The sequence below is a fragment of the Muscardinus avellanarius genome (genome assembly GCF_963383645.1).
Source record: "Muscardinus avellanarius genome assembly, chromosome: 7".
Taxonomy (NCBI): domain Eukaryota; kingdom Metazoa; phylum Chordata; class Mammalia; order Rodentia; family Gliridae; genus Muscardinus; species Muscardinus avellanarius.
In genome coordinates, this window is record NC_137793.1 from 82,789,372 (window position 1) to 82,861,460 (window position 72,089).

Sequence of the window (72,089 nt, forward strand, 5' to 3'; positions counted from 1 at the left end):
TAGAAGATCCTGTCTTATCCTTTATCATTTCCTGTAGTCTAAAGTCTGTTCTGTCTGAAATTAATATACTGAGTACCCTATACTAACAAAATAATCTCAATTCTGCTGCCATTTGTGTGTGTGTGTGTGTGTGTGTGTGTGGCACTGGGGATGGAACCCAGGGACATTTGATTTAACCTTCAAGCTACACCCCTGCCCTATTTTTTATTCTTTGTTTTGAAACAGGGTCTCACTGTGTTGCAAAGGGCCTCACTAAGTAGCTAAGGCTGTCCTCGAACAGCGATCCTCCTGTCTCAGCCTCCCGAATAAAGCCCCACAAGTCATCTTGCACAACCTGTTCTGACTCATTCTTCAGGCACCGCTAAGGCCAAGCAACTTCCTCGTTGCCCTTTTGGACACTGGATCTCAAGTTGCTTCAGGTTCCCCTGAGGGATTTCTTAATCATTGTCTCTGAGTTCTGCAGGAGGGCCGTCAGGCTATAAAATGCAGCCACATGTACCGCTTCATTTACCAATGACGCTCTCAACACTAGGTCAATTATGTTCATTGTCTGCAGTGGACACTGAAGGTCAGGGTTTTTAACCGACTTATTAGGTCCAAGGTCCCAGCTAGTAAGTAGCAGAAGCTAGAAATTCCAGGACCAACTTCTGAATACACCTCGGAGGCATAGCTTTCTCTTATTCCAAAGTGCTGTGCAGAGTAGACACATTCTATGAGCATTCTCTTTATTTGAGTTACTTTAGCAACTAAATGACTAAATAGTTTAATTTAGGCAGTGCCACATTTGGAGGTTCTTTTGATAACCTAATGAATATTTTCCTTTTATTTTTTTAATATTTATATATTTATTTTGGTACTCGGGGTTGAATCTAGGAGGCATTCTACCTCCGACCTACACGTCCAGTTCTATTTTATATTTACTTTGAAACAGTGTCTTGCTAGGTTATTGAGGGCCTCATTATATTGCAGAGGCTATCCTCAAACCTGCCAAACTCCTGTTGCAGCCTCCCAAGCACAGGGATTGCAGGTATATGTCACCACACTCAGTTTTTTCTTTTCATTTTTTTTTTTTTTTTTTGTACTGGGGATTGAACCCAAGGGCATTTTACCTCCAATCCACACTCCCAGTCCTATTTAATTTTTTATATTGACATAGGGTCTCCCTAAGTTGTTGAGACTGGCCTTGAAACTGTGATTCTCCATATCTCAGCCTTCCAAGTAGTGGATTATAGGCATGCACCTCCATCACCCAGAAATATTTTCCTTTTGTAATTAATAGCTCCTAGGGTTGTTTATAACAGCAACTTAGTAGATACTGGCAGACTGTAACCACTTTCCAGTAAGAAAGGGGCAAATAGATGATATAAGGAACATCAACAACAGGCTCTTTGGCATTCTTCTAAATATAAATTTTAATTGTAACAAATTGCTTCCCTTGGTGTCTAGGGAGACACCATATTAATAACAGCTTTGTGGAATCTTGGTTTCCCTTTTTCCTTGCTGTTAGAAGGACCCACGAAGCAAGGACACAAACTGTCTAGTGGTGGAGAAGACCCTGGAGAAGGACACCCTGGAGAAGCAATGGACACAAACTGTCTAGTGGTGGAGAAGAGGGTGGGTGCACAGTCAGACCCCCTCCGACTCTGGCCAGGAGAGGGAGCACAGGAAGACTTCTGGGAAGTCTAGCTGAAGTTGTTTACCTACTTGAGGTTAAGAGGAAGAGGAAGGAAGAGAAGATGCAGCCTCAGAATTTACCTAATAGTTAAAATAGGCTGTATTTTGTCCCAAACACATTGCTAAAATGCTGTGTGTAAGCTTCTCCACTGGAGCGGAGCTCCAGTGTTCTTCTAACCTCGTGCCTGGCTTGGGAGAGTTTTTCTTAGATTAAGTGCGCGTTGACTGTGGAGGCTTTGGGGGAGGGGTAAGTACAGTCCAGCCCGGGGCAGTTTTTCAGGTGATAGTTGTTCCTCTGGGGCTGTTTATCTAAACACCCTTGGGAGCCAAGTAGCTTAATGGGGGATAGAAATGGACTAAGCGATAGGCAGTGTTAGACACTTGGTACCCTTTTACGCCATGTAGGTCACAACACCATGATGGAAAGATTATTTAGTAGCCCCGGTGTTTACAAATGAGGAAATAGACTCAAACAGGTGCATTAAAATTCCTCATGGATCAGTTCCTAGGATTAGAACCCAGGTCGGTGGATCTCTCCCTGTCTTTCGCAGTGCTCAGCGCTACAGTCTGTAATAGGCAGCCCAGACAGCTAACACACAAAGGCCAGGAATTTCCGGAGCATCGGAGCCCTCCTCCGCTCCGGGGCTGCTCCGGGGCGACCGAGCCTTGCACACCCTTACCCAGGGGCGAGGCGCAGCTCCGGTGCACTGAGGGGGGCCCCGCCCGGACCGCCCTGCCTCCCCCTGCGCTGACCCCACAGGGATGCCGCGGCGTCCGCACCTGCCCGCCGCCTCCCCAGCCCACTGGTCTCACCCCAGGCCGTGGGCAGCACCAGGACGGCCAGCAGCAGCGCTCCTCCGCGGCCGAGGGCGACGGCGGGCGCCGGGCTCCTGGGAGGAGAGGCCCGCATCCTCCCCACGCAGATCTAGGGGCCAGCTGTGATCTCAAAAGAAATTCTGAGTCCGAGAAAAGCCGAGGAGAGAGAGCAAGGGCGGGGCTCCGCGCCCGGGTCCGGGTAGCGCGAGGGGTTCCGGGCCCAAAGCTCTGGACCACAGCTTCCTCTCCCTGCGCGAGCGCTTGTTTACTCCTCATTGGCCCTGTTTCCAAGGTGTTGCGCTACCTCAGGGACACAGGTGCAGCACCTCAATCTGGCGACGATTCGGCCCCCGACCGCTTTTCTCCAGCGAGGACCGGTGGTTTCACACAAAGACCCGGCACTGTCGCAGCTCCGTTTGCACACGCCCCTGCACGACCTTTCCCCAGCGCAGGAATCCGGGTGGGTGTGTCACCACGAAACTGTAGGCTCCGGGAGTTTAAAGGAGGGGTAGCCTTCCGGCTAAATAAAGAACCGATTTCCTTAGGGTGAATTTAAAGGCGTGGTGGCACATGCTTGCAATCCCAGCACTTGGGAGGCTAAGAAGGCAGGATCGCGCGGCTTCAAAGCCAGCCTCAGCTACTCAGTGAGGCTCTCAGCAACTTAGTGAGCTCCTGTTTCCAAATAAAATATATGATAGGTCTGGAAGTGTGGCCCATAGGCAGAAGGCCCCTGGGTTCCATCCCCAGTACCACAAAATACAAAACAAAAAACAAAGGAGTGACTTAATTCTGTTTACCTTTTTTAATTTTTATTTTTGATCTAGGAGTTGAACGCAGGTACACTCTACCTATGAGGTTTACCCCCAGTCCCATTTTATTTTTTTGTTTTGAAACCAGGTCTTGCTATGTTGCTGAGGCTGTCCTTGAACCTGCGATCCTTCCAGGTACTGGGATTACAAGCATGCACCACCATGCCCAGCTTGGGATTTACATGCTATAAATATAATTCAGTGTATAATATGAAACCTAGATTAGGATAGGGTAGTAGTGGATGAAGGAGCTTAATAAGGAGGCTTTACCAGGATCTGAGATCTGAGTGAGATTTGATGGTGTCTGGCTGGGTTGTTACAGGAACAATAAACAAAGATCTTGGAGATGGAATGAACAGGATTTGCTGATGCACTGAATTTTGGTTGCTCCCTTTATTAAAGTTGGTGGCGAGAAAAACAAAGGAATCAGGAGTTAGCCAGGGATTATAAATGAATGGGAGGAGGTACAAATTTAGAGTAGGGGATTAAGAATTAAAGGATGAAGCTGAATGTGGTGGTGCATGTCTATAATCTCAGTACATGGGAGGATGATACAGGAGGATGAAGGTTCAAGGCCAGTCTTAGCAACTTAGTGAGGCTATGTTTCAAAATAAAAAAGAAAAAAAAAAGGGGTGGGGTATAGCTTGGAGGTAGAATGGCCCTAGGTATTCAGTCCCTAGTTCCAGATCAGAGGGGGTGGGGAGAGAGAGAGGAGGAGGAGGAGGAGAAGGAGGAGAAGAAGGAGGAGGAGGAGGAGAAGAAGAAGAAGAAGAAGAAGAAGAAGAAGAAGAAGAAGAAGAAGAAGAAGAAGAAGAAGAAGAAGAGGAGGAGGAGGAAGAGGAAAGGAGGAGGAAAAAAGAAAGGAAAGGAAAGAAAATAATTCAAGTACTAGAGAAATGGGGTGTGAGATAGGTTGTATAACACACCCTCAGACATCCACATTCCAATTCCAAGAACCTGTGCATATGTTTTACCTTGTATGGTATTAGGGACTTTGAAGATGAGCTTAAATCAAAGATGTTGAGATGGGAAGACTATCTTCCAGTACCCAGGTAGCTTGTAAATCACAGGATTTATATAAGAGGAAAGCAGTGGATCAGAGTATTTCTACCACCAAATGCCAGCCACTTCTAGAAGCTGGAAGAGGTAAGAAACAGATTTTCCCCTGGACCTCTCAGAGGGAACCTGTCATGGCAACACCACAATTTTAACTGTGCAAGATGCATTTGGATTTCTGACTTATAAAATTACTCTGAATTATAAAAGAATAAGTAAGAAAAGATAGGAAATTAATGGGGGATTGTATCAAGGGAGAACATCAAAGAGTTTTTTGTTTGTTCATTTTAATTTAATTTAATTTATTTATTTATTTTTTGGTGGTACTGGGGGTGGAACCCAGAGGCTTTTTACCTCTGAGCTATACTCCCAGACCTATTTTATACTTTATTTGGAAACAGGGCCTCACTAAGTTGCTGAGAGCCTCACTAAGTAGGTGAGGCTGGCTTCGAACCTGTGCAATCCTCCCGTCTCAGCCTCCCAAGCGCTGCTTTTTTGTTCATTTTGAAACTGGAAAGGACTTAGGGTATGGGGGCTACTGGTTTTTATTGAAGGTCAGGAAGTGTGGAGATGTTTAGAAAAAGGTTAGGAATAGAGGTAATTTATTGATTGTAAGGCTAACTTCCAAAAAGCACAAGAGCACTTTTGGATAAGAAAATGGATGGGAATGGGTCAAAATCACATGCATTTATAGCTTTGCTTATATTTACTTTTTTTTTTTTTTTTTTTTTTTTTTGGTCACTGAGAAAATAGATGCAATCAAAAGGAACTTCCAGGCCGGGCATGGTGGCACTCTTGTAATCCCAGCATTCGGGAGGCAGAGACCAGAGAATCTTGGTTCATGGACATCCTGAGCTACTTAGTGAGGCCCCTTGCAACTCAGTGAGACCCTGTTTTAAAAATAAAGAGTAAAAAATTAGGGCTGGGGGTGTCACTCGGAGGTAGAATGCCCCTGGGTTCCATCCCCAGTACCACCAAAAATAAAAAGGAACTTCCAGATCTGTCTATCATCACTGCCCAAATCCCTTAAAGAACTCTTTATCACCTGTTAGTATGTTTGTACCGCTCACTCCCTTATCTGAGGACAACTACTCCACTCAAGTCCTAGATTCCACCTGCTCTTTCTTGTCCAGGAGACCACAGCAGGAATTTTCCCAACATCCTTAGTTCCCCGGTCTATTGGACTTTACTATTGACACAAGTTATCCTCCAAATACAGCAAGTGTATCTCCTTTTCAGCATTTCCCCCCACCAAAGTTCCCTTTGCTTAGATTGCTCTTTGCCCAGAAATTTATTTGCATAGCTATTTCCTCACCTCCTTAGTTTTTTTTTCTTCCATTTTTCTTAGAATCGTACATCTATTCCAAGTAGCCTTTCCTTTTTCTCTACCTGGGTAATTAAAAATCAGCTGTGTGTAGTGGCTTATGCTTATCATTCCAGTACTTGGGAGGCTGAGACAAGGAAGATGGCAGGTTTGAAGTCAGCCTCAGCAACTTAGGCCCTCAGCAATTTAGTGAGGCCTTGTTTCAAAATAAAAAACAAAATGGGGCTGAGGGTAGAGCTTAGAGGTAAAACCCCCTAGGTTCAATCTCTAGTACAAAAAGTTTGTAGTTAATTTTTTAATTTTATTACTACTTGATAATTTTGAAAATTATTTTATTAGTGTATTGTGATTATGTATCATAGTGAAGTTTAATGTGATAAAAACATACATGTACACAACTGTGTATTTTTCCCCACATCCCATCCCACTCCCTACCTCCTCACACAACTGAGTGAGATTGGTAGTAATACTTTAACATATTACTACAATATTATTTGGACTGTTTCCTTCTTCAAACCTCCCTCTTCCCCTCCCTATCCTTTAACCCCCTTCAACTGTTCTACAGGTCTCTCTCTGCATTATTTAAGGTTCTTTATAGTTCTTATTTTCTATCTAGCTTCTACAAATGTGAGAAAACATACCACCCTTGAATTCCTGAGACCCAGGTGTCCATCAGTAAATGAACGAATAAAGAAAATGTGATATATGTACACAAGGGAGTTCTATTCAGTCAAAGAGAGGAACAAAAGAATGGATGGAATTACATGATAATTTGCTTATTGTCTATCTCTAGATCCTTGGCTACTGTTCAGAATTGCACATCCATTCCAAATATCCTTTCTCTACTTATATAAGTTCAAAATTGTACTTAATTTCTAAATTTTACTACCACCTGATAATTTATTGCTTGTCTCTCCTAGAATAAAAGTTGCATGAGGCAAGGCGTGGTGGTACATGCTTATAATCTCAGCATTTGGGAGGCTAAAACCAGAGGATCACGGTTCGCGGACAGCCTCAGCTATTTAGTGAGGCCCTTTGCAACTCAGTGAGACCCTGTTTCAAAAATAAATAGGGGGTGTAGCTTGGAGGTACAATGCCCCTGGCTTCCATCCCCAGTACCACACACAAAAAAAGTTGCATGAGGATAGGTCAGTTTATCATGGCTGTATCTCATGACCTAAAACAGTGATCAGTCAGCACACAGAATTTCCATGCTTGCTTACAAATGGATGACTGAAATGTTTAAGACAGTTAAGGTCAACTACTCTTTCAGAAAAATTGGTGGTAGAAGAGAAAGGGGACAATAGAAGAGGAAGAGAAAGTTTAAAAAAGAAACATGGATAGTAAAGATGATGATTCAACATTCATAGATATTGAACGATCCAACATTATCTATTGCCTTAACAGGTCTCTTCCTCTGGAATTTGCCTCCAGACTTTTCCTTTGAGAAATCCATTCTTTTCCCTGGTTCCTTGAGGTTCAGGCAGATAGACTGTGGACTCCACCTTAATATTATTGATATTTTGTAGCAGATGATTCTTTGTCATGGGGGCTGTTCTGTCCATCATGGTATACATAACTGTATCCCTGGCCTCTACCCACCAGATGCCAGTACTCCCCCCCCCCAGTTATAGCAACCCAAAGTGTCTCCAGATGCTGCCAAATGTTCCCCAGGGGGCAAGATTGCCCCATTTGAGAACCACTGAGATAGACTGACCAACCCAAAACTCCAAAGCTGTGAAAGCAATGCAAGCCTTCCTACAAGCTCATCTCATTTCTCTGACCCTAGTAACTGGCTGATTTAGAGACACATAACCCTATCCAAATAGGCAGCTAATATCAGAGCTGTCAAATAATATCCAAATATCAGAGCTGCCAAATGGGGCTCTTTTTTTTTTTTTTCTTCTTGTACTGGGCATTGAAACCAGGGGCATTCTGCCTCTAATCTATACCTACAGCCTTTAAAATTTTTTTTTTGTTTTTAAACAGGGTCTTTCTAGGTTGTTGATGGTCCCACTAAATTACAGATATTAGCCTCAAAAATACTGAGATTATAGGCATATGCTATGATGTCTGGCTTGAAGGGTTTTTGAAGATATTGACAAGAGCAGCTCTTTGTACTGGAATGCTAAGTTAATAGGTAGTAGGTATGGTGTTGTCAGCAAACATTTTGCCAGTTTTTAGAGAGTATCTGTCAGAAAATGAAGTCAGCCAGGTAAAGCACATGGGTGAGAGGAAAGACTCCAGAAGACATGATTGGAATATTTAATTCCTGTTTGGGCCAAGGCCATCTACATCTTTGACCTTTACTGCCCTGTGATATAATAGTCTATTTTTAACATAGGCCAGTGAGAAATGAATTGCTGTGATTTGTATCTGAATGGGACCTGGCTGGAGGAAACTTGTAGGTCAGAAGAAGGAGCCAGGGATGGGAGAGGGTATAACTCATGGGTAATATCCTAGAAGAGACAGAATGGGAGGAGAAAAGGACAGTATAGTCTATGAGAAGTGTTGGATGGTAAAGGACAAAGGTAAATAGATATAAATGAACATAGAAGTGGAGGGCCAGGAAGCCAGAGAATTCCCCTCTGTTTACATTATATGCTAAGGAAAAGAAGAAGGGATGAAGGGGGAATGGATGGTTTGAGAGGAGCAAACAGAAAATGTGAGAGAATGAAAATGGTACCAACTGCAAATGAAAGAAGATGGTGAAGAGCACCCCACCTCTAGGCATGTATCCAAGAGACTTGAAAGAAACAGCTGAAGGGTTATTTGCACAAGCATGTTCATAGCAGCACTAATCAAAATAACCAAGAGGTAGAAGCTACCCAAAGTCCATCGTTGGGTAAATAGATGAACAAGATGTGACATAGACATGTGCTATGGCTTGGAAGTGGCCCCCAAAGGCCCATGTGTTAAAGGTTTGGATGCAAGCCTCTGGAGCTTTGGGGAGGTTGTGGAACCCTTAGGAGGTAGGGCCTAGTTGTAGAAAGTTAAGTCACTGGGGATGTGCCCTTGAAGGGGATATTGAGACCCTGAACCCTTCTCACCCCCCTCCTTCCTGGTCACCATGAGGTGAACAGAGCTTGTCCACCATGATGCACTGTGCTACCACAAGCTCAATGCAATGGGACCGAGTGACCTTGGACTGAAATCTCTGAAGCCATGAGCCAAAATAAACTTTCTCTCCTTTACATTTTTTATCTTAGATATTTTATCTCAGTGATAAAATGCAAAGACAATATGTCATGGGATATTACTCAGCCTTCAAAAGGGAGGAAATCCTGCCACATGCTACCACTGGAGGGGCATGGAGGATATTAAGCTAATGAAATAAGCCAGTCACTAGCTGGGTATGGTGGCACACGCTTGTAATCCCTGCGCTTGGGAGGCTGAGACAGGAGGATCGCATGGGTTTGAAGCCAGCCTCGGCTACTTAGTGAGACCCTGTTTCCAAATAAAATATAAAATAGGTCTGGGAGTATAGGCTGGAGGTAGAAAGCCTCTGGGTTCCACCCCTAGTACTACCAAAAAAAAAAAAAAGGAAATAAGCCAGTCACAAAAAGACAAATATTGTATGATTCCATTTATATGGGGTATCTAAAGTAGTTAGATTCATATAAACATAGAACAGAATGGTGGTTGTCAAGGGGTGGGGAAAGAGGAAAGTAGGAATTTGTTGTTTAATGAATATGTAATTTAGCTTTACAAGGAAAAAAAATTGAATTCTTTTGTATGATCGTGTGAATATCGTTAATCCTACTGAGCTGTATGTTTAAAAATGGTGGCAATGGCAAATTTTATGTTATACATATGGTTTTATTTTATTATTTTTTTGTAGTGCTGGGGATGGAACCCAGGGATATGATACCTCTGAGATACACCCCCAGCCCTATTTTTTAGTCGTTTTAGTTTTGAACCAGTGTCTCACTCAGTTGGGAAGGGCCTTGCTAATGTGAAGGGCCTCACTAAGTAGTTGAGGCTGTCTGCAAATCATGATCCTTCAGTCTCCTTCTCCCATATGCTGGGATTACATGTGTGTGCCACCACCGCTGGCCATGTGTTGTTTTTTTAAACCACAATTTGAAAACCAATGAAGGAAAATAGATGCTGAACAGCATATCTGGTCTAGGAAAAAGTGAAGAGAGGAAATTTGTGGTCACCTATGGGCAGGGTTTTGTTTTTTAATAGTTTAAATAGTTGAACAGAGAAAATTAATAGCTAGATCGAGGATATCGTGGGAAAGGAGGGGCAGGCGGGGGTAGGCGTCAGCCGCACAGTGTAAGGGAAAGGTTTGGTGGTGAGGGAGCTGAATCTGTGAGTTGGGAATTTGGCTAAATTGATCAAGAAGTGAGATCCAGAAATGAGTAACTGTTAAATCATTAAGTCTAAAAACCCTAGGACCATGTCTGTTATTCAATAGTTTATTGTGTCTAGGAAAAAAAATTCACATTATACAAGTGGGTTTTGTTTTTATTTGAATGGCTAATGTACACATCACTAAATGACATTTTTACAAACAACTGGAGCTTATGATATTGTTCAGGAAATATTCAAAGCTTGAATTGTACATCAAATTTCTAGAATAAAATTTGACTCATGCCGGGCACGGTGGCGCATGCTTGTAATCCCTGCACTTGGGGATCCTCCTGTCTCAGGAAGATCACGCAGGTTTGAAGCCAGTCACGCTGGCTTAAGAGACCCTGTTTCCAAATAAAAACATATAAAAAATAGGTCTGGGAGTGTAGCCCAGAGGTAGAAGGGTTTCCAGGAACCCCAGTACCACCAAAACAAACAAAAAATTTTGACTCATAATTTTCATAAAACTTGTGCAAAGTAGAATTACTGAGTGATTATGGAAAGGCAAAGTATACGCAGTATTGTGAGAAAAACTCAACCCTAAGGGGAATAAAAGTGAAGAGTTTAGCCGTATCAGAAGGAAGTTACTATTAAAATAAAGCCAGGCTTTCCCAAAATATATGCCCATCATAACCACAGGAAATACTTCATACTTATTTTTAATAATTAAAGCCACATTATGACCAAAAGCATATGGTAACAGTAAGTATGCAGTTTGCAAAGAGAAGATGGATGTAGATCCAAGGATGGCTTTTCTGTGCCTTCCTTAAGAAGGTGATGCTTCTGGAGCTATGTAAGATGACAGCCACAGCCTGACATAGAAGGTCACAAACAGGACTTCGGCCAGTCTTTGCAGAGAACGTGGTGGGGAATCTGGCTCCTGTCTTTTCTGTCACGCCGACTTTCTTTGTTTGGCTTGAGAATAAGTGCAACTAGAAAGTGATAGCTTATGAAATTTTTTCACTGATGTTGGGACCACACGATGATATTAACATGGTTTCTTTCCAACCAATGCTCAGTTGGATTCCACGCCCGAAGCCTACTGAAATAGATCGTTTCTGTTAGGCAGTGGCATGAACAGTAGCAGTGCAACTCAAAGCTTAAACAGTGAGCATGCTGACAGTCTATATTTCAGTTATAGCTATTATAAAGCCTATTAGAAAACATCATTTGCCAGTATGGTGGTACACAGTTATAATCCCAGTACTTGGGAGACTGAAACAGGAGGATTGCAGGTTCATGACCAATCTCTGTAACATAGCAAGATTCTCAGCAACCTAGCAAGACCCCATCTCCAAAACAAACAGCTGGGCGTGGTAGCACACACTTGTAATCTCAGCATTCGGGAGGCTGAGAACGAATCGCAGTTCACGGACAGCCTCAGCTACTTAGGGAGGCCCTCCGCAACTCAATGAGACGCCGTTTCAAGATAAAGAATAAAAATTAGGGCTGGAGGGGTGTAGCTCGGAGGCACAATGCCCCTGGGTTCCATCCCCAGTACCACAAAAAACAAAACAGAACAAAAAACAAAACAAAACAAACAAAAACAGAGCTGATGGTATAGCTTAGAGGTAGAATGCCTCTGAGTTCAGTCCCTACTACCACAATAAAAAGAAAAAGGAAAGAGAAAGGACAGACAGAAAGAAACCATTTTGTTAATAGGGTATGGAACAAATAATAACTATAGTTTACATTAGTAAATACAAATAAAACCAAGTGAGGGAAAAATGGAAGAAATATTTTCATTCTCTCTTATTTACTTAGTCATTCAACAAATATTTATGCAATGGCTTTCCTCTGGTTCTCATGGTTTGGATTCAAGATCCCAGTGGCATGATGTCCTCACGCTCCTTTTCTATGACTCCCTGGCAGCAAGTAACTTTTCTTCCTCAAGCGTCACACCATTTTTCTGTACCTTGTTTATGGTACTTATCCTTAAAATATGATATGTATAAATCTTTTTTTTTTTTTGTAGTACTGGGGGTGGAACCCAGGGGCTTTCTATCTCCAGGCTACACTCCCAGACCAATTTTATATTTTATTTGGAAACAGAGTCTCACTAAGTTGCTGAGAGCCTCAAGTAGCTGAGGCTGGCTTAGAACCTGTGCAATCCTCCTGTCTCAGGGATTACAAGTGTGCACCACCACACCCAGTGATATGTATACATCTTATTTGCCTTAATTAATAAGCTCCAAGAAGGCAGAGGTGTATCTTTATTTCATTCTTATTTTTATTTTTATTGGTACTGGGGATTGAACCCAGAGGTATTTTTCCTCTGAGCTACACCTCTAGCACTTTTTTATTTCTTATTTTGAAACAGAATCTCACTAAGCTACAGAGAGCCTCACTAAAATGCTGAGGGTGGCCTTGAACCTATGACCTTCCTGTCACCATGCCTGGCTTATTTTTTATTTATTTATTTATTTATTATTATTATTATTATTGGTGGTATTGGGGTTCCTGGAAGCCCTTCTACCTCCGGGATACACTCCCAGACCTATTTTTTAAATATATTTTTTATTTGGAAACAGGGTCTCTTAACCCAGTGAGGCTGGCTCCAAACCAGCCCAATCCTCCTGTCTCCACCTCCCAAGCATGGGGATTACAAGCGTGTGCCACCAGGCCCAGCCCTATTTTTTTATTTTGAGACAGAGCTTCACTAAGTTGCCCAGGCTGGCATCAGACTTACAATCCTCCTGTCATAACCTCCTAAGTACTGGGATTACAGCTATGTACCACTAAGCCCGGACACTTTTTCTTCTTCTACTAGGTAATTACCATTAGCATATAGGAACAGCAGGGCAGCTGCTATTTACCCATTCTTTAAATATATTTCCCTTGACTTCTTATTTCTACCTCTTGCTATTTTATGCGGTCCTCTTTGTAGAAGAACTCCTAGAGAGAGCAGTCTGTAGCTGACATCTGCAGTTTCTCCCTCATAATCTCTTGAGCTCATTCCAGTCAGGCTTCTGTCTCCTTCCTTCCTGCCCAAACTGTTCTTTCAAGTTCACCAACAAAATTTGTGCTGCTAAACCTAATGGTCAGTTTTCACTGTTCATCTTTTGTGACCTATACACAGCATTGGGCAGAGTTGGTCCCTCCCCCTCTATAAACTTCTTTCTTCACTTAATGTCTACAACACCAGCCCTGGGGCATGTCTTCTGCATCCAAGCCTGCTTCTGCTTCCCATACTTGGCCAGTTCTTTCTAGATCCAAGGCTCCTGGAGTTAAAGGATCTAAGACTCAGGACTTGGACTTTATCTCTTTCTTAGCTTCTCTAAGTCCCCTTGATGATTGTACTCAGTCTCATTGTTGTTTACGTTCAGTTACTGACAAGTCCCACATTTGTGTCTCTAGCCTGGACCCATTGTCCGCAGTACAGACTTGTACATCAGCTGCTTTCTCAACACTTGGATATGTTAGTTATCTCATCTCACACTTAACATACCCAAAGTGGAACTCTCAATTTTTTCTTGGTGGTACTGGGGATTGAATCCAGGAGCAGTTTATGCCCATGCCCCGATTTATTTTTTTTGGAAAAGGGTCTTGCTAGGTTGCTGAGAGTCTTACTACATTTCCGAGGCTGTCCTCAAACCTTTAATCCTTCTGTCTCAGCTTCTCTAGTAATTAGATCACAGGTATGTGCCATCATGCCTGGCAGTCTCCGTCATCTTAATGGCAACTCCATCCTTTCAGTTGCTTAGGCCAAAAAACCCCAACATCATCCTGGACACCTCTCTCTCTCTCTCTCTCTCTCTCTCTCTCTCTCTCTCTCTCTCTCTCTCTCTCTCTCTCTTGTTTTGATACAAATGGTCAGAGAAACCTACTGTTACTGTCTTAAAAATGCCTGCAGAATATGACCTTCTCTCTCCAGCCTGGCGATGGCCACTCACAATTTCTTGCCTCGGTTAAAGGAATAGCCTTCTTACTAGTTCTCCATCTCCTTCCCCGACCTCCCTACAGTCTTTTCTTGACATAGTAGTGAAGATGACTGTGATGGTCCTTGGCTTACAACTCCAATGGCTCCCATCTCTGTAGGAAAACTCACTACGATGACCGAGCATACTCTATGCTATCTCCTCTCTCCATCCCTCAGCTCTCTGATCCCACTTCTCCTACTTGCCGCCTTGGTTAGTTCACTTGAGCCCACCCTTGCCCCTCGCTGTCCGTGTGACACAGCAGGCACACACTGCTCGTGGCCTTCGAACTTGCTCCTCTTCCTCCTCAAATGCTCTTCCTCCACGTGGCCAGGTGGCTCCTTCATCCCCCTAGCATTTTCTCAAATGCTATTTTCTTGCAACTGTGTTCTCTCTATCCCCTTTGCTGGCTTTATTTCTCTCAATAAGACTGATCATCTTCATATTTATTTTACTCTTAATCATTTTGCTACCCATTTAAATATATGTTAAATGGGTGAATAGATTTTTATTTTATTTATTTTATTTATTTATTTATTTATTATTTTTTTGTGGTACTGGGGTTCCTGGAAGCCCTTCTACCTCTGGGCTATAATCCTAGACCTATTTTTACACTTTTATTTGGAAACAGTGTCTTCTAAGCCAGCGTGCGCGGCTGGCTTCGAACCTGCACAATCCTCCTGTCTCTGCCTCCCAAGTGCGGGGATTACAAGCGTGCGCCACCACGTCCGGCTGTGAATAGATTTTTTAAAAAACTAGGAATATAAGTTGGCAATACGAGGCAGGCAAAGTGTAACAATGTTATGCATGATTACTAAAGATTTCTGCAGTAGTCAGAGCTATATATACTTAGTGCTATGCCTATTGATAAAAATTGAGGGAAATCTTGACATATAAATTAATAAAAGTATTTAAATTCATTAGATACCAGTTGGTCTTTTCATCAGCTTGCTGGGTTGTACGGATCAATGGAATACACTTCACACGTTTCTAAATGAAGCACTTCTTTAGGGCTTCTATTTGTGGAATAATTGCTAAGTGGAAGAAATGAGAAAAGAAAGTCAGATCTTCACTCATTGACTGTGACTACCATAAAGAGGTATTGATGGTTTGCTTCCTGTAATTCTGAAGACATGACAAGTACTTTTCATAAGTGATTTCATCGTATTGTCTTAAATATCCTATGAAGTAAACATCAGAACCTCATTTTTTGAAAGACACATAAAACGTAAATAACTTGCTACTGTGGTAAGTGTCCAAGTCAGATGCTGACACTAGATAGGTTTATCCTATGTCTAGGACTCAGTGGCTAACAATTATGATTTTAAAATCTAATAAAAAATTAAAAAGTTTTTATTTTAGGATATTTATCTTAACTTTACCCCCCTTTGGGACACAATTTTCATTCCAACTTAAAAGGAAATTTTTATATTTGATGTTTAATTCAAAATCTTTACATACTCTTACAGCATTAAAACCATTTTCAAGATAATGATTCTACTTTTATTCCTTGGAAGGACCTGTGCTCTACTGTGCTGTGGTGTGTGTGTGTGTGTGTGTGTGTGTGTGTGTGTGTGTGTGTGTGTGTTGCTGGAGATTGGACCCAGAGCTTCGCTTTTGCTAGGGAAGCACTCTACCTCTTAGCTACACCTGCAGTCCTACTATGCTTCTAAAGCCACTTTGCCAGGTGTGATTATGATGTCATGTAGAGTTCTGAATAAATTATCAGGAAAGAAAGATTACTGCAAAGGCTACTTATAGCATATCATTTACTATGATATTTGAGAGGTCAGCTTATAGAAAATATGTCAAAAATATGACAAAATGGTAATTTTAAACAAATGTAAGATTTAGGCCTTGTTGAAATACCTTATATACCTAAAGAAAAAAACATAGTCTTTTTCAATTGCTTGAGTGGACTTTAAAAATACTTAGTTTTAGCCGGGTGTGGTGGTGCACACTTGTAATCCCTGTGCTTGGGAGGCTGAGACAGGAGGATCACACAGGTTCAAAGCCAGCCTCAGCTACTGAGTGAGGCTCTCAGCAACTTAGTGAAACCCTGTTTCCAAACAAAGTATAAAATAGGTCTGGAAGTATAGCCTGGAGATAGAGAAGCCCTTGGGTTCCACCCCAGTACCACACACACAAAAAAAATATTTAGCTTTGTCAGTAGACATCCATTTTTTTGTGTGGGTCTGAGCTATACCCCCTGCCCTATTTTTTATTTTTTTATTTTGAAATGGGGTCTCACCAAGTTGCAAAGAGCCTCACTAAGTAGCTGAGGCTGTCCATGAACCGCGATCCTCCAGTCTCAGCCTCCCAAATGCTGGGATTAGGAGTGTGCACCACCACACCCAGTGACATTCATTTTTAAATGATTTATTACTCATCTAATTTACAAAAAGTATTCAGTGCAGCTCAGATGTCTATATCCATTATTAGAAAACAAATTAGAGTAGGTTATAAAAAGAAAATAAGTAAGCAACACTTAGGAATCTTATTTAACATACATATTTGGTTCATATTAATTGAAGCACTTACATATAATATGAATTAACATATTAATAAACAATAATAATAAGACTGGTGTATTATTTGAGCTTGTAGGTATTCCCCCAATCTGTGAATTTTCCTATACATGCAATACTCTGATACCAAGCTCAGTAGAATGAAGGAAAGAGATAGAGACCACATTTTCTATTTATTAAATTTTTAATTACTCTAGGCTAAAATTATCCTCTAACTTCCTGTGAGGAAAGCCATTCCAATGACAAATGACAGCCTATTTTTTTTTCTTGAGATCTTTTTGTCTCTTAAATTTTATGAAACATTCTCTCTCCTAGTTTTCAACCACGGTCTGTTTCTTCCCCTTCTCCCTTTTTTAAGCATTACTGTCCCTCAGAGATTCTTTCTCCCTATTTTGACCTATTAGATCCCTATTTTGACCTTTTCCATTCTTTTTGGCCTCAAAGATTCTACTGTGACATTACTGTGACCATCCTGAATCCACCCTCTCTGGAAATTGAACCCAGGGGCATTCTACCTCTGAGCGACACCCAGCTCTTTTTATTTTTAATTTGGAATCAGGGGCTTACTAAATTGCTTAGATTCTCACTAAGTTGATGAGGCTGGTCTCAAACCTGCAATCCTCCTACCTCAGCTTCCCAAATACTGGGCGTATAGGCTAGTAGAGCCACCATGCCCAATTCTTTCCTCATACTAGTGAAGCTACCTTTTAAAATGGATGCCATGATCTTTTTTTTTTTTTTTGTGGTACTGGGAATGGAACCCAGGGGCATTCTACCTCCGAGCTACACCCACAGCCCTATTTCTTTATTCTTTATTTTGAAGCAGGGTCTCACTGAGTTGCAAAGTGCCTCACTAAGCATTAGCTGAGGCTGTCCTCGAACCATGATCCTCCTGTCTCCGCCTCCTGAATGTTGGGATTACAAGTATGCACCACCACACCCAGCTTGGATGCCATACTCTTCATCCTTGCTTTGCCCTGCTGCTTTGGTTTTGAGCCTAATACTGCCTCTTCTTTTGGAATGCAAATCTGAACACCTTATCTCCCTGCCTAAAGACTTAGAGGACTTGCTCCAGTTCCTTGTTGTGGCACAGAAGGATTTTGATGGTTTAACTCCTCATGACTATAGATTTCCCTAGTGTCCATTAAGTGGAACATTAGTTGCCTCAGTGCACTTTGATTAGGCATACATTTGAACTTACCGTTCTCTTTGTTTTAATATCATGAATGTGGTGGCAATAACCAAGAGGACAAGAAATACTGATCCTGCAGCAATACCTAAGGGGGGGAAGACAGTGAATATCAACTGCAAGAAAACTATGACCTACATTGCTACAGACTGATGGTGGGACCTACTGCAGTGGTGGGGGAATTGCTGTGTGACTTTTATGCTCAACTCTCTCAATCATAAATGAATCATTGTAATTGGGCTTAAGAGTTTGCTGATTTGCTTTAGTGCATATTTCATCTAGAAAGCACCAAGTACTTGACCATCGGGTCCCAGCCAACTTTCCATTGAGTTTCTCAGTTCCTTTTAGTTTTGTTAGTAACATTCTTGTCACTGGGGTGAACTTAGGAGAATAGGACACCAGGATCTCATGATTTTTAATAATAGTATTTGACTTTCGGTTGTGAAATACACTTGCCACAGCAGAATAAGGCAACCACTTTCAATAGTACCAAATCATTGAAAACACCAAAACAAAATTTCAATTAAAAAATCAGGAACGTTTAACTATATAGTATTTGGTTGGATAAATCACTTATCCAACTCTATCCCAAAAGGACATTTTGTAATATGACATGTACATTAAAATATCCTTAAAACACCAAAGAAGATCATATGTAATAAACTAAAATAAAAATATTGACAAGTAGTATATGGAACATCTAATATTTTTAAAACATTATAAAGTTTATCTTCAAATATTTATGAAAACTTACCAGAAAGAAGAGGAGCCTGTAAACCTAAAGGTAATGTAAAACCATAAAAATATCAGTCAAAACATGATTCAGTTTAACCCCAGCCCCATTAATCTCTGGTAATGTGCCAAAAGTCAACACTCAGCTCCCTTCTAAGTCTATTGATGAAGTATTGGATATCTGAGTTATACTCACTCTTTCATATAACAACTCACTGGATTTTTTTTTTTTCACTTTAATTAGGTAGTTGGGGGAGTTCACTGATGGAAAACAACAGTATACTCAACTTTATAATCAGTGATTTCTAAGGATCAAATGCAAACATGAACTATTCTTAAGGTCACCCCTAAGGTGATCTAACCTGTTTTTAGAGCTCCTGTCAAATGGTGAACATGTACAGATAATAGCTTAGCAAGGAGGAACGTCTCTGCAGCAACCCATTTCAACTGGGAGGCTCTTGGCTTTGTATTTTTTCTCCTGTGACGTTAGTGTTCCTCTCTCTTTAATTTAATTTAATTTACTTTCTGAATCCTCAGAATTCTGCTTTTACTAGGATAGACTACCAGCTTCAAGTATGTCCACTGAAAGCCCAGCAGTTTCCAATATGGAGGTGGCCCCTTGAGCTCTTCCCTCCTTGGCCAGGTGGGAACACTTACGGGACTTGCAGGTGGCCAGCGGAGGGTTCCATTGGTGGTCGCCCTGGCACTGGCTCTGGGGGCTTCCCTCCAGGGTGTACCCATCTTCACACTCCAGGGTCACAATCGCTCCATACTGATACATTCTCCCGGGCTCCAGCCCCTTCTGGATTCCATGGGTAGTCTCTGGGAAGCTACAGTTGACTTCTGCAATTTAAGGAACCTAGTTGCAGTGGAATCATAGTTTGTCCTTTTACTAAGGAAGCAGAAGCTGCCTTTAATGGAAACATTTGTAAAGCCAACTTATTTTATTGTCAGTAAGCAAAGCTTCATTGAAATAGCCTAACACAACATTCCAAGGCACAGTCTTTTAGTATCAGCTATCCTTCTTAATAACCTCCAGTTAAGCCAGGCATGGTGGTGTATAACTGTAATCCCAGTACTTGGGAGGCTGAGACAGGAGAGTCATGGGTTTGAGGACACTCTCAGCAACATTACAAGACTTTCAGCAATCTAGTGAGACCCTGTTTCAGAACAAAAAAATAAAAAAGGGCTAGAGGTATACCTTTGAGGTGAAATGCCTCTGTCTCCAATCCCCACTACCACTAAATGAATGAATGAATGAATGAATATTAAAAATAAGATAACGTCCAGGTAATTTAAACCAGGTTGTTTTCTTCCTTTTTCTTTTTTGCTTCCATATCTATACCAACGGCACTGGATCATCCCAATGGCTTCTTATAAAAATAGTGAGGGATTAGCCGGGCATGGTGGCACACACTTGTAATCCCCGCTCTTGGGAGGCAAAGACAGGAGGATCGCGCAGGTTCAAAGCCAGCTTCTCTGGCTTAAGAGACCCTGTTTCCAAATAAAAATATAAAAATAGGTCTGGGAGTGTAGCCTGGAGGTAGAAGGGTTTCCAGGAACCCCAGTACCACCAAAATAAATAAATAAATAAATAAATAAATAAATAAATAGGGCCAAATGGGTAAAATTAAACATTTTTAATTGCAGAGCCTTTTCCTGCTTCTAGTCTTACTTTCTAACCCTTCACACATGTGTGTGTTTTCATTCTTTCTTTCACATTTCAGCACAGGTATCCATAGTGAGGAATCTTAGGTTTGAATTCTAACTCTACTACTTCCTAGCTGTGTGGCTTGGGTAAATCACCAATATCTCTAAGCCACTGGAACCTTATTGATAAGACAGGAATAATAATACAGATCTCATGAAGACTAAATGACACAGTGCATGCAAATGGCTATGTACCATGGCATATAGTAAAATGTGTCTAAAACATTAGTTTTTAACTTACTATTTGTATTTCATATATATTGTCTATGATAGTGAAAAATCACTTTCTTAAACTTTTATTTTAAAAACTTACCCATAATCCCATGATCACCAAGAGCAGATAAATTCAAAAGACCATTGGGATTGGCAGTGGTAATTTTGTGTATGTGTATATTGTCTTTTGAAGGGTTGTGAAGGGAAGGGAGTGGGGAGGGATACGGGGGTTGGGGGGAAGCTTAACCAAGTGCAGTGTGCGTATATCCATATCGCTTTGAAATTCATTATGATGTATGATTATAATGCACCAATAAAAGTATATTAAAAAGAAGAGCATTGTGGGTTTTTTTTTTTCTGTACTGAGGATTGAATCCAGTGGCATTGTATCTCCAAGCTACACCCTCAGTCTTATTTTTTTTAATTCTTTCTTTTGAAACAGGGTCTCACTAAGTTGCTGAAGACCTCACTAAGTAGCTGAGGCTGGCCATGAACAGCAATCCTGTCTCAGGCCCCCAGATGCTGGATTGCAAATATGTGCCACCACTTCCAACTACCATTATATTTTTTACAGGTATTTTGTTGGCAGCATTCATCATAACATAGCCAGGGCATAAATACAATCTATGCTTCAGTTTAAATTATGAGAACACTTTCTCTATATAAATGACTACATAAGTGGTCATTCACCAGACAGATTATAGCCCAAGCCATTTTTTCTTATTTTGAGGTGATTAGGTTAATTAATGTATTAATCCAATTAAATGCATTTAGTTAAATTATTTGATTAATGCATTTCTTTGGCTATTTAAGTCAAAAGCACCTAATTGATCATATCTATTTGGAACAAATTGGTTTACTAAGAACAACAAAAGAAAAAAATACGGAAGGTACCTTTACAATAAGGGGCAGGTTGACTCCAGGTTCCCTTGTTTGTGCAAAGAAGGAGTGCCTCGCCCACCAGCAGGTAGCCTTGGTCACAGCTATACCAGATTGACATTCCAGGGGAAAACCCAGCTCTCCTTCCACCAGTATGATTCCCATTGGGGATTGCAGATGGAGGCTGACACTCTAAGGAAGCTTAGAGATCAATAAGAAAGGATCTTTAATTCAGCACAGAAGAATATCTGGACAACACTGTCTCAGTGATAGCAAACACTGAAAGGCAATGGGCAATACACCAACTCATTGCTAGCCAGACACATTCATCCTAACCCAACCAAGCAACACTAGACAGAAATATGCATTTCCTATCATTATCAGATATGATATAAAAAGCATCAATGGGAAGATACTGAACACCCTGATTATGGTCCACAATTGTAATCTATCAGCCAATAATATTCTCTTTTTTCCCTTTAAATATCAAATAGGCTGTGGTCTAAGCATCACACATTCAGATGCCTCCAGAAATTAGGAATTGAAGTCACCAAATATGACTCATCATTAGAGAGCCTTTGTCCTTTCACAAGTGGCAGCCACTATAGACCTCACTGTTTGCAACTTTGCTGTTTATCATGGGCTACAGAGATGGTCTTAAAACAAGACCAGTGTGCTGGTCAAAGATAACAGTTTGGGAACTTGAATTCAGTTGGGTCACTAATTGACAGTCTCTGCTGTAGTCACTGACAGAAACGAAGTTGGCAAATAACAACTAAAATTACAAGAAAGATAATTCAGTGGGTATGAAGGCCAGTTTCATTCTCCAGAACAGCCAAAGTTATTCTTCCATTTGATATGATGTCTTTAAATATCAAATCATCAAGCAATATTACTGATACAATTTTCTCCCCAATATATATGTATTTTTCTTCTTCTAAAGTCATAAGAATAATAAGTTTGGAGAATCTTCTGATTTAAAAGTTAACCTTTGCTGTTTTGTGTACTATTGCTCTACATACTGAGAAAGCAAAGGGAAAAAAGAATAAGATAAGTAAAGGCATATGTATTATACTACAATATAACTGCCTTAGCTTTTGTATTCTTTTTCTTAGGGAGAATAGCAAATGCATATCACAAAACCTTCTTTGCTTTGTGTAGAATCCTATATTTTATCCCTTAAAAGATTTTACCTTTTTTGATACACGTTGGCACATCTGGTCCCCATGTGTTATCTCTATGACACCTTATCAAGTGGCTGCCATTCATGACAAAGCCAGGCTTACAGGCAACGTATACTATATCATTGTGGGAATATTGAGAACGAGTTTCATTGAGCTTGTATCCATGTTTGATTTCTGGGTCAGGGCAGTGAGTTATGGGAGGAGATTGTAAGCACTGTGGGGGAGGCCCACTCCAAGATCCATGCCCTGTAGAGTCACTTCTGCACTGTAGTTTTTTCTCTCCCAGAAGATAGAATCCTCTGTCACACGTATAAGAGATTTCGCTTCCATATAGAAAGTGTTCTGCTTTCATTCCTGTGTGTGTCCCATTTTCAATCACTGGTGGATGCTGGCAGTGAATAGCTACAGAAGATATTTAGGGAATTCAGCTTCAGCTAGCATGTCCAAGTAGACCATCTTCATTCAAGTACAAATGACATCATGCAACTCTATTTTACATAACTAGAAAATTGTTTAAATTTTGGAACCTGGATTTCGCTTTTGCTAAACAACCTTATTTCATGTTGTGATTATATGAGTCATAGATACTTATTTAAAAATTCAGAAAAACACAATAAAATATTAAGAAATACAGCTCTGCTCCCATGACCTAGAAATATGAGCTCTATTTTTTATGTCTAGCATAGTTAGCAGAGATACTGCAAACACTCAGTTTTTACTTGACAGTTTATTTCACTCTGCCAGTGTTAATCAAACACTGAAAGATTTTCCATTGTCAAACACACACTGAGAGAGAAGCATAAAGCACTGGAGTATCTTCAGTGGCCTCTTTAGTGGCCTGTCTTCTCCAACCCCTACGTCCACAGTTATTTCTTTGTTCCTAATTTACCTTGACAGTGTGGAGTCTTTTGGAACCAAATCCCATTCTTAGCATCTTGGCACTTCATATAGGCATAGCCAATCAGCTGGTACCTAGGAACAGACAGAATATAATACATTTCTTCTTCCAAATGTCACATCTCTACAACCTAGCCTCTTCAAGCTACAAATATAGAGGCACTTTTATATAGGGACTTTGGCAGAAGGAAGCAAAAACTCTTGATCCTGAAAATAATAAAGGTATTTTAGATTTATAAACACAGCAAAGGTCTTCCCATATAAAGAAAGCATGGAAAAATCAGAGTTTCTAGGTAGGCCATTGGAACCTAATATTTACTGTGGGTGTGCCAATGTGAAACCTGTAAAAGAACTCACGGGACAAGCCAGGGGTAGAGTTTATACACAGCACAGATAGGTCCCCCTTCTCCCACTCACCCATCTTGACAGGACATGTTCACTGGTTTCACAGATGAATCGTCTGGGATCTCTGTCATGTGCTGACATGCTTCTAGAGGAGCAAAGTTAGAATTTACTTATGGATACCTCAGGTCAAAGGGAAAGACAACTCCAGAACAGGAAATATCTTCACATCGTGGGATGGGACTCCAATGTCCTGAAGGCATACAGTGAATGGATTTGTTTCTCACAAGCATGTAGCCAGGGCCACAAGTGTAGTCTACGGTCATCCCAGAGGACTGTGTTTCCACCTGTATGCTGACCATAGTGGAGCCCAGAAGGGGCTGGCAGCCTAAAGAAAAAACTCCCCCCATGAACACCAACACAGAAGAATTTCTACTCCAGAGCTGTAAGCATACGACACTGGACACTAGACAATAGACAATAGACATCTGGAAACTTAGTGGTCAAGGGTCAGGAAGCTTTCATTCGCCCTGGAATGTGCTATCCTGTTACAAAGGAACAAGATCCCTTCAAAAAGGTCCTGTCATTATCTTTCCTAAATATATACCAGATCTCAGAGGGGCATCTACGCAAAGAATACACACAGCACACACAGGGCATTCTATCACAAAATGGAAGTCAGGGGAAAAGCAATCCATGTCCCCCCTGCCTTCTACATGACCCCAGGTCTGAGTGAGAGGTAATAACTAAGAAAAAGCACGTAACTACCTTTTTCATTCCCATTGGGTTTTTACCTTTTTCACAAACAGGTGTTTCAGGATCCCAGGTGCTATCGGCTTTGCAACGAACCTGGTCACTACCCTTTAAAATATATCCATCATTACACTTGAATGTCACACTGTCATTGTAGAAATATGGGGCTTTCTTGGAAGGTATCTTGTATCCATTATCAAGGTTGGGCTCTGAACACTGAGCATCAGGGAGGGAGAGTTTACAGAGAGGAGCCGGGCCACTCCAGATGCCTCTCCCTTGATCACTGCTTGTACAATGGATGGTGGGCTCTCCAATGAGGTTGAAATGCACTCCTTTCTCTGGCCCAGGTTTGCAGGTGTAAGTGACCCTGGTTCCATATGGAACATCTCCTGAGGGACTCCCTGTATGTGTCCCATTGTAGATGACAGGGGGTGGTGGGCAGGTAATTTCTAGAGAGATAAAAAGATATTATAGATGTCCGTCCCAGTATTAGATAGATACCAAAGAATAGAAGCAACATGGGTTATGACCCTCCTATTTTCTGGAGGCTATAGATGAATTTTCATGATGTGAGTTATATCAAAGATCCCTTAGTTTAATCCCACTTCACAGGAAATAAAATCTTTGTTAAAAGTGAACATGATGGCTGATATCATGAGACAGTAAGTTCCAGGAGTCAATTGCTAGTTGAAGGAAGTATTTTTTAATCTGGTCAAGAGAAGAATAAAAGGTACAGGAGAATATGCTTTGTTGAGTGTCATCTATGTGCTGAGGTGATATGACATATGACAATTTATACAGCCAGCTAAAAATTGAGTGAGAACCTACTTTGTAATAGGCAGCTTCATCATCCACAAAGTAATAACAGTAATTCCAATATCCAAAGTGTTTTGTTCTCTGTCTGCTTTACAGATGAGAGACTGGAGTTTCAGAGAGACTACATAAATTGCCCAAGGTCACACAGCTATTAAACAGTAGGAAGAGAATCTGAGTTCAGATTCATACCAATCCCCTCATCTTTTCACTGAACGATAATGTATCCCCAATTAAGGATGGTGGTACACATGCTCAACACTCTCATTATTTTTATAATCCTAAATCACAAAAGAGAATCAGTAAATAAGTGCATTTAATTTAGCTGATTGAAGTAGAAAAAGGTGACAACAGATAGATATGGCAAAACAACATAGCTATACCTGTTGACAACGTTAATGGAACAGAACCTAACACATCGATTCTCATAGCATGGCCTAAAGTTGAAATCTGCCAGGAAACACATAGATCTCACATAGTTTCAGATCATCTGTCATTTTTGCCACTCACCTTTACAAAGACGAACCTCCAAAAACCAAGGAACTGTACCTTGACACAGTTGATAAGCACTCTCACTTAACTGGTACCTAGAGACAAAGGGTTACATCGGTTTGCCATCTGGTGACCACTAATCTAGGGTATTGGTACTAAAACAGATTTACTACATTAAGGACCAGAAGCATCAGGGACAAAACTGTAGCAAGCTTCAGTGCCATCCATCCATTGTGTAGTTTCCATGCATGGACAAACAGTGTGATCAGTGTTCCAATGAACACATAGCAGGAATGGACCTTTGAGACACACTCTTACACAGAGCTTGTACTGTGCATTGATAAGCCAGACTTGGTTCAGGTGAATATACTCACCCTTCATCACAAGAAGAGGAAACAGCTGGTCTAATAAATCCATTCTGAGGTTTTTTAAAGAGCTGCTTTCCCATCGGTTTACACTCCGCCTCTAACAAAAGAGATTAGGATGAGAAATCAACTTAAGAACATCAGCAAAATTCCTGTATTGGATGCCTGGTACCTTTGCATTGGGGAGCAGTGGGTGCCCATTTCCCCTCAGGGGTGCAGTGTATGGATTCTTCTCCCATAAGTGCATAGCCAGGACCACAGCTGTATCTTACAGATGTTCCGGGATCAAAGCGAACCATGTGTCCACCTTCCCTTTGCCCATTGAGAACTATAGGAGGGGCCTGGCATTCTAAAGCAAGGGAAAAAGGAAACCAAACATTTTATATAAACAAGAGAAAGTAACCAAGCCAAATCAATTAACATCAATGCTACAATTCTGCTCTGGTGGCAGCTGTGTGGCACAGGGAGTATCCTGCAGCCCAGTTTTGGGGAATTTTAGATTCTTTAAAAAAAAATTTCTTTTCTGCACCTAGGCTGTTGCAGATTGTGTTAAGTTCCTGCTCAGTATAACTCCTCTCCTATCTCTTCCCTTCATAAGGAATACTTTTATGTGAGATTCTGATATACCCCGGGTGAGGGGCTTTTTGAATACTTCCCTTTTAAGAAATCACTGTTAAGGCCAATAAGTGTTTTGCTCCCAGTTTTTATTTCCCTAAGCAAATGAACAACTTAATGATCCCTAGTGTTCTTATCCCAATTATATATCCACAAGATAAAATAATGGTGGTGGATGCTGACAAGAAAGCCTACTACAGCCAGGCATGGTGGTACTTGAGAGGCTGAGATAGGAGAATGGCAGGTTTGAGACCAGACTCAGCAACTTAGCCAGATTCCCAGCAACGTAAGGAGACCTTGTTTCATTTCAAAAAATGAATGAATGAATGAATGAATGAATGAACAAATGAATGAAGGGCTGGGGTATAGTGCAGCGGTAGATTGCCCCTGGGTTTATTTTTTTTTATTTTTTTATTTTTTTATTTTTTGGTGGTACTGGGGTTCCTGGAAGCCCTTCTACCTCCGGGCTACGCTCCCAGACCTATTTTATATTTTTGAAACAGGGTCTCTTACGCCAGTGCGGCTGGCTTCGAACCTGCGCGATCCTCCTGTCTCCGCCTCCCAAGCGCGGGGATTACAAGCGTGCGCCACCACGCCCGGCATGCCCCTGGGTTTAATCCCCAGCACCACAAAAACAACAAAAGAGAGAAAGCCTCTACAGAATTTATGTCCTTTATATTTAGTATGACCAAGGGTAAAGGAACTAGAAGAGGAGCTGTCTAAAACCCATAACTTCTTCCTCTAACTTTTCAAAATGATGCACTGGGAGCACCTTTTCTGAGTACTTGGAACACTCACCCTTTTCACAGATGGGTGCTGATGGCTCCCACGTGCCTTGGGCAGTGCATCGGATTTTCCTGTTGCCCTTCATGGTGAAGCCAGAATCACAAGCAAATACCACAGTGTCATTATAGGAATATTGATATTTCTTCTCAGATAACATTTGGCCTCTTAGGATCTGGGGAGGTGGACACGGAACTGCAGAAGTTGAAAGTTCACAGCGTGGAACAGGACCACTCCAGATTCCAGTTTTCTGACTATTGACAGTACAACGGATAGTGCTCTCCCCAATAAGGACAAAGGTCACTCCTTTCTCTGGGTCCGGGTTACAGGTGTAAGTGACTGTTCTTCCATATGGAACATTTGCTGAAGAGCTGCCTGAGTGTCTTCCATTGAGAATAGGGGAAGGTGGTGGGCAAAGAATTTCTAGAGAAATTAACAGAGACATATGAAAGGTCACAGGTGTACTGCAAATGTGAATGACCAGGTGCTGCTTGGAACCAGTCACATCCCAGGTTTGGGAACAGTGATATATCTTTAATACTTTTATTAGTGCATTGCAATTATATATCAGAGTGAGGTTCCACGTGATACAAACATACATGCACACAGCTAAGGATAGTGACAGTGAGTCTGTAATGAATCCATGAAGGCAGCTAACACAATATAATTTCTAAGTGTGATTTTCGTTTCAGAGTATATCCATTCTGCTAATCCCTCAATTATAATTACCAAATATACACTTTCCTTTATGACTTAGCAGGTTCACATAGCTTTAAGAAACTGGAAAGACTAGCAACCTCATTTGACTTGAGGTAGAAGAAAATAAAAAGGCAATTGAAGGATGTTTTGGTACAGACCATATCCCTTAATATTTGGAGTTTGTTGCTCTATAAGAGTCTGTGTGCTAATGGATAAACCAAAAAACTTTAGCAAAGCTGTGAGTGCAGCATCCTGTTGAAACACAGCAATTTCTTACAAACCACAGATGTCTTACCTACCTTCACATATAGGCTTCTTGGTCCAAATAGCTTTCTGCCCAACAACTACACATTGACTAGAAGGCTGGCCTTGTAATCTGTACCTGGAGACAGAGGATTGCTGTTCAGAAGTATTAAGCAGTTTGTGCTAAAGGACAATAACCTCCACTTAAGATGGGAGAAAAATCCAGTTAATTTGTGCATACCTACTCCTGTTATCATCACTCCCTCCCAGCTTCACTCAGGCTGTCCATAGATTCTCAAAGATGCCTTCTGCAGGTCGCACATTTATGACATGCATGTGTACTCCGAAAGACTTATCTCACAGATGCTCCTGACACTTACCCTTCATTACAAGAGAAATTCACAAGTACGCCAACCTTGAGACTCGGCGGCTCCTTTACCTGCCCATTGGAAAGTTGTCCTGGAGGTTCACACTGTGCTTCTGAAAAGCAAGCCAAAGATAAGAGAGTGTGGCAAGTAACAGCACAGCCCCGTGTCATGAAATAGACTGTGAATTTAGGATACCTTTGCATACAGGGGCAACAGCACTCCACTCTCCTGAAGATAAACACGTAATAATCTTTTCTCCAACAAGCAAGTAACGAGGTTCACAGCTGTAAGTCACAGACAATCCCGGGGGAAAGTGGCCAACGTTTTGCCCTGTGTGATGTCCATTGCGGATTTTGGGAAGTGCTGGACATTTCAGAGGGAAATCTTAACACATATAACAAGAAAAATGTCATCAGATGAGGCAGTCTTCGCAATCGAGGTGCTAACTTAGAACAGAGAGCCAGACACATGCATAGTATGTGATCTATGGTAACCAGCTGCCATTAACTTTCAACTCAGCATCGTAAAGAGCAAACACATGTGGCTTAATTGTGCCATTTTATGTTACGACTATTGCATTTTTCTCTTTAATCACACTATATGAATTACTTTAGCCTTGGGAAAAAATTCAATTGCCCCAAATGTCCATTTTCACACATATTTTTATTCCTCCTTAAGCCTATTGTGTGTTCTATAAGTAGCACATTATTTTCAGAGGGTTATCCTACCAAACATTTAATAGTAAAGTTTATTGTCATATAACAAATGATATATGTGTATGTACATATATATAATATAAATATGCATGCATTCATTGTGTGTGAAACCCATACTATTACATGCCCTGCTCCCTGTATTTAATAATACAGTATGTCTATGATATATTTCCATATCATTACATATAGATCTACCTAAATCTGATTAAGGTTAGTAGCTTTCATAGCCACTCCGTCCTGTAACAGAGCTCTTAAGAGCTCCTAAGAGCTTTTTCCTCCAAGACTGATTTCTATCATGATTTATCTATTTATCTACTGATCAATCAACTGATGGATGATAAATTGATGATAATTTTAAATATTTCAGGGTTCACCAGCTCTTTAATTCATTTAGAACTTATCAAGATTAATCTTTACTTTAAAAATAAACACCCAGCTTTGATGATATAATTTTTATCAATTATTGCCAAGCCCTGTAATTATAAAATTAAAAGTTAGATTTCACTAATGACATAAACCAAACCCAATGGGAAGGAAATTAAGAACTTACAGTAGTTCTGGTCTCCAAGGGCATTTGAATTGAAATGTGATGGCACGGGACGTGACTTGGGGAAAGAGCAGATTACGAACGTGCTTGCCAAGGCCACAGAGAATAGATCATCATCTGAGCCAGGCCATATTAACAGCTGTTCATAGATGAGTCTACACCCATTGCACATATTTGTGCTACTAGACCCCCACATTACCTTTTATCTTAATAGTAATCCAGAATACAGTTTTACATCACCCAATTCCCACAGCCCCAGTACTCTCCAACCCCATTTAGGGGAGACTTTTCTAATTATTAGGTAGCTTCAATTACAGTTTCACATAATACTTCAAACTCCTTTGCTCAATCGGTGTTTTAATGGATTAACAGTTACATGCCTCTACAACTAAAGAAACAAAAAACCCAGGAAGCTGTAATTTTAAACTTTTCCCTCCCTCCACCCCTGTCATTCACAAACCCATTTCGTTCTTCCTTCAGGAGGATACACAGCACAGTTTGTACAGAAATGCAAGATCCCAGCCTATCACTTTGACTTTGTTCCCGTACTCACCGCTCTCACAGGTCGGTAGTGGTGTTGGTCCCCACTTTTTGTTTGCTTGACACCAAACAGTTTTGTTTCCTTTCATGGTGAAGTTTGTTTTACAGATAAATGTCACGGAATCACCATGTATGTACGGTGGTCTAGATTCTCTGCTTAAGTATCCCCCTGGTACTATGGGCTCAGAGCAAATTGAATTTTTATTGAAACGTTCACATATGGGAGCAGCTTTATCCCAGATTCCATTTACTTGGTCTTTAGTTATACAAAAAATAACTTTTGCTCCAATAAGGCGAAAACCAGGTGAACAAGAGTACCGTACTATAGTATTAAGATTTATGGGGCGAGAATAAAAATTTGTCCGGCCATTTGTGATAGAAGGAGGAGGGTCACAAGAAATCCCTGAAAAGTAGAAAAGGAAATAGGTAGGTATACTGATCATGGCACTAAGAAGATTAAAATTTAAATAAAAGGTCCAAATACAAATCATATCACTTTTTCAGAAATAGACTTAGATATTTTTATGATTTACTTCTTTATTCCCAAGCTTTTAAATTCTTACCTCTCTTGATCCTTAGCAAACACATCAATATAACTCATCTTAACTAAATAATAACAATGAGACAATGTATCTAATAATTCTATTTAATTTTAATAACAAACAAAAGGTAAACTTAGCACATGAAAACAATATGTTACCGGCATGCTAATTACACATAGGGAGGCATCATAGCCTAATGACATTTGGGCGCAGTAAGCCTGCTTTCAAGTCCCCACTGTCATTCAATAGCTGTGTGACCTTAGGCAAGTCGTACCCTCTCTCAGCCTCGGTTTCCTAATCTGTAGTGTAACTCAAGCTACTTCATGAGGTGTGATGAGGACCCAGTGAGACAAATGTATGTGAAAAGGCCAGAAGCAATAGCTGGGACATAGTAATTATTCAGTGCCTGTTTCAAACACAGCTGGGACCACAGGCGTCATGACCACATTTTGTCCTGCCATAAAAGTACTACGGACTCACTACAGGTCACTTGTTATCTCTCCATGCTGGATTCCTTTGAGAGAGACATAGGAAGTGAACAGAAGTTGTGAATGATGATCTTATATCCTTTATTTATGTGTCCTCATGGGCATGAAGCATATTAGTGGTTAATAGTTACGCTAGTATATGCACACCTTTCCTGGGTAAGTCTCAGGATAAAGAGAAAACTGCCCACTTTCATCCTTCCAGTTAATTCCCATTTGGCTCCAAAAGTAGAGAAAGTGACATAGGAAGACACAGTCAGCTGTTTCAGAACATCAGAATTATGCTTGGTTTCAATAAGCCACAATACAATATGAAGTCAATACTTTTGGCCTGTGTTTTCAAACATAAAGAGTCCACATGTGGATAAGACGTTATGTTTATCAAATGTATGGCAACACAGAGTCAAGAGGCGAGACCCACACTTGATCATTTTTGTTTTCTACTCACGTTCACAGACAGGAAATTTATTATTCCAGATTACTGTCATTCCTTCTGGGACACACTGACTAGAAGGTTTGCCATTTAACCGGAACCTTAAACAACAAGTGGTAGCAAAACATCACTAGAAGAAATTGGTTCTCAGTTACATGGAGTCAATCACTTCTTTCAAGGATGCATAGACTCTGTATTCTAAAGCACTTCTGGCTTAAGGAAAAAGTGCAAAGTTACTTGTGACTTCACTATACAATAGATTTGGACTAGATGAAAACACAGGGAATACAGAGCCTAAGAATCATACTCTTTTTCTGAATTCTCCTTCTACTCTTTGACATGTAAATGTCAAGATTCTCTTGATCCTCTTGAAGAGAAAATCCTCAGTTTCTAAAGAAGAAAATATCAAAGACCTTGTTTCTTATGTTCAAAGTATTTCTCTTACTGAACCTGTATCATCTATACACTTTTCATAACAGAATCTTTAACTTCCGTACCCAATAGTTTGATTTTTCAAATGACAAAAGGACAATTTCTGGGTTTGGCCACATATATAACATACACTTGAAAGGCTTTAGTCATAAAGAATAAAGAAAAGGAGAGGAAAATTTCAATGAGAGTAAAAAAAAAAAAAAATAGCTACCCATAGAGCTGATAGTTTATAATGATTTGCCATGGGTAGGTGTCAACACAGGCCCTATCACCTCACACTCACCCTTGATCACAAACAAAGGAAACCTCTGCCCCAAGCTGGAGATTAGGAGGAGTGACCACACGGCCATTGAGAAGTTGGTTTGGAATGATGTCACATGATTTCACTAAAAAGAAGAAAAGAAAAAAAAAAAAGACAGGGCTGGCACATGAAGAGTCAGGGAACAGCTGAGTTCCTCTTAGATGGAACAGAGCTTTAAGCACCTTCACATATGGGAGCTGCATGACTCCAAGTTCCCAAGGATGTACACTGCACGAGTTTAGTTCCAATGAGATTGTAGCCAGGCTCACAGCTGTAGGATACTTCCTGTCCAGTTAAAAAGAATTCCTTATCCCTTTGGCTATAATTACCATGATGGGTAGGTGGAGGTGGTAGACATCCTGAGAAAAGAACAGGACCAGAAGTTCTTTTATTTCTGAAATAAGAACTTTCTTTACAACTTACAGCCAGCATGGGGCCGGGAGGGGTGAGATGAAGGTACTTGTGTCAACTCCCCTCTGTGTGAGGCCAAGACGCCTCTGCGTCAGGTGGAATGGGGCTAACATGCATTATTTTTTTTTCAGATATAATGAACCATGCAGCCATCTCTTTTATTTATCTTGGTATATGTCAGGTAACACTATACTTATTCAAAGTTCATTTCATTTAAATAACGTATCTGAGATACCCTTTCACCTATATTGTAGCCAAGGAAAATCATATGTTCATAAGAGAATTTTAACCACCAAAAACAAGGTTAATGATGTTTCTAAACTGAAGGGACTTCCAGTCTTGCCAGATTTTTAGAAAGTTAGATGCTTCATAAGAGTAGGAAAGAAAGGAGGTAACTCAATCTGACTGCTAGGCTTCTTCTAGAAAGTTCATGTTTTTCAACATACAAAGGTATAATGTCTGCAGCACTTTGAATCAAACTCTGACCTTGCTCAATTTTCCCATTGACATGGCCAATAGGATTGAGAGTTTATTTTATGCTTATTTAAAGGGGAAGCTTTAAATGTTGTGTGCATGTATGTCCGGATCATCAGAACTACATTATAATGTGAGACTACAATGAACAAATAAGTTTATCAAAATAAGTGATAAAATATAACCATATATATGCATTTACAAAAATATCTCTGTTGTGATTATCTGCATTGAAAATTCTTCTTCTTTTTTTTTTTTGTGTGTGTGTAGGTCTGGGGATGGAACCCAGAGGCATTTGACCTCCGAGCTACACCCCCTGCCTAATTTTTTATTCTTTATTTTGAGATAGGGTCTCACTGAGTTGCGGAGGGCCTCGCTAAGTAGCTGAAGCTGTCTGCAAACTGCGATCCTCCCGCCCCAGCCTCCCAAATGCTGGGATTACACGCGTGCGTCACCACACCCGGCTTTATTTTTGTTTTTAATTGCTATAGAATTGTACATATATATGTATACATATACATGCATATATGTATATATGTATACATATATATGTATGTATGTATACATATATACATATATGTATACATATATGTATATATATAATGCCATATGATTCTCAGATACATGAATACATTGTATAATATTCAAAATGTAGTAAATTTATCACTTCTTTGAAGTAACAACTTCCAAAATCCTTTCTTCCAGTTTTTTAAAAAGATAGAGTACATCATCCTTATACAAAGTCATCCTACTGTGCTGTAGAGCATCAGAACTTATTTCTCCTATCTATCACCATTGGTCAATTTCTCCCCATTTCTCCTACTTTCAACACTCCCCAGCCTTTGGTATCCACTATCCTACTCTCAGCTTCTATGAGATTATTATTATTTTTTTCTTTTAGATTTTACATATGAGTGAGACCATGCATTATTTGTCTCTCTGTGCTCGACTTATTTTACTTAACATAATGGTCTCCAATTCCATCTGGGTTGTCACAAATGACAGGCTTTTATCATTGTCATGGCAAAAGGGTATTCTTTTGTGCAAGTATATCTCATTTTCTTTGTCCATTCATCAGCTGATAGACACTTAAGCTGTTTCATTTCATGGCTAATATGAATAGTGCTACAATAAACATGGGAGTTCAGATGTCTCTTCAACACACTCGTTTAATTTCCTTTGGATATATACAGACTTAGGAATGGATTGCTGGATTTATTAGGGTGGTGCTATTTTTTATTTTTTAGGGTAAACTGTATAATGTTTTCCATAATGGATGCACTAATTCTCTACTTCCACCAACTCTGTATAAGTGTTCCCTTTTTCCTCATCCTCATCAGCACTTATTGTATTTTGTCCTTTTTGGTAATAGCCATTCTAACTGGGGTAAGATGATATCTTACTATGGCTTTTAGTTGCATTTTTCTGATAATTTATAATTTTAAACATTTTCATACACCTTTTGGCTATTTCTATCTTTTCTTTTGAAAAATGTCTCTTTATGTCTATTGTCCATTTTATTTTATTTTATTTTTTGGCGGTGCTGGGGATGGATATTGTCCATTTTAAAATGGATTATTTGAGGTGTTTTTCTATTGAGTTTTTTGAGTTCCTCATATATTCTGGATATTAACCACTTGCCAGATGTAGAGTTTGCAAATATTTTCTCTAGTACTGTCCTGGAATATAATAAAATATCCTACCCCTTCAGCAGTTAATATTGCTTCAAAAGTTTACCCTCAACTTTCTTAATCAGGAAGCCTAGTTATATGCTATCTTCTTCCTACTTTTCTATAGTTATCATGCATCTCTTCTGTCAAAATCCTAATTCTACTTCCAGTTACCCAACATTTTGGTCCAACTTACCTGTGAAGCATGTTGGCAGTGGGGGATTCCATTTGCCATTTGGTTGACACCAAACTATGTTGTTGCCTTTCATGGTAAAGCCAGGTTTACATGTAAACATCACGGTATCATTTAAGGAAAATGAGTGTCTAAATCCAGATTGCATAATTCCATTCTCAACTTCTGGAAATGGGCACTTCACTAGAGGAATACACTGAGGGGGTGGGCTGCTCCAGATGCCAACTCGATTGTCTTTACTGGTGCAATATATTGACTCTTCACCAATGAGAACAAACAGCTTTTCCCCACTCCGTCCAACATTGCAATGATAAGTTACCACCATTCCATAGAAAAAGGTGTCGCTATTGCTGCTATAGAAGTCCCCATTGGAGATGGCTGGGGGTGACTTGCATGGAATAGCTTTTTGAGGTGTAGATAAGAAAAGAGAAAAGGCATTCTGATGTTATACTTTCTGAGAATCTTGTCTTCATTCTCATAAACTGAGCTTCAACTCAGTCTACAACTTATGCACTGTCAAATTGAAAAGATGATTCAAAATAACAAGTAGCCAAGTAGGAAGATGCATGGAACTGCTTGGTGAAAATTTAAAAGAACGACGTGCTGGTCACATTCCAGACTACAGATAAACTGTACTGAGAGGCACCTACGGTGGCCTACTTTTTTTCCACAAAATAATGTATAATCACATGGTATAATTTATATTTAAGAATTCATTTACTATAAAATAGGATTATTAAAGAACAGTAACCAAAAGAAAGTATAGGGATTAGGAGCCGTGAAGGAAAACTATCACAGCTCTTTGCCTAGAACTTCCCAAACCAAGTGCCACCCTCCCATGTACTCATTTTGATGTATAGATGCCTTGTTTCCCTATAGAAGGAGATATAAGGAATTAAACAGCGTGCTGTAAAGAGATTGCTTACTCACATTCACAGATAGGCATGTCCTTATCCCAGATTACAGAATTGTCTGAGACTATACATGTAGCAGATGAGTCACCAATGAGTCGATATCTAAAGATAAAGAGATGAGTGATCATCTCCAGCTAGAAAAACCTAGTTCTTTATCTACTGAAACAATGTGAAAATATAGACTATCACGTATGACAGGTAGTGGTGGTATATTGAGGACTCATACAAAAGATTCAACAATCTAAAGCCAAAGGAAACGTGACTTTCTAATCCATAAGCCCTGGAAATTTAACTTTTTTTTTTTTTTTTTTTTGGTGGTGCTGGGGGTGGAACCCAGAGGCTTTCTACCTCTGGGCTATACTCCCAGACCTTTTTTATATTTTATTTGGAAACAGGGTCTCACTAAGTTGCTGAGAGCCTCACTAAGTAGCTGAGGCTGGCTTCGAACCTGTGTGATCCTCCTGTCTCAGCCTCCCAAGCGTGGGGATTACAAGCGTGTGCCACCACGCCCGGCTGGAAACTTAACATTTAAAATGTGCAACCCCAATGTCTTTCTGTCTAAGTATCCTCTCTAGTGGATGATCCTACAGAGCTGATTCTGGAGAGGGTCAAAGAGATGATTCCTTTTACTTTACATATATTAAAGGATAGGTGGCAATGACTCAGGTCTCTTTTGAAGGACTGATGGTTTCTAGTTCCAATAACTATTGGTATCTATGAACTTTGAAGATGTCTACTGTGAACTCACCCTTTATCACAAGAATATGTAATTGTTGAACCAAACTCAAAACCCATGGGTATAAGCACAGAGCCATGGAGGAGTTCTTTAGGATTCATACATGATTTACCTATAAAGAAAACAAAATAAAACAAAAAAGGGATTTGGGGCTAGGAGTCAGGAGATTTTTTTTGTCTTTTGTATTAAATCTTAATCTGACTAGATTAGCTGATGATACTACTTTTGTCTATTAAAATATTTTTGACATTTACAAAAACTGTAACTCCAAAGGAATAGTCAGCTCTGGAGCACCATTAGTTTAAAATATGTGGTCTGTATTTCTGAGCATGGGTGTAAACTTTGTGGTTAATTATAACTTAAAATCTCTAATCCTTCATTGTACCTTCTATTAGTTGATAACATTAACTTTCAAGTCTCTTGGATTAAAAAAAAGCCTGTTAGTCATTGTTTTCTTCCTATAACTCACTCTTTGCTTCTTGATTGTTCCTGGATTAATCAGAAAATTTTAGTGGCTGAGCTCCAGAAATATCTTTCTAAACCAACTATTTTTATACTGTGACAGTGTCCCATTATACTATAGAGTGACATAATTTACCTTTCTGACTCTGGTTTCCCTTGGCCTGGTATATTTTCATAGCACTCCACCTATTCTCTTTTAAAAGCACAAATATGGTCATGCCACTCTACACATTTAAAAACCTATAGTGGCTTACCATCGCTTAAAGGAAAAATCTACATGACCTTTCATGATTAAGCATCAATTTACTTAATCAACTACCACTCACAACATTCCCTGTGCTGCATTTTTTCTATATTTTCACTTTTTTTTCCATTTTTTCCAAAGACATCATGTTCTTTCCTCATACCTTTACATTTTTGCAGATGCAAAAACATCCTCTGCTCAGAAGGCCTATATTTCCCTAATTCTCTCAGAGAGCATTGACTATTTTCTTCTTTACAATCTCATAGGACTTTGTCTTTATATATAAATGATATCACGGTACAGTAAATATTTAAGAGTCAGTCTTTACAACTAATGTAGGAATTCTTTAAAGGCAAAATCTATCAGTTTAATTTTTTTGTCTTTTCTAAGCCCTAGTTTTTAGCCTAGTGCTTCATATCTACTAGCTACTCAAATATATTTTTAGTTGAATGGAGTAAAAAAATCAAAACTAATATTCCTTGTATACTAACTTCTAACCTCACTCTACTAGAGTATAGAAATCATAGAACCAAGTCATGGGAATGACAGAATTAATAATAGGGTGGCCAGTAGTGATGACCTAACTCCAATACTCATTATCTTTAGGAATAAAAGTAAGCATGGAGATGCCAGAAGCTGCCTTCATTTTTCATGAAAGACTAATTTAGTGGTCTTTTATCTGAAAAATAACAGGATATGCCATATAGATCCTGCAATAGACCTAAGGATTCCTTTATGACAGGATTACTCACGTTTACAGAACTGCTGAGCATCTGACCACTTGGAATTCTCTAGGCAGATGACAAAGAATGACTTCTTGTTATACCCAGGAAGACATTTGTATTCCCAAGATGTCCCAACAGCAAACTCAGACTGTTCACTTTCAGTATTAGGCTTAGCAAAAGAATACTTTGGCAGGAATTTACACTGACCTAGAGACAGAACCACAGTCATATCAAAACTAAGTAAGGCTAAAATGTCTCCTCTGCTTTCATTTTGTTGCCCATTATCCTAACAACTGGGGTGTGGTGGTACACACTTGTAATTTCAGAACTTGCGAGGCTGAGTCAGGGGGATCACAAGTTGGAGGCAAGCCTGGATGACTTGTGAGATCTTGTTTCAAAACTAAAAAAGGGATGTAGATTACTGGTTCAATTCCCAGTCTCTCTCTCTCTCTCTCTCTCTCTCTCTCTCTCTCTCTCTCTCTCTCTCTCTCTCTCTCTCTCTCACACACACACACACACACACACAAGCACACAAGTTAGTTAGAATTGGGTAAGAGGTGAATATTGTTTGGGATGAAGCTTACATATCATTGTAGTACGGATGCGTGCACAGAAAAATAAACTCAGAGGTTCAAAGAATTTTTAGGATAGGTTTCAGAGGAGGAGCTGGAGTAAAAACTTACAAAAAATTATGGACTAAATCTGAGGTTGTCCTATCTTTTCACAACCTTATAAGTAACAACCAGTGGGTTTTTAATTGTTATTTGTTTGTTTATTTCCTGGTGAGGTTAGTGCTTGGCTATAAATAGAAAAGGCGAGTGGCAAGAGCCTTGAAGGATGAATACAGACGTTTTGATGTTTTTTTGGAAGGGGGAGGGTCCATCAATATTTTTTTTCCCATCTTTACTGAGTTGAAAAAATTGGTGCAGAAAAATCTGCACAGTTAATGTATACCCTTTAGTGAGTCTGGAACACACACACACACACGCACGCACACACACCATATACACACACAAACTGCAAAACCAAACCCCCTAGTTTTTATACTTAAGAGGTAGAACATTTTTCTTTTTTTTTTTTTTTGGTGGTACTGGGGTTCCTGGAAACCCTTCTACCTCCGGGCTACACTCCCAGACCTATTTTTTTAATATATTTTTATTTGGAAACAGGGTCTCTTAGCTGGCTTCGAACCTGCACAATCCTCCTGTCTCCGCCTCCCAAATGCAGGGATTACGAGCGTGCGCCACCACACCTGGCCGAGCTAGAACTTTAAAAGCAAAAATTTAATAAGTTAAAACTTTGGGGAGGTAGCACTGGGAAACTACAGAACATCAGATATCTTGTAAAAGCTTGACACGTGTACAATCCTTTAAAGTTATCTTAATGAATTTAGATAATCATCTCAATCATTGAAACTTTAAAGCCTAGACAAGAAATATGTTTATTTTTTAAATTATTTTATTCTCTCTATAATGTAACCCTCAGAAAGTTTACTAAATACTTTCTGATGAGTACTATAGGAAAGGAACTAGTCATATTAAGACAGTTTTCTATGATTTAAAATAATAATAATGAAGTGTTATGCTGGGAAATGAGTGTGAAAATGTAATTCTAGGAATGAGTGTGAAGCTCAACCATACATTTGAAGCTGTCCCTAGCAAAGTCACTTTTCTAGGTAAGAGAAAGAGTTTGTTTCCACTCCCAAAATTTATATGCAGAGAACAAGAAATTCATTCTTTCAGATCAGATGGTAATTCATACAAAAAAAGTACCTAGCAATGAAGTCCTCCAAGAACAGATGAGTTTTTGAATATTAAAACTATAAATCTCTTTTTCCAAAAAGTTTTCCTGGTGTAATTTTACATAATGGTGAAATCTATTGGGATATATTCACACATATGCAGAGCATCAATTTTATCTCCCAGTACTTCACTTTTATTCTCTCTCCTCCCTTCCCCAGCCCTTTCTCTACTTTAGTAGCCTCTCTACTACTTTCATGAGGTCTCCATTTTTTTCCCCTTTTTCTCTCTCTAGCTTTCATGTATGAAAGAAAAAAAATATGACCCTTGATTTTCTGGATCTGGCTTATTCCACTCAGCATGGTCTTTTCCAATTCCATCCATTTTCTTGCACATAAAATAATTTTGTTCTCTTTACAGCTGGGTAAATCTCCATTGTGTTCCATGGAGTAAAACTCCATATACTACATTTTCTTCCTCCATTTATCTTTTGGCAGACACCTGGGTTGGTTCCATAACTTGCCTATTGTGAATTGTGTTGCTTTAAACAAAGCAATTCTGAACAACAGGAGCAATGCTAGAGGCATCACAATTCCTGACTTCAGATCATATTACAGAACTGTAGGAACAAAATGCCATGGTACTGGCATAAAAACAGAGAAGTAGCTCACTGGAATAGAATAGAATACACACAGACACACCCAAACAGATACCTGGCAAAGGTACCATAAACACACATTGGAGAAAAGACAAGACTTTTAAACAAAGGTTGCCAGGAAAACTGCATATCTGCATGTAGAAGAATAAAAACAGATTTCTGTTTCTCACCTTGCACAAAAGTCAAATACAAGTGGATCAAAGACCTAGAAATTATAATAGACTGGAAACTGCTAAAAAAAAAATAGGGTTAACACTCCTAAACATGTATGCAAGCATTATCTTCATCAGTAAAATCCCTAAGCTTGGAGAATAAAGCCAAGAATTAATAAACAGAACATCATCAAATTAAAAAGCGCACAGCAAAACCAAACCAAAACAAAATAAAAAAAGATCATAAAGAAAGAAGCATAGGATGGAAGAAAATCACTGCCAGTGACCTTTCTGACAGAGAATTAATATCCAGAATATATATAAATTACTAAAAAACAAACCCACAAAGAACTCCTAGTCAACAAATGAGCAGATGAACCACTAAAGACATTTCTTAAAAGAAGAAATATGAATGGCTGGCAAATCTTTAGCAATCAGGGAAATGAAAATCAAAACTACTTGAGATTTCATCTCACTCTAAGTAGAATGCCAATATTAAGAATTAAAAAGATAATAAATGCTGGTGAGGATGCAGGGGGAAAGGAACACTTATACAGTGCTGGTGGGATGGTAGATTAGTACAACCACTATGGAGATCAGGATGGAGATTTCTTCAAAGATTAGGAATAGAACATATGACCAAGTTATACCACTCAGAATCCAAAAGTCAGCATACTATAGTGATACATTCATACCCATGTTTATAAGTCTCCTCTTTAAAAATAAGTCTGAGACCAGTAAAGGTAAAAGTCCCAAGGTTACAGCCAGATCCATCTTTTCTGTGGCTCTATGCTTCTATTGGAGAATCTAAGAATAACCCACTGTTGGGACCCGGATTTTACTGTTGATCCTCCTTTCACTGATCTCCTCAATGCCTTTGGTTTCCATCATCAACATCTACAAGTGCGCACTCTGTGTGAAAAGTAAGAATTATAGGGAAAATGACAGTTTGACTGCAATGAAGACAAATTTCATGACTCAATGCTCTTTGTACCAGTTATTTTAATTCAGTGTATTAAAATGCAGTTATAAAATGTAAATTAGAACTTTACAAATTATCTTCCACAAGCTGTAAAATCCATTTAAACCTGTAAGATTTAATCAGAAGCAATAATATAGACTCAGATGAACCCGATACAGAAATAGCAAAAGCAGAGGGTAGTTTATAACATGACTTTCTACTGTAAAAGGAGACAGATCTCGCTTTCCAGATGAGAAATAATGGAAAAGTCTCATCCCTAATAAGGAGACTTGGGGACTCTTTCCCTGGGGACAATGGTCTTTATTAATAATGAAATTGCCAAACTCTCAGGTCACAAGATAGAATTTCCAGAGGTGAATTTCTCTTACAATCAGAAAAGGGAAGTTTAGTCTATGAACCATAAAGTAATATGAATTTTCCCCAGGGTCATTATATCCTCTTCATCTTTTTCTACAATCAGGAGTAAAGGTCAGAGTAAATCATGGCTACCTCTAAGATAAGAGAAGTGGTAAGACATTCACACACATTTGTCCACATGTCCCTCAAACCATATTGAAAACTACCAAGGCAAAGTAGTTTCCAGAGAACAAGGATACACTTTATCATATATGACTTAGAAATCCATTTGAAACAAATGAAGGATATATATGTAGCATAATAAAAATAAAACCACAAGGTTTGTAAAAAAGCAGATAGGAGGGAAAGTTATCATTGAGAATTGAGTTATCATCATGATCAAATACCTTAATACTGAGTTTCCTGATTATTTGCTGAATAATTTCTTAATAGCTATGCCTATCAACCAAGTTTCAGACCTAAGCATGGGAGATTTCATCAGTGAACTTTAGAGATAATGTTGCCACCCTCATTAACTATATTCTAATAGAAGGAGATAGGTCATAAATAAACACCAAAATACAAGATGGTCTGTAAAGGAAATAATAAGGTGTCAAAATGCAATGTACCTGAAGGAGGAAGGGACATAGTGGCATACATTACCCTGTGTGCTGGGGAAGGGAGGCCTATGAAGAAGAGACAGTCCAGAGGTGACTGAAGAATTAGAAGGAGCCAGCCAAGCAGAGCACTGGGTCAAAGCATGTGGGGCAGAAGCCCAAGGAGCAGGAATAGATTTTGTGTGCTTTAGGACTCCACAGGAGGCAAATGTGGCTAAAATGTAGTGAACAAAACAGGTTTGGACTGGTGAGTTAGAGAGGTCAACAGGATCTACCACAGAGGGCTGGTTAGGCCACAGTAAGACATTTTGGATGTTACCCTGAGTAGACGTCACTGGGAGGTTTCACACCAGAGAGTCACGTGTTTTCATTCGCCCTCTTAGAAGAATATTCTGGGTGAATAGTGCACTGCAATCCTGCTACTTTTAGAAGTAGAAAAAGCAGTCCAGGGCAGAAAAGGAGGCTTGAACCAAAGGAAGATAGTGAGAAGTGGATGTGTTTGAAATATAATTTATAAGTAGAATTGCTAAACCAGGCGTGGTGGTGCATGCTTGTAATCCCAGTACTTGGGAGGCTGAGAAGGAAGGATCAAGGGTTGTGGCCAGCCTCAGCCACTTAGTGAGGCCCTCTGCAACCTAGTGAGACCCTGCAAGCCAAGAGTGACCACTCACATGCCAACAGCATAAAACAGGTCCACACAGCAGACAACTGACATTTATAGTACCAACCAGCATCTAAGTTCCGTTTGTCTAATTTCATCTGACACTCAGGGCAACTCAGTGAGCAGTAGGGCAGCATATTGCTGACTTCTTTACAGATAAGAAATTGAGGATCAGGGCACTAAACACTTGCCAAAAGTCACCCAGTTATTGAGGTCTGCATACGGCAACTACCTTATAAATTGGGGTTTCATTGTACCTTGGATAATGAGAAAGACTCTAATCAGAACAAATTATGATACTTTAAAATCACACCAATCTGGAAACAAAGTTATGATAAAAATGAACTTCTGGAAGCTCACACCATTACAAAGGCAATAACACAAAGAAACCTTTGAGATTAATTCATATTTCAGCTTTTTAAAGTAACTCCAGATATTTATCAGTAAGAATCTTTTTTATTTTTTTGTGGTACTGGGTATAGAACCCAAAGGCATTCTACCTCCAAGCTACACTCCCAACCCCTTCTTTTCCTTTATTTTGAAACACAGTCTCACTAAATTGCTGAAGGCCTCACTAAGTAGCTGAGGCTGGCTTCGAACCTGCGATCCTCTTGTCTCAGCCTCCCAAGTACTGGGATTACAAGCGTGCGCCACCACGCCAGGCTCGTTTACCAGTATCTTAACAAAGTTCCAAAAAATATCTGAGAACCATGCTCAAAACCAGATATTTTTCTTATTTAGGAAAAGGAACTCTGGTGCCTTTACTGGGCAGGAGAGGAATTCAGTGTGTACAGAAACACGTGTGCACTGCGGTGCGTGCGCACCGGCTGGGTAGGTTGGGGCAGAGCTAGGAGCACCTGCTGAATCCTAGCGGGAGAGAGGGAGCGGACCCGGGTTCACCAGGTATATCCGACAGCGCCCTCTGTGGCTCAGCCTCGGGTGCTGACCGTGAGCTCCCAAAACAGAGCGAGGACGTTCAACGCTGGGAGATCTCGGGGGTCCCTAAAGCCAGCGGCGACAGGCAAACGTCCCGCACTGCCACCACTTTCCCACTTTTTTGCTCCCTGCTTTGCACGGTGGCGCACAGGCTATCCCTACCCCAGACGCGTCCCTACCTCCGTGCCCCTCCTCCCAGCTCACCAAGGACCCCAGGCGCGAGGAGAGTCAAGACAACCCAGAGGGAGCCCGCGGCGCCCATGCCACGGCGGCGGCCCCAGCGGCGGGGTGCGTTCCGAGACCCGGGAGCCTCCGGCAGCTCCGGGAGGCCAGGCTGGGGCAGCAGGCAGCTGCGGGGCTCGGGAGGCGGGCCCTTAAATAGAGTCTGGCACCACGTGCAAGATTCGACCCACACCTGCAGGTGGCCTGGGAGGAAGGCGAGGAGCCCTATGAGGATGCCAGGGGTGGGGAGGGGCGGGAGGGCCTGACTACTTGGCTGGGACTGCTTCTCAGTGCAGAGGCTTGCCAACTTACTTTCTTTCTTTCTTTCTTTCTTTCTTTCTTTCTTTCTTTCCTCCTCCTCCTCCTCCTCCCCCTCCCCCCTCCTCCACCTCCCCCCCCTCCTCCTTCTCCCCCCCCCCCCGCCCCGCTCCTCCTCCTCTTATAATTCTGCAACCCAGCCTTTTTCTCTTTTTAGAACCGAGACCAAAGTTTCACAACATAGTATTCACACAAATCTACAATGCTTGTATGCTATTTTATTCTTCCTTAAAACTCTGGTTTGGATCTATTAAATTCATTTGAAAAAAATATTAATAGATTCAGCCTTCAGTTTGAAGGGGGAAGCAGTTTAACTTTATCTAGAAAATTTAGGAACAGCAGCCACCTTTGCTATTATGTTCCTTTACTTTGCAGCAATTTCTACAGAAAATTTCTATGAACAACACAAATATTTCCCTTATATCCCGTATGTGTGTGTGTGTAGGGGGGTACTGAGATTGAACCCAGAGACATTCTAGCTCTGAGCTATGTATGCTCTCAGACCTATTTTATTGTTTATTTTGAAACAGGGTCTCACTAAGTTACTCGGGCTGGCCTTGAACCTATGATCCTCCAGTCTCAGCCTCCCAAGTATTGGGATTACAGGCATGGGCAAATATCTGGCTTCCCATATACCTTTCACTCTAATTCTCTAAATGTTAACATTTTACTATATCTTATTTATCATGCTCTCTCTAAATGGATGTATATGTGATTGTACATTTGCAAGTACTTTGGAACCTTTTGAGATAAGTTACAGGAATTTATCCCTTCTCTAAATACTTTAGTGTGTATTTCCTAAAACTAAGGACAATCTCTTCCATAACTATAGCCCATCGATCAAAAACAAGACATTAGCATTGGTGCAATTTTATTGTATAATCTACTCACTGCATCTACATTTTGACAGTCATCTCAATATTCTTGTTATACCAAAACAACAACAAAACAAAAACTAACCTTTTTCTCCTGGTCCAAGAACATTCCAGGTTCATATCTTGAATTTGGTCATCGTGTCTTATTTTCTCCTTTAATCTGGTTTGTTTTTGTAGTTGTCTTTCATAACCTTGACATCTTTGAGGAGTATACAGTAATATTTTTGCAGAATGACTTAAATCAGTCTATTGCTCTGGACATGGCGACACACACTAGTAATCCTAGTATGTAGGAGGCTGAGACAGGAGGATCACAGGTTCGCGGCCAGCCTCAGCTATTTAGTGAGACCCTGTTTCAAAATTAAGAATAAAAAATAGGGCTGAGGATATAGCTCAGAGGTGGAATGCCCCTGGGCTCCATCCCTAGTAAGGCGCGCACACACACACACACACACACATCCCTACTGCATAGTAACAAATTACCCTAAATTCAGTGGTGACAGCCACAAATAACGCTTGGTATCTCCCACAGTCTCTGTGGTTAAAAGTTTAAGAGCAGCTTAGGTAGGCGTGGGGTCTCCTGAGATTGCAGTCAAGATGTCAGCAGGACCTGCAGCAGTCTAAAGAGTTGACTGGAACCAGGAGAGCAGCTTGGAAGATGTCTCTTTCACTCCCATGGCTTCTGGCTGGGAAGCGTTGAGTCTTCTCCCCATCTGGCGGCTAGCGTCTCCCAGACCAAGAAGTGCAGGAGCCAGAATGTCTTTTATGACCTATCCTCAGAAGTCACAGTGTGTTATGCCTGGAATATACTATTGATTACACAGACCAGTGTGGGAGGGCACTATGCATGGATGGACTAGTTAGGATGCGGGATCGTTGGGAACCACAATGCGGGCTGGCTACCACACTGCTCAATTTGTGAATCATTTCTTTGTGATTCGATTCAGGTTACGCATTTGCAGCAGGAATATCAGAGAAGGAATGTTGTATCCCTATCAGGAGATGCCTGTTGTATATTGGCCGGATGACTGGTGGCAGTAACTTTGATGACCTAGTTAAGGTGGTGTCTGCCAGGTTTCTCTAGCATAAAATTACTATTCTTTCCTTTGCAATGGAAAAGTACTTTATGGAGACATATTTTTTTTTAAACTATGTAACTACCTCACGTTTTCATCAAATTTTCACTCAGTATTTTAGCACCCATTAGTGACTCTTGCTTGAATCGATTTTTACTATTATAGTTGCCTAGTTTTATTCTTTCTAATTCAGTCATTACTTCCAAATTCATTACTTGACATTCTATTTAAAGAAAAGCTTTGTCAGCTCGGTGTGGTGGTGCACACTGTAATCTCAGTACTTGGGAAGCCGAGACAGGAGGGTCATAGGTTCAAGACCAGCCTCAGCAACTTAGCCTGACCCTGTTTCAAAATAAAACATAAAAACGGCTTGAATTGCAGCCAGGCATGGTGGCACATGCTTGTAATCCCCGCGCTTGGGAGGTGGAGACAGGAGGATCGTGCAGGTTCGAAGCCAGCCAGCGCGCTGGCTTAGGAGACCCTGTTTCCAAATAAAAATATAAAAAAATGTGAATAAGTGTCTGGGAGTATATCCCGGAGGTAGAAGGGTTTCCAGGAACCCCAGTACCACCAAAAAAAGGAGGGGGGCTTGAATTGTACCTCAAGGGTAGACTTCCCTGGGTTCAATCCCCAGTACCAAGTAAAAAAAAAAAGATATGACCATAGAAATATTACTTGTCCCATTACATCTATTTCTACCCATATCTTACAGGTGCTCTATTTTAGTAGTTTCTTGTTTATATGTCTTTATTCTTGACCAAATTATCAGATACCATTTGTCTTATTTCTTCTTCTTTCTGGTATAACAGTTTGCCTTTTTCACTTAACAAAAATGCTGAATTCACTTCATATGCATTCGAAGATATGCCTTTCTCATTTTTACTGTTGCATGCTACTCCACTGTATGGCTAGACCAGAGTTTATTAAGCCATTTCCCCGTGTATAGACATCCTGGCTGTTTTTAATGCTGTAAGTCATAGGTTCCCAATATACTTGTTTATCACACCACACCCTTTTCAAAAAAATTACGCAGCGCCTACTGGCACTTCTAATGACCCATTATTTTGTCCAATATCCCCAACTACACCTGAGGTTACTGGTCAATACGTGGATCATTCCAAGTATTGGGAATCTAGGCAAAGAATGACCTTGTGCGTATTTATTTATTTTTTTGTTGCTGTAAGTGTATCTCTGGTTCAAATGGACAGAAGTAGGTTTGCTAGGTCAAATGGTAAAAACATGTAATTTTTAAGATAATATTAAATGTCTTCTATAAGAGTTGCAGCAATTTCCATTCCTACTAGGGATGTATCAGAGTGACTGCTTTCTCAGAGTCTCATTAATTAATGTGCTATAGGCATAGTCTTAAATTTTAGCCAGTTTAATAAATGGGAGATTGCATCTTGGTATACTTTAATTTACATTTTGTTTATTATGAGTAAGTATGTATATATCATCATTGGTCTAATAGGCAGTTTTATTTTTCATCCTTTGCTGAATTTTCTGTTTATGTTTTTGTTCATTTTTCTATCATTACTTTTTCTATTTCTTCTCTCACCTTTTAATAGTTCTTTATTTGTATTAGGATTATTAGTCTTGTATCTGTGGTATATTTTGTGAATATCTTCTCTCAGTTTGTCTTGTCTTTTTTTTTGTGTGCTGAGAATGGAACACAGAAGCATTCTACCTCTAGACTACACCCCCAGACCTATTATATTTATTTACTTTTATTTGGAAACAAGGTCTCACTGAGTTTCTGAGGACCTCACTAAGTTGCTGAGGCTGGCTTCGAATATGCAATCCTCCTGTCTTAGTCTCCTAAGTACTGGGCTTACAAATGTGCATATCATCCCTGGCTGTCAGTTCTCTTTTGACTTTTCTTATATAAGTGTTTCTGTTTTACACAGTGGAATTAATCAATATTTTATTTTATTGCACCTGAATTAGAAGCATAGTTAGAAAGCCTTATCTGTACCTAGATTTTATAATAATTTATCCATATTTTCTTTTTGCATCTGTATTGTTTCATTTATTTTATAGTTAAGACTCATAATACTCATAATACATGTGTTACTTATTCCTGTGCTCCTTCCTGGATATATATATATATATATTTTTTTCTATATATTATATTTTCTTTCTATAAATATCACACATATTTTTGGCACTGGAGATTGAACCCAAGGGCATTCCACCTCCTAGCTATACCCTTGGCCTTTTTTATTTTTAAAACAGGGTTTCACTAATTTGCTGAGGCTGGCCTTGAACCTATTTTCTCCTGTCTCAACCTCCCAAGTACTAGAGTTATGGGTGTGCACCACCGCCCCTGCCTCCCAAATATATATATATATATATTCAACTTTAAGGATTTTATTTTATTGTGGTACTGGGGTTCCCGGAAGCCCTTCTACCTCCGGGCTCCACTCCCAGACCTATTTTTTATATTTTTATTTGGAAACAGGGTCACTTAAGCCAGCTCGGCTGGCTTCAAACCTGCGAGATCCTCCTGTCTCCACCTCCCAAGCTCGGGGATTACAAGCGTTCGCCACCACGCCCAGCCCAAATATATTCTTAAAAAATTTTAGTACTGGGGATTGAACCTAAGGGTGCTGTATGTTTTCTTTTAAGACAGAGTCTCACTAAGTTGTCCAGACTGGCCTCAAACTTGTGACCCTCCTGGCTCCGCCTTCCAGGATACAAAGACTGCAGGTGTGCGCCACTGTGTCTGGCCCTCAGTGGATTCTTCTATAATAACCACTTCTCACCAACACCAGGACACAGGTCGTGTGCAGGTGAGGATGTTGAATGTTCTCTCACTTACTGTGATCTAACTGAACCCTTGGTCAGAAAAACAAAGGCACTTCTTTGTGCTGAGAACCCTACAATATCAATTTCCTATCTTATTCACACACACACACACACACACACACACACACACACACACACAAATGTTAGTGCCGACCTGCTCAGCACAGTGGGGTCCTCTGTGGCTTCCCATGTTTCCTCCGCATCTGGTCACATGGTACCCACAGGGGCTTTTAGAAGATCTTGTTTGCCCTTTTGAAGACCCCGCAGGCCAGCTCCCTGATTTCTCTCCCATCTTCACTCAAACATTCCTTCTCAGTGAGGTCTCTCCTAGATATTCTTGTATATATTTTACCTTCTTTTCCATTCACATCCCCTTCTTTGGACAAATTTTCCTCGTTCAGGGCTTAACTCTTTTGTAATTATCTTATTTTTGTTTTTCTCTTCCTCTACAATATGAAAACCATAAACGCAGAATATTTTGTATTTCTGATTGTTTTTCTATGTCCAAACTCTCTAGTTCCAAGAATATTACCTGGCACATGGTAGACATTCAAAAGAACTTTTTTGAATGAATAAATACACCAGTTCCATGGGGGAATAAGGATTCTGCATAATCCAGAATACATATGTGGTGGTGATAATGATGACAATAAAAAAAAATAACTAAATGGAGTTGGGTGTGGTGGCATATACTTGTAATCCCAGTACTTGGGATGTTGAGACAGATTGCAAGTTTGAAGCCAGCCTCAGCAACCTAGAGAGGCTCTCAGCAACTTAACAAGACTCTGTTTCAAATAAGAAAATAAAAATAAAAAAGGCTAGGGTGTAGTTTGGAAGTAGAATGTCCTTGGGTTCAATCCCAAACACCACAAAACAAACCAAACAAACAAACAAACAAACAAACCATTTAAATGGAATTGAAACTGGGGGAGTGACTTATAGGTGGTCACAGAAGGATGGAACTTTCCCTGTGGCAAATGTCACTTTCTACAACAATTAGAAGACTAAGCTTCGTGTGTAGAGATTTGCACAAAGATTTGACAAGATGTTCTTGAATTAAGCTGGGTAACCTGGAAAGGGTGATTGTGGTTTTCTGGCTTCTGATCAGAGAAAACACACTCCTCCTAGAGGCATCCTTGGAGGCTGAAAGATTTTTCACAGACTTAAAATCTAACACAAAGATAAGCTCACAGTTGAATTATTTGGTAAAATTTAACAGATTAGAAACATCTTCTGCCGGGCGTGTTGATGCCCGCTTGTATTCCCCGCGCTTGGGAGGCAGAGACACACAGGAGGATCGCGCAGGTTCAAAGCCAGCCGCACTGGCTTAGGAGACCCTGTTTCCAAATAAAAATGTAAAAATAGGTCTGGGAGTGTAGCCCGGAGGTAGAAGGGCTTCCAGGAACCCCAGTACCACAAAAAAAAAAAAAAAAAAGAAAGAAAGAAAGGAAGAAAGAAACATCTTCTTAATTGACCAGAAAAAGAAAGGAAGTCACTAACCTGATAAATATATTTGCACAGAACTTACAGTAAATATTCTTATGTTTTAGCAGGACTCACATTGTTTTTGTATTCTACTGGTGCATCCCAATTACACATCATAATGAGGTTCAGAGCAATAGAAACGCCCATGAACCCAGCACTTGGTGTGTTTCCCTTTGGGTTCTGTCCCCTTCCTTGTACATAGTATTGAAAATGGAGAATTTATATATGAATACAGCATCATTTGAACTGTTTTCTTAGCATAAAATATTAGAAGCACTATTTTAAATTTTATTTTAAATGTAAAGAAGATGAGATATGTACTAAAATGGATAATGTGAATAAATCTAACAAAACGTGGAAAACCTTTAGGGAGAAAATCGTAAAATGTTATTCAGAGAAATGAAATATGACCTAAATGAATGGGTAAATAAGCATACGAATGGATAGGAAGACTTGATCAAGAAAATGCATCAGCTCTACAAACTGATCTATACCTTCAATGCAATTTTAGTCAAAATTTAACAAATTTTCAAGGAACCTGACAGTGGTAGGTTTGCCAGATAAACTAACCCAGAACTCCTTAGCAAAATGCTTCCCAGTCTGTGATTTATCCCAAAATACGGTCAACTACTATGATCAGTTTTGGGATTTCCTAGCATCTGATGAGTTATACAGGAGATTGCTGTCAATTCATCCTAAAGTGTGTCTTTCTTGTCCCTTTTACTTAAAGAAAAATGATAGGCATGCTCAGCTTCCTCAGGCCATAGGCCTGGATAGGATCCTTGCTCCAGCAAAAAGCAGTTACCAGCATGATAATGGTGCAAATACACCTGATAGTGAGGTGTTCAGTTCTGACAGGGGCTCAGGCCTGAACCTACTGGGGTATCTCGCCAAGAACACATAAGCACGGTGGATGTAGGGGCATGGCAAACAGCACACAGATGGCTTCAAGGGATGAAAGCCCATGAATGATTTTCACATTTTAAATATTTCCAAAATTGGTTAAGGTTTTTTGAAATGATGCTAACATGGAGTTTAAAAACAGCCGCGACCTTTTACAATCAAATTAAACACATAGCTTGGAACGTGGGCGTCTTGCTTACAACAGAAAAGTAATAGGGAAGAAACAAAAATCAATTCCTAGAGATTTTCTGGGGGAAAAACAACAACACATTTTGGTCATTTAACCTGAAGAGCAGAAGAGAAACTGCTCCTGGGGGGGGGGGGATTTCCATGATGTCTTGGGGAGTGTACAATGTTGACCCCTCAGTAGTGAAAGAAGTTTATTCAGGAGTCACACAAAGAAGAATGCCCTTTCCCTTCTGGAAAGCAGAATTAATGTAGCATCAGAATGAGTAGAATACTTGTCTAGATTCTGGCTGGGATAACTCCTTCCCCTCTCCAGCCCATGCCATTGTTTGGGTATATGGCTTATTTAGAGCCAGCATCCCTAAGGTAAGCCACCTCAGCATACTTTTATTGCACAATATTAAAAATGAGCATAGGAATGGGCAAACATCTATTTGCACCTCAGACCTGGAGGCCAGGTGCTGGAGTTGATGGGGATAATGGTGTGGGGTTGGGCGGACGACATGGACAGGGGCATTTATAGGGGTTTTCCAAGCTGCCTAACTCTTAGCAAAAGTTAAATCCCCATTTTTTCACTTGTTTCTTTTCTTTTCTTTCTTTTTTGTGGTGCTGAGAATGGAACTCAGGGGCATTCTACCTCTGAGCTAAACTCTCATCCCTATTTTATTTTGCTTTTGAAACAGAGTCTCACTAAGTTGCTGAGCTTGGCCAGGAACCTGCGATCTTCCTGTCTCAGCCTCCCAAGTGCTGAGATTTGGGCCTGAACCATGCCTGGCTTTCTGTTTTCACTTCTTTGATGTGGAGGCAGAAAAAAGATTTTCTTGCCACTTAGACTTTCCTTTTTGCAATACTCATGGGTTTTCATATTTTTCCATAATTAAACTAAGTATTCTAGATCCTGTGTTTCTGGGATACTGAAAGACTTGATCACTCAGTTACCAAGTGTGTGAAACACCCAAATGACCATCACCCTGATGCCACTGCAGTGGAAGCGGAGGCCTCTCTCTGACTCCTGAGGTGGTGATGGTTAAGAGCAGTGGAGAGCCGGCAGTGATGGGGGGGCAAGGCCTCTCGCACGCCTTCCAGACTTCTCTACCCTTTCTTAATAGCTGCTTTGTCTCTCTAACTTGGGGCTTATTCAACTTCTTAAATACTTTTATTGGTGCATTGTAATTATACATCATAGCAAGGTTCAAAGCAAAACACACACACACACACACACACAGCACTTGGTGTATTTCCTTCTGCGTCCAGCCCTGCTTCCCTCTCCTCCCTCCCTGTACGTGGTCGAGAGATTGGTAGTGATACTTTCATATACGGACATAACATCATTTGAACTGTTTCCTTCCGCAGTCCTTCTTCCTCTGCTCACTTCCCTCCCCCAGCCCCTGCCACTATTCTACTGGTCTTTGTCTTTATTTACCTAAAGTCCCTTTTATTTTCTATTTTCTCTTTTTTTGAAGTGCATAACAAATTTTTATTAGCTATTTACAAACAGTGAAAAAATTTTTTTAATCTGGGGAAACATGTAAGTTCAGTATTCTGCAGGAGAACCAGGTGATATGTTCATTTTTTGCAATAAAGTATTTTATAAATTATCATAATCTCTCTTTGGGGTACTTAGTAGAATTAACCAGGATCATATATGCCAGAAAGGAAAAGAAACAGCTTTTAATTACTTGAACAGTAACTCCAAGTGAGGATGATATTGTTCTTTAATAATCCCTTCCCTTCACCATTTCCTATTTTCTCTTTATCTTCCATATATGAGGGGAAAAATACAACCCTTGACTTTCTGAGACTGGCTGATCTCAGCATAATGTTCTCTAGTTCCATCCATTTTTCTGCAAATGACATAACTTTGTTCCTCTTTATGGCTGAGTAAAATTCCATTGTGTATACATACCACATTTTCCCTTTCTTTCTTTCTTTCTTTCTTTCTTTCTTTCTTTCTTAAGTACTGAGTCTGGCCTCAGTAATTCTCCTGTCTCAGCCTTCGAAGCACTGGCATTTATAGCCATGCACACAGCACACAGCTAATATCACATTTTCTTTACCATTCATCAGTTGATGGACACCTTGGTGGGTCCCATAGTTTGGCAACTGTGAGTTGTGCTGCTAAAACATGGATATGCACGCAGCATCATTATGGTATGATGACTTTAATTATTTTGGAAAGATACCAAAAAGTGGTATAGCTGGATCATGCTTATCCAACTTTTTGTTTAAACAAAGATCTTTGGCTTCAAGAAGACACGAATTAGTGATATCTCCTCATCTTTATTTTACCTTTTCTCTGAAATGCGAAGTCCTTCAGTTTATCTTCCTTACCTAGAGTTTACTTTTTAAAGAACCTTAATAGGCTAAATTATGGTTGACATAACATTTAATTCCAAATGCTTTAAACATAATTGCATTACAACAAACTTACCCTCCCTTATTAATTAACCCAGCATTCAAGTATTTATTAAAAATTTTTCACTGAGGATTTGAGGATCAAATAAAGATATACCAAGTTTTAAAAATTCTTGGTAGTTAATTGATCTACACACACACACACACACACACATACACACACACACACACACACACACACCCCTCAGTGAGATTTCTAAAAGGCGACCTCATGAAGTTCTCACAGGGCCTTAAGCAGTGACTGGCATTAGCATCATGTGAGAGGTTTACAGTAATAACCTGGGGCTCAGTCCCAGAGATTCTGATTCAGCTGTTCTGACAAGGACTCCCCAGGGGATTCTTTTTTTTTTTTTTTTGGTGGTACTGGGGTTCCTGGAAGCCCTTCTACCTCCGGGCTACACTCCCAGACCTATTTTTACATTTTAATTTAGAAACAGGGTCTCCTAAGCCAGTGCGCGCGGCTGGCTTCGAACCTGCGCGATCCTCCTGTGTGTCTCTGCCTCCCAAGCGCGGGGATTACGTGCGCCACCACGCCCGGCCCCAGGGGATTCTAAAGCAAGCCAAGGTTGAGAGACACAGACTTTGGTGAAATGTCCTTCAGTATACTTTTTGTCTCTTTTCTCTGATTCCAATTTAAGTGACCTGCTGAGGGAGAGAGGCTCCATGTAAGATTCATAAATGTACTGGTCCCTAGAAAAGTCCTACAATTTGTAAGAATAGTTCCTCAGGAATCCTGTCATTGTGCGTCTCCACTAGAAAATAATCGATGGCCTTTATGATGATAGAAGCCAGTTTCTGAAACAGAATTAGGCCACGGAACATGGGAACACACACAGGAACTGTGAGGAATCTGTGTGAGTGACCATCCTGACCGACCTTCTCACCATCGCACCCTTTTCCTTCTACCTAATCCTATCACGCCACATAAAATCTTTGACTTCTCACTGTGGTGGCTCACGCCTTTAATTCCAGGGCTTGGGAGGTTGAGACAGAAGGATCACAGGTGTGAGGCCCTCAGCAACTTAGCAAGATCTTGTTTCAAAATAAAAAGGGGCTTAAAGGTAAAATGGCCCTAGGTTCAAACCCCAGTACCCCTCCCCCAGATATCCTTGATTTCTTATTATCTTCAAATAAACCCCAAATATCTTCACATGATCTGTGAGACTTATGACCAATTCCCCATCCTTCAGCTTCCAGCCCTCATCCTCCTCTCTATGCTACTTTCTTGGATTACCACCTGGACTCGCCAAGTCTCTGAGCTTGCGTCCCTGAACAAAACATTCCTTCTCTAGGATCTCCTCTTACCTCCTTTGACCCTATAGCCATTGCCGTTCTTTGGCTCTCATCTCTCGAGTTTCAATCCAGCTCATGCCCCCTGGGACCCTTCTTTACTCAGGGTGACTAGACGAGTGCTTCACGAATTGACTATTCTAAATGTTGTTGGTACCAGAAGGGAGCGAACAGTGGATGCTAAACCACTGTGATGTTTCTCGTTCTAGCTCCCAAATATGACAGAACACATATGACCATTCACTTTATGAGACCGGCTAATCTCACTTAGCATAACATTCTCTAGTTCCACCCATTTTCCTGTCAATGACATAATTTTGCTCATATGGCTGAGTAAAAAGAACTTCAGATAAATGGGGGGAGATACCAGCATAATCATGGATGAGGATTAGGGGAAGAGGGGAGGGGAAGAGACTTTGATGAAGAAAAAAGTTCAAATAATGCTATGTACATCTACAGAGTGATTGACACCAATCTCAATAATGTGTGCGAGGAGGGGAAGGAAGCAGGGTGGGGTCCGGAGGGAAACACATCAGGTGCCGTGTGCATGCATGCTTCTATTGCTCCAAACCTCATCATGAGGTACACTTCCAACACACCCATGAAAAGAAGAGCTCCCCTTTATTGTCAATATTTTTCATCTCAGATGGGGATTCATCCCTATCCTTCCCACACAACTTCCATTTTCTGTAATGCAAAGTTCTTCCTATCAAAACTTTACATCTTTAACTATCTTTATCTCTGCCCCAAATGATTTTTTCCTCCCTCATGCATTTGGCAAATATTAACTGGGAACATACTCTGTTCTAGGCCCAGCACCTCAGTCTTGGCAAATAGCCTAGATAGCCTTGATGAAGGTGATTAATTTCTAGTCATCTTTTGGTCTAAGTCACTCCATCCAGGAAGCATCTCTGGTTTCTCATGTCCAGGTCACACGCCCCTTCATTGTCTTCCATAGCCCTGTGGACTGTCCCACATCCCAGAGCTTTTTACTCTGGAATCACCTACATTTCTGTATTTAAAACTTTAAAATCTGTGAAGGCAAAATTAGTGTATGTACCAGCATATCCCTACTATCTGGGCAATGTCTGATGCCATATTCAGGCCTCTACAAATATTTGTGGGGGAAAAAATTTCTATAACAATGAGAAAGTTTTTGAAATTTTGGGTTCTAACATTTGAGACATCTAAGTAGACTTATGCTGTCAACAGTCACAAGTGTAAAACCAAGATGAGGGGAAAATGACAGGACGTGAAATGTAGACTAAAAATGTTTGGCACAGAGCTGGGTGTGGTAGCCCAAACCTGTAATCTCAATACCTGGGAGGCTGAGACAGGTGAATCTGATATTCAAGGCCAACGTAGCTTGGAGGTAGAATGCCCATGGGTTCAATCCCCAGTACTAAATAAATAAATAAATAAATAGAACAAGCTTTGGCACACAGAAGAGAAATGACCCAAGGAACAATAAGATGGCTTCTCTTGGCAAATGCACACAGGGGAAAATATAGAGACTTGCCCTAGGATTTATCCTTTGTCCTCTATGAAAGCGGCAATAGCAGAAGATGCTGTAGCCATAGCTGCCCCCTGGTGTTTCACCTCAACACACCTAAGGCTGTTTTACAGCAAACACAGACACCCTCTGCCTGAGTGAGTGACTTTTTTCTCCTATCAGAACATGTTTGACCCTATAGAGAAAGTCAGTGCTGCTGGAGAGTTCTGCTCCCATAGCGGGCTGTCAGCTAATGGCAGGTGGGGAGTTGGTAGGAGAGCTTCCCAACTTCCTTTCCCTCCTTTTGGAGTAAATCAGAGGTGGATTCTTCAGTGTCCCGCAGAGTTCACCAGTGGGTCAAAAGCCAGTCCTGTTGGGGTCACTAGTGTAACAACGATGGCGTCCTTTACTGGTTTCCTTCCCTCCCTGTCTCACTTCCTCAGAATCTTACTGGTGTTTTCTGGAATCGTCTCCTCTGTAGATGGCTTACACTCAAATCGGCTTCTGGAGGACCCAAGCCAAGCAGAGGCCAGCAAAAGGAGCTTGTGTTGGGTGAATTAACAGAAGATGTCTGTGATTCAGAGAGGCATTTTGAGAAAGAGTATCCTTAGTCATGTTCAAACTGCATAGGGTTTTCACAGTGCCATCTGCTTGAGGGATCATTGTAGCTAGGGCTCTTAGGAATAAGAAAGGAAGAGATTTCTCTTAGAGAAACCGAGAATGCACACAAATTGCTTTCCTTGCGATTTGAGTACTACTCCCTTTTGGAAGTTGCCATTTATCTCACGTAAAAGCCATATTCTGGATCTTGTCATTTTTTGCAGCTTTCCTAAACTAATTTGGAGTTTTGGTATCCCTGTGCACTCTAATTCTGTGTTTTAAATGAGTTTTTTTTTTTAAACAATTCACTGTTCCTTCAATTGGAATGAAATTATTACACAATTAGAGTGAACATTTTTCTTATGTATTTCCTTTTCACAAATTGTCATTCTTCCTAAATATTTATGATATGATAAAACTTTATTTTATTTATTAACTTCCTTCTGCCAAGTTCCTGGAGTACACATCATATATGAATTTTCACTTTTGGTCAAGGATTCTATTTAACTATTTAAAACACAATATTTGAACAACTTAAAAATTTGGGCCATAACCTATTATACTTAAAACTATACACACACACACACACACACACACACACACACACACACACACATTGCTCTTTTTGATATATATCCAAATACAAAAATTAATTTTACTATTGTTATAGTAATATCTTGCATTTTATTATTCTATTCCTTAAAATTAATTCCATATTAATTATTTATCACAGCCTTGTATGTGTACATCTGACTTCACTTATCCTAGGCTTTTAAGTTTTTTAAATTATTTCTAAAATCTTCATCTGTATCACTTTAATATTCACATAATATCCTACTAAACATGTTCAAAAATTTATTTAACCATATGCCCAATTTAACTATGACTATACTCCAAATCAAAAAGATTGAATGACAGTTAAATTTTCGAGTTGTAGCATTTCTGTAAAATCTTATTTTTTAGTACCTGGCTGTTTTCCAATTCCATCAATGAATCAAAATCCTAAGTCCTTCAAAATATGTGCCATAACATTTTTTTACCAGACACTAGTTTGAGAACTCTTACAAAATTTATCCTAACTTTAAAATTGTCCTGATACTTTAAATTACTTTAGTTTGGGGGGTGGTGAGTTGGCCCGGGCCACCCCCCATGCCATTTTGGCATGGGGCTGTAACTATTTTCTGTATTTCTATCTTTTTAATAAACTTCTTTAAATCTTCAAAAAAAAAATAAATTACTTTAGTTCAATAGCGTGCTGTCACTTTGGTGGAAGAGATGAAGCCATTGCTTTCTATCTATGTATATAGTATGTAAGTCTCTTTCTTGACATTATCACCCCTCCCTCCCTCCCTCCCTTCCTTCTTCCTTCCTTCCTTCCTTTCTCTCTCCCTTCCTTCCTCCCTTCCTCCCTCCCTCCCTCCCTCCCTCCCTCCCTTCCTTCCTTCCTTCCTTCCTTCCTTCCTTCCTTCCTTCCTGTGGTACTGGGGTTCCTGAAAGCCCTTCTACCTCTGGGCTATACTCCCAGAACTATTTTTATATTTATATTTGGAAACAGGGTCTCTTAAACCAGCGCGGCTGGCTTCGAACCTGCGCGATCTTCCTGTCTCCACCTCTCAAGCGCGGGGATGACAAGCGTGCGCCACCACGCCCGGCTCGTCTTCTTTATACACTAAGTTTCTTGCTCTATTTTCTTATGTTCACCTTAAAATGTTTAACAACATCTTAGTAAATACTAACCCAGAGATATTAAATGACCACCCCAATAACCTGAATTTTATTCCCAATTCTTCTATGGCCCTTGAATTAGCACAGTCATTAATTTCTACCACTATCATCCTATGACATATTTTCAACAGGAGAAACAAATTGCGACCGGTTCTCATTGTTTACACCAGCTGTACTGCTAGTTAAATCTCCAGTCATGACTTCCTGCCCTGACTTAAATGGTACTACTCAAGTGGAATTTGAGGTTGATGCTGCTGGGTTTTCTTCTCTTATGGGCCTGGGAATGGAGGCTTAGATTCCAATTCTATCACTACCTAAGGGGAAGGCTTTGGTCAAATCACATAGCTCCGGACTTTCATTTTCTCATTTATAAAAGAGTGGCTGCCCTCTATATTCCTTAAGAGCTATTTCTAAACTTGTGTTGTATGATTTTTAAGTCTTTTCCTTAGCACTTTCAAGATTTATCTATTGAACACAGGCCTGCAGTCTCATCTATAGCAACTCTGCTCTTGCTCAAAGGAGACAAATTACTCTCCAGGGCTGTGGTACCAAATGTGAGCAGGCGAACAAGAATACAGAAATTAAGAACAGTATAAAAACAATTTGTGTTACTGGCTTATATTCATGCTGACTAAAGGATATTTGTGCTTTATGAAACTTTTGATCATCAGCAGTTTTCTTTTTGCTATATTTTTATAAATGAGTGCCCATCTTAAAGTGCAGTTGGATCTTTAGACAAAAGATCCTGTTCTCCTGTTTGGAAAATCCCTATCTCAGACCAAGAAATATTGGTGCTTTTTGCAGGATAGTAAAGGGGCATTATATTTGACCCTGGGACTTCCATGAAAACTGACAAATATCAGCGCTCTCAGTTCATCTGATAGGATAACGAGACAAAAAAACAAATACATATTTGGTTTCCTAATGTTTCCAAGTTCTCTTTCAAATCATGTTTTCTTATAAATTAACTATTGAAAATAAATATAAATTTAATCTTAGCCATATTAAATGTTTTGCTAGGCCACTTGTCCAATAAAATCATATTTTTGTAAGGATCGGGAATTGAATTTTTAAAATAATATGATTTTGCAACTTCTGAACATGGCTGCTCATCCCAATCTCCCAGGACTGTGTTGAAGATACAGATTCCTGTGCCTGAACTTGATCCAAATAATTTAGGAGTCTCGTGCTCAGTTGTATCTTTAATGATTTTTCCAGGTGATAATTTTGATGTAGTCGACTTGTCACCAATATTTGAGAAACTTTGGGGGGACAATGACCTTTTCATTCCTCTGCCTTAGGCAATCCACATTAGCACCCTCGAAGAGCTTGACTAGTTCTGTCTGCACTTTAAGTTTGTTAAGGCACTCTCTCTTTACTTCTTTTGGCATAAAGAAAAAATCTGCTCCACTTGCACCTTTATTTTATCCCCCCCTCTTTTCTTTGGCTGGTGATTGAACCCAGGGCCTCAAGCATGCTAAGTACATACTCTACCACTGAGCTACACCTGCAGCCCCCCACCTGCTCTTCTCAGCCAGTCATTAAGACACCACAGAATGAGTATGATGTTTCTTCACATATCTGACACCGCTATAATGTCCTCCTCTTCTACAAACCAAGTATGTCTTCGTTAGTTAATAATATAATGTGTTTACATTCTTATGCTCATTCCTTCACTCACTGTTGGGTAAAACCCACTTTGTTCATGCTCCATATAAAATGTAGTGTGCAAGGTAACCTCATCTTCGTGCTGTGCTACTAACAAGGAGAAGGGTGAGATTATCATCTGCCTTTTCTCCAACACCATTCTTGCATTAATGTGGCTCACGCTAACACAAGTGAATTTTGTCACATTATTATCCACTGTCAAGTTACTTACATTGTGAAGCTGTTTTCATACGTGTTTCTCTTAAGCTCTGTTAGTTACTGTACTGAATTTAGGAGTGTGAACATTTGAAGATTACAAGATTAACCAAGTACCAGTATTTGTCATTGTATTTATAATATTTCAAGTTAGATTTGAGCTCTTTAGATTTGACTTAAAGTTTTCCAAGGTCAATATTTATTTGGAACCTTGTCTTCAACCAGCTCCGGCTATTGATCCCTACGTCAATCATAAATTTAATATATGTGCCACAAAAAATGTTTTCCATCACCAAGAGGACCAGTGTCAGGACTGTAGTTGGATTGCTAAGAATAGTTATTTTACAAGGTTTAAATGAAAGTAAAATGAGTTTAAGCACAAACTCATAAATTATACATAGTATTTTGTAGTTAAACTATATATTTTAAAGGTATGGGCTTTTTAAAGGGTTTAATCTCTTCTACCTGGAGTTGGCAGGTCTTATTACTATTTTAATCTAGCTATTTTCTGGTTGATCTGACTTACATAATTAAATTTGCTTCCTCTCTTCCCCCATGGGTTTTGTCTTAACTCTCATAAGAGTTCCCATAGGAAATAGGAAACAAGGTACATTGCACTTGCTTTTCAATTCTTCTTTTTCTGGTCCTTCCTAAGTGAAAGAGTGTTTTTGATAACAGCAACTTTGAAAGTTAGTTTTAAGATTCTGATTGCCTACTTTGGGTTAAAAATAAGCTAATATTAGGAATTATATAATTTGAAATAAAAGTAAATATAATGGTTTTTGTTGTTGTTGCTTTTTGCTTTGCTTGAATGGAACCTGGTGGGGGAAAGGTATCTACATGGCTAGACAAGTGTACCCCCAGACCAAATTATTCTTATATTTCTTGTAGTACTGGGGATTGAACTCAGTGGCATTATACCTCTGAGCTACATCCCTGACCCTGTTTTATTTATTTTAAAACATGGTCTCATTAAGTTGCTGAGGGCCTTGAGTCTAGCTTTGAACCTGCAATCCTCCTGTCTCAGCCTCCCAAGTACTGGGATTACATGTGTGCACCACTGCACCTGGCTTCCTAGACCTTACTTAAATCAAAATACAAAAGCTTCCTATTTTGTGTCACTTATAAATATAGTCACTATAGTAGAAAGTCTTTGAACTCCTATAGAAATGTAGAGATACCATTTCCTTCCTTCCTTCCTTCCTTCCTTCCTTCCTTCCTTCCTTCCTTTCTTTCTTTCTTCCTTTTTTATTTGTAGTACTGGGGGTGGAACCCAGGGGCTTTTCTACCTCCATGCTATACTCTTAGACTTAATTTATACTTTATTTGGAAACAGGGTCTCACTAAGTTGTTGAAAGCCTCACTCAGTACTGAGGCTGGCCTTGAAACTGTGCGATCCTCCTGTCTCAGCCTCCCTAGCATGGGGATTACAAGCGTGCACCGCCACACCCGGCTCTAGAGATACCATTTCTTTCTTTTTTTTAATTGGGTGGTACTGGGGTACCTGAAAACCTTTCTACCTCTGGGTTACACACCCAGACACCTATTTTTTTTTATATTTTTATTTGGAAACAGGGTCTCTTTAGCCAGCAAAGCTGGCTTCGAACCTGTGCGGTCCTCTTGTCTCTGCCTCCCAAGCATGGGGATTCCAAGCCTGAGCCACCATGCCCAGCTTAGAGATAGCATTTCTAATCTCAACTTTTCTCTTTTATTACTTTCTACTTTTTTTCCCCCTTTGGATACCTTTTGCTTTTTTTTTGTTGTTCTTGTTTGTAATTCTCTTTGCCCTCATCTTGAATGGAGGCTTCTATAGGAGCTTACCGAATTATCTCTCTTTTCTCAGTTTCCAAAACCCAGATATAGAAGAGAGTATAAGAAAATAGGGGCCATGCATTGTGGTGCACACCTGTCATCCCAGTACTTGGAAGGCTGAGACAGGAAAATCACCAATTCAAGACCAGCTTCAGCAACTTAATGAGTCCCTGCTTCAAAATAAAAAAAGAAGGGTAGAGAGTGTTGCTCAGAGGTAGAATGCCCTGGGATCAATTTCCAGAACCAAAATGAAGAGAAAAAAAAAAGGAAAACCTTGAAATCAGAATCCCAACTTATGCCATTTTACAGTGAAGTCTATCATGCAATTATAACAATACCATATTAAAATTATTATTAAGTGTTACTTTATAATTGAGAAATAATTGAAATAGTCATCCCTCATTTTAAAAGAATATAAAATAATAAAATTGCCTCAATATTCTAAAATACTCAGAGTTCACAGGTAAGCTTCATGAAATGTAAATTTTGGCTCCATTTGCTCATAGTTTACAGTCCTTTTTTCCATCACTCAACCTGACTTGTTTTAAGATGTCCAGAAGTTTCACCAAGTATGGTGATACACACTTGTAATCCCAGTACATTCAGAAGCAGACAGGAGAATTGTAGGTTTGAAGCCAGCCTCAGCAACTTAGCAAGGCTTTCAGCAACCTAGAGAATCCCTGTTTCTAAAACAAACAAACAAACAAATAAGGGATTGGGTATAGCTTAGAAGAAGAATGTCCCTGGGTTCAATTCCCAGTACCACAAAAAATAAATAAATAAAGTCCAGAAGCTTGTGTTGAGCTGTAAGAGGCAGTTGAGAAGACAGAGCAGGTGAGCTGAAGAGTACTTCCCATCTCTCAAGGAAATGGTTGTCATTCTTGACCAATTTTCAGAATCACTTGGGAAGCTTTATTTTTAACATACAAATTCCCACGTTGCACCTGAGAACTACTGAATTAGATGAACGGTGTACAGACTGAGAGTTGCTGTAACTTCTCCAGGTGATACTGATGGTCAGCCAAGGTTGTGAACCACAGCCTTGGGAAACTCTGGTAAATGGTTAAAAGAAATTTGAATGCTGCTGAGAGGAAGTATGCAACCCTAAATATAATTTCTTACAGTTGCTACCAGCCGACAGCATGTAAATGAAGTCAGTGAGGATGTCTTCAGGGACAGGACATGCAAACCTATTTCTATTGGATTTATTTTTAAAAATAGTATATGTCCAAATTCCAAAGTTAAAAATTCTAGTTGAGCCAGGCATGCTGGCACATGCCTATAATCTCATTTCATGGGAGACTGAGACAGGAGGATTGTAATTTCGAGGCCAGCCCCAGAAATTTATTTATTTATTTATTTATTTATTTATTTATTTATTTATTTATTTTTGTGGTACTGGGGATGGAACTCATGAGCACTCTGCCTCTGAGCTACACCTTCAGCCCTATTCTTTTTTTTTTTTTTTTTTTTGGTGGTATTGGGGGTGGAACCCAGAGGCTTTCTACCTCCGAGCTATACTCCCAGACCTTTTTTTAAATATTTTATTTGGAAACAGGGTCTCACTAGGTTGCTGAAAGCCTCACTAAGTAGCTGAGGCTGGCTTCAAACCTGTGCAATCTTCCTGTCTCAGCCTCCCAAGCGCGGGGTTTAGAAGCGTGCGTCTCAATGCCCAGCCCTATTTTTTATTCTTTATTTTGAAACAGGGTCTTACTGAGTTTCAAAGGGCCTCACTAAGTAGCTGAGGCTGGCTGAGAAACATGATCCTTCTGTCTCAGCCTCCCAAATGCTGGAATTACAAACGTATACCACCAAGCCTGGCTAGCCTCAGCAAGTTAGCAAGGCCCTGTTTCAAAATAAAAAGAGCTCAGGGTATAGCCTGGGGGTAGAATGCTCCTCGATTCAATTCTAATACCTGCTCCCCAAATTCTAATTGTAATTATATTGGCTTTGAAAGGTGAGGTTCAAATTTAGTAGGGTTTCAAGAAAGTACTTCCAACAAACTACTTCCATGGTAACATCTTAGACCTGATTGTGTCATAATATCGTCCCACTTCCAAAATCATTAATTAAGTACAACATCTTGCTCTCTGCCTATAACCTCCTCTACATTGAGTTTACTTATTCAAAGGACAAAGTACCAACCTTTATTTGACCTTCTAGGACCTTGTACCCCTTTCCCCATTGTGTTTCCTCCATCTCCCCACTCACACACAAAAAAAGTTGCCAAGACATCAGAAAAATAAGCCTGAGAACCCTGAAAATATGAGAACTAGGAACAGTGGAGAAATAAGGAAAATCACAAATACTGACCTACAAGAAATGTCAGAAGGAGAATTCTGAATCCTGATCTTCAATATGATGAAAAGCCTCATAGCAAGTGTATAGAAAAAGAAAGAAAAAATGGAAACATTAAGAAAGAATCAGAAAGAGGTCTGGAATGAAATGAAAGAGTCAATAAATGAAATGAAGACAGCAATAGAAAGGAATTCTGGAAGATTAGATGAAATGGAAAATAGATTATCACTGTTAGAAGACAGTTCATTCAAAACCAAAAGCACTGCTTGTAATCCCAGTACTTGGGAGGCTGAGACAGAAGGATCACACATGTTTGAAGCCAGCCTCAGCTATCTAGTGAGGCCTTTTGCAACTCAATAAGACCCTATTTCAAAATAAAATATAAAATATATCTGGGAGTATAGTCTGGAGGTAGAAAGCCCCTGGGTTTTATCCCCAGTACCACAAAAAACAAAAACAAAAACACAAAAGCACAGTCAATAGCATACAGAAGTCATTATAGCAACAAAACCTAAACATCCAACAACTATGGGAGAACATGAAACATTCTAACTTATGAAGAAAGGATAGAGGCACAGACCAAGGGTATTTGTAATCTCTTCAGATAAATCAATTCAGAGTATTTTCCAAACATGGAAAGAGACTTGGACATACACATACAGGAAATCTACAGAACTCCATTAAGATCAAAGACGGACCTCTCTATACCATGTAATAACCAAAATGACCAACATAGAAGCTAAGGAAAGAATCTTAAAAGCAGTAAGAACAAAAGAACAGATGACATACAGGAGTGAAACAATAAAAATCATCCCAGACTTTACAACCCAAGTCATAAATGTGAGGAGAGACTGGTATGATGTAATCCAGACACTGAAAGAAAACAACTTCCAAACCAAACTGCTATATCCAGCAAGGTTATTATTCAAAATTTATGGAAAAACAAATGTGTTTCAAGATAAGCAGAATCTCAAAAAATTCATGAATACAAAGCCAACACTAGAGAAAATACTTAAATAAACCATAAAAAAGAAAAAAAGAGGCAAATTTCAGAGCCAGAAAACAGATGAAGTTGATCAGCAGGGCAACTAAGCAAAGAAGAAATAACATCATATCAAACAGAAGGTAGAACACAAAATGGTAGGAAACAAAAACCATATTTCAATCATAACCCTGAACGTCAAAGGGCTTAACTCACCAATTTAAAGACATGACTGGCAATGTGGATTAAAAAACATAATCCAAATATATGCTGCTTGCAAGAAACTCACCTTACATCCAAAGACATTCATAGGCTGAAACTGAAAGGATGGAAAAAGATATATCATCCTAATGGAGACCAAAATCGGGTAGAGGTAGCAACACTGATATCCAACAAGACAGATTTTAAGCTAAAACACAACAGAAGAGACAAAGCAGGACACTTCTTTTTATTAAAAGGAACAATTCACCAAGAAGATATAATGATAGTAAATGTTTATGCCCCAAATGTGAGCTCACCCATATTTGTAAAACAAACCCTTCAGGACATTGGGCCTCAAATAGACCCAAATAATTTAATATTGGAAGACTTTAACACACCACTCACTCCACTAGATTGATCTTTAAGGTAAAAAAGATGAGTAAAGATTCTTCAGAACTAAAGAAAACTATAAACCAAATGGACCTAATAGACATATACAGAATATTTTAACCAGGAACAGCAGAATACACATTCTTCTCACCAGCCCATGGAATCGTCTCCAAAATAGATCACATCCTGGGCCATAAATCAAGCACCAGCAAATTCAAAAGACGTAATATAATTCCCTGCATCTTTTTAGACCACAATGGAATGAAAGTAAAAATCAACAACAGGAAGACCAAAAGAAACTACTTAAATACATTGAGATTGAACAATGAACAGGTAAGATTAGAAATAAGAGGAGAGATAAATTCCTGAAACTAAATGAAAATGGAGACATAACATAGCAAAATCAATGGGACACTTTGAAGGCAGTGTTAAGAGAAAAGTTTATAGCATTGAGTGCCCACATAAGGAAAACAGAGAGTCACCAAGTAAACAATCTAATGACATATCTCAGGACCTAGAAAAACTACAAAAGTCAAATCCCAAAGCCAGAAGAAGGCAGGAAATAATTAAAATCAGAGCAGAAGTAAATGAAATAGAGAATAAAAAATTCAGAGAATCAGCAAAACAAAAAGCTGGTTCTTTGAAAAGATTAATAAGATTGACAAACCACTGGCCAACCTAAGCAAAAGAAAGAGAGAATCAATTCAAATGATTAAAATAATAAATAAAAAAGGGAAAATCACCACAGACAGTGGGGAAATTCAAAGGATTATCAGAAACTATTTTGAAAATTTATACTCCAATAGACTGGAAAACATGGAAGAAATTGATAAATTTCTAAGCACATATAACCTACCTAAATTGAACCAAGAGGACATAGCAAGCCTAAACCAACCAATAGCAAACAAAGAAATAGAAACAGCAATAAAAATTCTGCCATCAAAGAAAAGTCCAGGCCCTGACGGGTTGAAAGAATGAATTGAAACCTGAAATCTACAATATCTTCAGTGAAGAACTAATTTCAATACTTCACAACTTGTTCTGGGATATCAAAAGAGGTGGAATTCTCCCAAACTCCTTCTATCAGCCCAGTATCACATTAATCACAAAATCAAGTAAAGATACATCAAAACAGAAAATTAGAAACCAATATTCTTGATGAACCTAGATGCAAATTCTAAACAAAATACTAGCTGTATGCATTCAAAACTATATCAAGAGAATTGTACATCACGACCAAGTTGGTTTCATCCCAGAAAAGCAAAGCTGGTTCAATATATGCGAATCAATGCATGTTATGCACCACATAAATAGAACTAAGAACAAAAACTACATGATCATATCAATAGATGCTGGAAAAGCATTTGACAAAATCCAACACATTAAAAACAATGAAGAAAACTGGAAATGAAGAAATGTATTTCAATATTATTAAGGCAATATACAATAAACCCAAGGCAAACATCATATTGAATGGGGAAAAACTGTAGGAATTTTCTCTAAATTTAGGAACAAGAGAAGAATGCCCACTATCACTACTCCTTTTCAATATAATCCTCATGACTCTTGCCACAGCAATACGACAAGAGAAGAATATCAAAGGAATTCAAATAGGAAAAGAGGAATTAAAACTATCCTTGTTTGTAGATGACATGATCCTTTGTCTAGAAGACCCAAAAAACTCAACCAAAAGACTACTGGAGCTGATTAACCAATTCAGCAAAGTTAGAGGATACAAAATCAACCAAAAAAAAAAAAAAATCAGTTGCTTTTCTTTATGCTAACAATGAATCCACAGTAACCTCAAAACTAATAAAATACCTAGGAATACACCTAACCAAAGATGTAAAAGACCTCTACAATGAAAACTATAAAACATTAAAGAAAGAAATTGAAGAAAACCTTGGAAGATGGAAAGATCTCTTTTACTTATGGATAGGTAGAATAAATATCGAAATGGCCATTCTGCCAAAAGTGATCTACAGATTCAATGCAATTCCTATTAAGACACCAACATTCTTAATAGACCTAGAAAAATCACTCATGGATTTTATATGGAGAAAGAAAAGACCCAGAATAGCCAAAGCAATTCTCGGCAATAAGAACCATCCAGGAAGCATCACAATCCCTGACTTCAAATTATACTACAGAGTATCAGTAGTAAAAACAGCATGGTATTGGCACAACAACAGGCATACAGACCAATAAAAAAGAATAGAAGATACAGAAACAGACCCACACACTTCCAATCAATTGATCTTTGACAAAGAGGTCAAACTCATATACTGGAGAAAAGACAGACTTTTCAATAGGGACCTGGCTATCCATTTGTAGAAAGATGGAACTACATCCTTACCTCTCACCATGCACAAGAATCAACACGAGATGGATCAAAGGCTTGGAAATTAGACCAGAGACTGTGAAATTATTAGAGGAGGGCAGAGGCTCAACACTCTAACATATAGGCACAGGCAGTAACTTTCTCAAAAAGACCTCCAAAGCTCAGGAAATTAAAGCAATAATTAACAAGTGGAATGGCATCAAACTAAAAGTTTCTGATCATCAAAGGAAACCATCAAGAAACTAAAGAGAAAGCCTACAGAAGATCTTTACCAGCTACCACTCTGATAAATGGCTAATATAAATGGCTAATATCCAGAATATATAAAGAGCTCAAAAGACTCTACACTAATAAAACAAATAACCCAATCAAGAAATGAGAACTGAATTGAATAGACACTTTACAAAGGAACAGATACAAATGGCCAATAGATACATGAAAAGATGTTTAATATCATTATCAGAGTGGCAAGCATAAAGAAATCAAACAACAAAAAGAGGAACTCCTTTACACTGTTGGTGGGAGTGCAAACTAGTTCAGCCACTATGGAGATCAGTGTGGAGATTCCTTAGAAAACTAGGAGGAATGGATTCGTCATATGATCTGGCTATACCACTCCTGGGTATCTTTCCAAAGGGGTTGAAATCAGAGAACTACGGTAACATATACATATTCATGTTCATAGCAGTATCATTTGTAATAGCCAAAATATGGAATCATCCTAGGTTTCCATCAACAGATGAATGGATTGAAAAATTATGTGAAATACACACAATGGAATTTTACTCAGCAATAAAGAAGAACAAAATTGTCATTCACAAGAAGATGGAAAGACCTGGAGAACATTATGATAAGTGAGATTAGCCAAGCACAGAAAGAGAAGGGACATATATTTTCTCTAATATGCCCAAACTAGGGAGTATTAGGGATACCAGAGGGACTCTCGATAATGGAGGGGAAACCTCAGCAAAGCTAGAAAGGAAGGGTAGGAGAGAAAGAAGGCTGAGGTTGATTAGCTGGAGGAGCTACATTCTAATATGTGTATAAGTGTGAATGTAGCATATCAACCTGGACACTCATTGTTGGGAGGGGGGAAAAAGGAGGCAGGGTAGGGGGAGGGCACCAAGCACTGTGTGAAAGTATTCCAGTTTCAATATGACCCACATGAAAATAAAAAAGTGAAGAAATGATAGACAACCCACTTGTTCTCTCCTCTCCCTTCAGTCATGCCCCTGGAAGAATGTGCTGCTCTACCAATCCAGAGCTACTTAATGCAGTTTCATAAGGAAAGCTGATTGTCATTGTCCTGTGACCAAACCCAGAGAGCAGCCAGTAGGATCTGAGAATCTTTGAATGGCCTTGTGATTGCAGGGCCTTGTGATGCTGAGAAAAGTCAACCAGAACAAAGAAGGCAACACTGTGTGCTCTTGAGCAGCTTAAAGGTAGCCATCTTGCATGTACAGGAGAGGGAGAGGCAGAGAGGGAATCACTGAGCTCTTAGTTTTAGTTTTTATAATCACCACCATCATCATTATAACCAGCAGATTTAGCAGCAGTACATTCATAAAGCAAACAACTTTTGTAAAGCTTGAAGCAGCTCTAACATCGGTGGATTGTTTTGAAGGTATCTGTTTACTTCAGAAAAGATTACACTGGGGATAAGAGGCATTAGACAAAAAATTCTGCATGTATTTTAGCTGGACCCTCTCCAATCAATTTCAAATGAGTTTTCCAAGTTCTGATAAAGTAAATAAAATGAACATACACTTTTAAAGAAAGAAAGAAAGAAAGAAAGAAAGAATTGGGGGTGTAGCTCAGGTAAAAATGCCTCTGGTTTTAATCCTCATTACTAAAAAAAAAAAGTGTTATAGTAATTGTACAGGTTTTTAATCCTTCAAGTTGTCATGAAAAAGAAGCATTAAGTTCTAGTTACGACCCATGATTTAAGCACATTTGGAGACCACATTATTACATGAAAACCTTAATTTAAAAAGTGTATTTATCATCCAACACTACAATAATGTTATTTAAGTACCCATTCTAAAATTCAGTGTCTTTCAAACAATCTTTTTTTTCCCCATGCTCCTGTTTCTGCAGGGTGACTCTCGTTCATCCTATCTAGAACGGGCTCAGCTTGGCAA

General features: G+C 39.6%; 1 protein-coding gene across 1 annotated transcript; it reads right to left on the reverse strand.

The window, feature by feature from the left end:
- Positions 1 to 14,898: 14,898 nt before the first annotated feature.
- On the reverse strand, positions 14,899 to 44,928 carry CR2 (complement C3d receptor 2; the record flags this gene model as incomplete). Its single annotated transcript, XM_080698719.1, is given in 28 exon segments — positions 14,899 to 14,989; positions 17,685 to 17,760; positions 18,427 to 18,450; positions 19,062 to 19,247; positions 21,222 to 21,407; positions 22,400 to 22,792; positions 23,280 to 23,362; positions 23,813 to 23,962; positions 23,964 to 24,009; positions 24,012 to 24,017; positions 24,424 to 24,831; positions 25,706 to 25,782; positions 26,062 to 26,152; positions 26,225 to 26,401; positions 27,466 to 27,873; positions 28,449 to 28,531; positions 28,773 to 28,872; positions 28,956 to 29,144; positions 30,577 to 31,058; positions 31,127 to 31,169; positions 32,039 to 32,124; positions 32,739 to 32,841; positions 32,939 to 33,115; positions 35,508 to 35,906; positions 36,435 to 36,520; positions 37,167 to 37,266; positions 38,613 to 38,792; positions 44,871 to 44,928. Coding segments are annotated over 28 exon segments (4,488 nt in total).
- Between the last annotated feature and the right edge of the window lie 27,161 nt (positions 44,929 to 72,089).